Source organism: Delphinus delphis, chromosome 9 (genome assembly GCF_949987515.2).
Source record: "Delphinus delphis chromosome 9, mDelDel1.2, whole genome shotgun sequence".
NCBI lineage: Eukaryota > Metazoa > Chordata > Mammalia > Artiodactyla > Delphinidae > Delphinus > Delphinus delphis.
Window position 1 is genome coordinate 98,122,655 of NC_082691.1, and position 72,089 is coordinate 98,194,743.

The window sequence follows — 72,089 nt, forward strand, 5'->3', positions numbered from 1 at the left end:
TGTAATAGTTTAGGAAGAGTCAGACGCCGCTAGAGCAAGTAAATACCTTCTGAGGAACTAGAAATTGCAGGCCTTTCACTTTTCCTTAGGCAATACGTACTAAGGACATAGAACTAGTTCCATGCTGCTCACTCCAGTGTTTTTCAAATCTTCGGTAAGAGGACGTTTGGAAAAATCCCATCTTTGAATATCACTTGTGGAAACTGTAGGCTGCAGAAGAAACTAAATGCTGACCTGTGGGTGTACATCGTCAGCCTTGCCCCTAATGAATACCAGCCTATGTCATGGACAGCGTTTCTATATCTATGACAAACATAGGCAGAGAGATTCCTGGCATTGAAACCCAGAGGACAAAACAAAACTCTCACTTCTAGGTGTGTGAAGTCTGGCAAAGGAGACGTTGAAATCTCCTGCCCTAGTTAAATAGGCTTAGAGACACATTGTGATTAAGCATACTTTCATGGCTTATTTCAAAATAAAACAGACAAAACCTGCTCCACAAATTTGGGATGTGACTATAAGCACTTCATCTTCATTTTATCCTCTTAATGGCCTACACTCTCACATGTCTTATTAACAGAAAATATCTGATGTCTATCTTGATCCCATCACACACATTGATGCAAGAAACCTAGTACCTACACAGTCTAAGCCATAAGGGGGCTGTCCATCCTATCAGAGCCATAGCCCCATTCCTGTACTGGCAACCCCTGAGGGCTTGGCATGCCCACTCTGATGGACCGTTACTAAGATGAAGCCTCACTCAGAATCCAAGGTTTTGAGAGAAGACCACCCTGCTTCTTCATTATTAATTAATTAGATATTCTCTACCCATGCTCTCCAACTGTGACAACTGTTAGTGCTCAGATTCCCAAGTCATAAACACAACCAATTTCCATGGCGCCAGCCAGCTCTTTGAATGCTTAACCAAGACAGGTTAACTAAAAGAAACTTCCAAGCATTCCCTCCACTTAAGTCCTCTTTGGGATTAAGTAGTTTTTCTTGGTAAACCTTCAAAATTTAAATGAACTGATTGTTCTCCCCTTTCCCTAGACAATGAGGTTATTTGTCTACCTTTCTAACTGAGTCCACTCTTAGTGGCACTGGGATTTTCCAGGACCCCTTAAGTGATGTCAAGGTGCATATACCAGATGAGCAGAGGAATGAAAAAAGGAGGAGGGCTACTTTTAGTCTTTATCTTTCCTAGCATGCTCCTTCTCTAAGCTGTCTCCCTCCTCCTGATATCCTTCTCTCCCTCTCTCTTTCCCTCCCTCCCTCCCTCCCTCCTTCTGTCTTTCTCTCTGTCTCTCTGTCTCTGTCTCTGTCTCTCTGTCTCTCTGTCTCTCTCTCTCTCTCTCTCTCACACACACACACACACACGCACACACACTCACGTGGAGACAACCCTGTAAAAAACAAAGCAAACATTTCATCTCTTTTGCTTCTTGGGTAAAGTTCAAAGTGTCAACCATAATTTGGGGTTAGAATTTGAGGCTACGTTAGTTTTGAAGAGAGTGCTTTCTGTAAGCTCGTAACTTTCTAAGCTTCAGTTTCCCCAGCTGTAAAATGGATGCTAATAGTTCAGAACTCATATAAATTTTTGTGATAAACAAGTCAATAATTCACATACGGCCTTTAGGACAAGGCCCAAAACCAGAGTAAAAGTAAATAGCTGTCATGTAGCCCTGTATTTCTCCCACCATTTGAGTCAAAATAGCTTTACCTTTGTGCAGATATGGCCTTCTTATCTTCATTTGAAGTTATCTCCCCATCATGTATCCTCACCAGAAATTCTCTCCCCTCTTGTTTACACCTAACCATTCCAAAACCCATGCTTTCCTCTCCTATAAACCTCTTGATTGAAACAACCCCCATTGCTTTCCTTTTCTTTTATTCTTATACAGAAGTAGTTTTCATCGGTTCCAGCAGGGTTGTGTTGTTGTTGTTGGCTCTTTGAGATATTTTACATAGACAATCATGTCACTTTTGAACAAAGACAGAGGTCCGAGAGGGTGAAGCATAGAAGCTGTAAGGTTTTCTAAGGCCCAGGACTGTAAGCCATGTAGCATATCGAATCTGCATCTGCTGCATTCTCTTGGCCAAAGCAAGATTAATGGTGGGGGAAGCAGCTGAGAAAGAGACTCCTGATTTTATGGAAAGGGTGATAAAATTACATCACAAAAGTGCTTGTGGGAATGGAAGCATTTCCTGGCTCCTGGGAGCCAGGAGTACTGGCTATACTCCTCTTGGGAAATAATTGGCATCACTGACATTGTGTTAATAAGTCTTATTATTACATCCAAACAATATTAAAAGTTCTCTAAGAGTAAAAGCCATGGTTTTAGGACTCTTCAAGGAAATACAAGGTACTGCAATATTGGAGACTTAAAAAGAATCATGAAACAATCACCTATTGAGAACACACAGTTTTAACATGTACAATTGCAACCTCCTATTAGTGTTAGAATCATTTGTTTTTGTATCATCGTGTTCCTATGCTGGTAAGACCAATATTTTTATTGGGCTTTTATTTTATTTTTACAATCTGAATATATTAAAGCCATAAATGTAATTTTCCACTTAAAACTGTCATTATGGTTTTGGTTACTGCCTATTGCTCAGCAATTTTTTCTTATCAAAATTCTTCCTGGTTGATTTAATTCTTGATTTTTTTTCCCATTAAATGACGTAAATTTTAGGAGAGTATTTTTTCTTCTGACATTAGTTCAGAATCATAGATTCATGCATAGGCTCTTTGATACTCGAATGACCCTCATTGGTTTTGATATTTTAGAACTTTCATTTCAGAATCTTTTATGCCTGTCATTGAATTCCTCTGGTTTCTGTTATTTCCAATAATTTGTAAGCCATCCATTCTATTTTCAAAAAAATCACTTATCTGTAAATTTTTCTTATCACAATGCTCATTTCGGGTTTTCACTAAAGTTTGGTCACAATATATCGCACATAATAGTAGGTTTAAAATATATAATAGAAGAATTTACATCTTATATTTAACAGTTATGCCAGAAATAAAGTGGAATCTTCCTGTTTCCTTTATTAAATAAAGTATGTTTTGATATAAAAAGCTTTGTATCTGTTATGTCCTGCAACCATATCGTCCTATAGAGGTTACAGAAAGTTTCCTATGTTGCCTCAGCTCAAAATGTGTCTTTAAAGTCCTTTACGTCTCCTTCCCCATACTGACTGATATTTGTACATTACTATTAACTGAACTCCAGACTGCATTTGAATTTTACCAGTTTTCCCATTAATACCTTCTTTCTGTTCCAAGATCCAATTCAGGGTCCCACCTTGATCATTTTTTTAAAAAAATTGTTAAATGCCTTATTTATGCCTTTTACTCCAGCTTTGTCTGTTGCACATGCCTTTGATGGGTGGCAGGTTGGATGACGTGTCCACCTCTGATGGAGATATGTCCCATCACTGGACACTGTCTCTCTGGGCAATCCTTTTCCATTTCCTCTTGGAAAAGGGATATCTTACCCACCCAGCTCCACAAACACATTCCAGTCTGGTCCAGTTCCCCCTCTGACTTCAGGAAGGGGATCTAGAAAATATGCTTTCTACCCTCCTGAAACTTAAACCAAACTGCAGAGCTAAATGGTATACCAGTGGGAACATTAAAGAATGTTGCAAGCCAGTATAGCATAGAGCATATCTATGTGATAGACAACATAACAATAAAAATATTACTTAAGGTAAAGCTTTTCAAAGAAGAGTTCACAGAGAAGAAAAGCTTGAACTAGGCTTTGAGGAAATTGTTGGATGTACACTTTTGGAGAAATAGGAGACAATTATTTCAACATAGGAAAGAAGGATGAGTTAGGAGATGGGATAGAAATAAATTTGAGGTCAAGTGAAGGTTGATAAAGAGATGCTGAACTTCCTAGAACAGAAATTCCATTTGGAGGATGAGTAGACAGAAGGTTCATTGTATTGACGAGGCAGTAAAAGGTTAAGCAAATGATTTAGCCTCTATAGACCTAGCTTAGAGCACTTTCTCCACCAATCTTTGCTTGTCTATGACTTTGAGTATGGTATTTTGCCACTCAAAATTTCATATTCTTTTTCTATTAAAGGAGCAAAACAGTCATCTCTATTTCATGTTTTTTTAATGAAGAAGAAATGGAAAAATATGCAAAGAAATTAATAAGGATCATGATAAATGTTCATTATTTAGCACTTTTTAGCTCTCATTAAGTATGCACATGAAAAGTTAAGGTAACAGATAGCCTAAAATTACAGATTCAGGAGTCTTGGCTTTATCTTCTAAACCATTTCAAATTGTGTTTCTTCCACTATAGTAGTGTAAAGAGAATTAGATATAAATCATAGAAATCTGGTAGGGGGTGTACAAGAAGTATACATGAAGTTTCCAGGCATGAAGACAAGAGAGAAGAGAGAGAAGCCCGTGACAGAAAATGGTTCTAGGATTCTGGAAATGGGAGGAAGGAAGAATCTTTAGAGACAAATTAAAGAAGTGAGAAAGGGAAGGTAGTTTCAGAAGAACGATGATATTAGATGGTTAAAAGAACTGGTGGGAATGACCCCTAAGCACTTGAAGAGTGACTAAGAGATCTAGTTAAAGATGAGTACAAGAGAATGAGCTATTTGCTTTATCCATTTCACAGAAACTAACAAAATGGAAGAAGTCATTAAAAATTTAAGTTTAAAGATACCTGGAAGCCAGGGCTTTAACATTTATGAGGCAAAAATCAGAAAGCCCAAAGAAAGCCAAGGCCTGTTAGGAAGCAGTTAAGAGAAGAATACTCAGGAGAGGATTTTAAAGAAGTTATAACTGTCAAGGGTAATGGAGCAGCAAAGAGAATGAGTTCTAGGGCCACTGGACTTGGCCATGAAGTCTGTTAACCATCCAGTGGGGGTGTCTCTTTGTAGAGATGGAAGCAAAGTGAAGCAACTGAAAGGGGAGATGTTTTCATAAATATAATCGTAATACTAAGTAATCTGGCTCCCCTGATATATTCACAGGTGCTGCTCGCTCTCTCTCTCTCTCTCTCTCTCTCTCTCTCTCTCTCACACACACACACACACACACACACACACACACACACACATTTAATTTCCTGTAAGTTGTATAGAACAACGAACTCTTGTTGTTCTATACTCTTCCCCTCCTACTTTTTATTTGTGTTAAGCAAGAGTTTATTATAATCAGGGTACTCTATAAATAAAAAGCTGATGGTTATTGATACTATTAGCTTGTATGACCATGGAACACTATTGCATATTGTTGTACATTGTATAATGTCTAAATGTTTTGCAGAAAAGCATTCTTGAGTTATAGGAGGAATGATGTGATGGAATTCATGTAAGCCAGACAGTAGTAACTAAAAAGTATTGTCAGTAGCACAAGTAGTACTTAGAAGAGTTAATCGTCAAATATCTAGGGGAATGAAACAAACCTTCCCCCCACACAATCTGCTTTGTTGTGTTACACAAATTCAGGCACACTAAATTAACTCAGGAGGAAGACTGCTCAGAAATTACATTTTAACTCCCTTATTTCTTTTTTTTCTTTTTTTTTTTTTTACATCTTTATTGGAGTATAATTGCTTTACAATGGTGTGTTAGTTTCTGCTTTATAACAAAATGAATCAGTTAAACATATGTTCCCATATCTCTTCCCTCTTGTGTCTCCCTGCCTCCCACCCTCCCTATCCCACCCCTCCAGGCGGTCACAAAGCACCGAGCTGATATCCCTGTGCTATGCGGCTGCTTCCCACTAGCTATCTACCTTACGCTTGGTAGTGTACATATGTCCATGCCTCTCTCTCGCTTTGTCACAGTTCACCCTTCCCCCTCCCCATATCCTCAAGTCCATTCTCTAGTAGGTCTGTGTCTTTATTCCCATCTTATACCTAGGTTCTTCATGACATTTTTTTTTCTTAGATTCCATATATATGTGTTAGCATACGGTATTTGTCTTTCTCTTTCTGACTTACTTCACTCTGTATGACAGACTCTAGGTCCATCCACCTCACTACAAATAACTCAATTTCATTTCTTTTATGGCTGAGTAATATTCCATTGTATATATGTGCCACATCTTCTTTATCCATTCATCCGATGATGATGGACACTTAGGTTGCTTCCATCTCCTGGCTATTGTAAATAGAGCTGCAATGAACATTTTGGTACATGACTCTTTTTGAATTATGGTTTTCTCAGGGTATATGCCCAGTAGTGGGATTGCTGGGTCATATGGTAGTTCTATTTTTAGTTTTTTAAGGAACCTCCATACTGTTCTCCATAGTGGCTGTACCAATTCACATTCCCACCAGCAGTGCAAGAGTATTCCCTTTTCTCCACACCCTCTCCAGCATTTATTGTTTCTAGATTTTTTTTTTTTTTTTTTTGCGGTGTGCAGGCCTCTCACTGTTGTGGCCTCTCCTGTTGAGGAGCACAGACTCCAGACACGCAGGCTCAGCGGCCATGGCTCACAGGCCCAGCCGCTCCACGGCACGTGGGATCTTCCCGGACCGGGGCACGAACCCATGTCCCCTGCATCAACAGGTGGACTCTCAACCACTGCACCACCAGGGAAGCCCTGTTTCTAGATTTTTTCATGATGGCCATTCTGACCAGTGTGAGATGATATCTCATTGTAGTTTTGATTTGCATTTCTCTAATGATTAATGATGTTGAGCATTCTTTCATGGGTTTGTTGGCAATCTGTATATCTTCTTTGGAGAAATGTCTATTTAGGTCTTCTGCCCATTTTTGGATTGGGTTGTTTGTTTTTTTGTTAGTGAGCTGTATGAGCTGCTTGTAAATTTTGGAGATTAATCCTTTGTCAGTTGCTTCATTTGCGAATATTTTCTCCCTTTCTGAGGGTTGTTTTTTCGTCTTGTTTATGGTTTCCTTTGCTGTGCAAAAGCTTTTAACTTTCATTAGGTCCCATTTGTTGATTTTTGTTTTTATTTCCATTTCTCTAGGAGGTGGGTCAAAAAGGATCTTGCTGTGATTTATGTCATAGAGTGTTCTGCCTATGTTTTCGTCTAAGAGTTTGATAGTTTCTGGCCTTACCTTTAGGTCTTTAATCCATTTTGAGCTTATTTTTGTGTATGGTGTTAGGGAGTATTTTAATCTACTTTTACATGTAGCTGTCCAATATTCCCAGCACCACTTATTGAAGAGGCTGTCCTTTCTCCACTGTACATTCCTGCCTCCTTTATTAAAGATGAGGTGACCATATGTGCATGGGTTTATCTTTGGGCTTTCTATGCTCTTCCATTGATCTGTATTTCTGTTTTGTGCCAGTACCATACTGTCTTGATTACTGTAGCTTTGTAGTATAATCTGAAGTCAGGGAGCCTGATTCCTTCAACAGCAATCAGAGAAGAAAAGGAAATAAAAGGAATCCAAATCGGAAAAGAAGTAAAGCTGTCACTGTTTGCAGATGACATGACATAGAGAATCCTAAAGATGCTACCAGAAAACTACTAGAGCTAATCAATGAATTTGGTAAAGTAGCAGGATACAAAATTAATGCACAGAAATCTCTGGCATTCCTATACACTAATCATGAAAAATCTGAAAGTGAAATTAAGAAAACACTCCCATTTACCATTGCAACAAAAAGAATAAAATATCTAGGAATAAACCTACCTAAGGAGACAAAAGACCTGTATGCAGAAAATTATAAGACACTGATGAAAGAAATTAAAGATGATACAAATAGATGGAGAGATATACCATGTTCTTGGATTGGAAGAATCAACATTGTGAAAATGACTCTACTACCCAAAGCAATCTACAGATTCAATGCAATCCCTATCAAACTACCACTGGCATTTTCCACAGAACTAGAACAAAAAAATTAACCCCCTATTTCTTAGAAGGATTTGCCCTGTACAATTTTTCCTGCCAATTATTCATCATCTCCGATAGAATTGCATTATTAGAACCACAAACTAGATTTGATTTAGGAAGAAGCATTTCAGCCAATGAAGAATATGTAGTTGAGAAATGTTACTTTCATGTTTTGTGGGAGCCCTGATTTCTAACACAAGCAACAATAACAAAGCACAGCCCAGATCAAATTACTCAGGCCTCTGTGTTCTAGGTACACTCTTTACATCTCCCTACTGGAATGTTTCCCTGCAATTACTTTTGAGTAATTTCTCTCAGGCAGGAGCCACTGAATTTGATCCTGTGGCGTTTAGTATGATGTCACCAAACACTAACTGTTTAATAAACAGTTACCAAAGAAAGACTGAATGAAAGAAAGAATGAAAGAATGAAGTCATTACCAACTACAACTACTAAGCTAACATGATATTAGTTTAAAGGGAAATTTCTAAAATCTTCAAAAGTACAAGTTAGTGCTCTTTTGTAGGGGAGGAAAAAAAATGTTTTTCTAGGTTCTTGGCTGGGTCTCTTTCCCAAAAGACAGGTTGACAAGAGAAAAGCATACAAATGTATTTAAGTTTTACATGACCTGGGAGACTCCATAAGGAAATGAAGACCCAAAGAAGAGGTTACACCTGAGCCTTTTTATTCTAGGTGTGATGAAGAATGGAAAGTCGTGGGAAAATAGGATAAGACACAGGGTCTGAGCCAGGTGTAGTGAACTGGGAAAGACTTAGCAAGGCCAGTTCACTAGGATTCTTCTCAGCATCCTTTTGTCTTTGGAGACAAGGGAGCTCTTTTCCTCTAGGTATAGCGAGGGCACCTTTCATTTGAGGGTTTTATGACCTGCTTCCAGGGGAAGGTTGGAAAGTTCTTCCTTAAGCTACCATTTCTCAAGTTCCTTTATCTTAAAATATGCAATATGTCAAATATAGGGGTAGTGAGTCCTGATGGAACCCCATCACTTTCCAGAGCTCGAGTTTATCCAAAATAATATATATAGTGGAAAGGAGAAAAATCCTATTTATTGAGTAGCTAGGTGTCAGCTATTTCATAAGCATTATCGTATTTACTCTCTCAGCAATGTTTTGAGATGGATATTACTTATCTGGTTTTAGAAATAAGGAAACAAAGGATAAGAGAGGTAAGAAGTTCTTTAAGATCCCAGACTACTAGGTGGTAAAACCAGTATTGATCCCAGTTCTAAATGGCTAAAACTGCTAATTCTCTCACCGTGTTTTCTTCTAGGGTCCCTCATTAGTCATCTAGTCAGTTCTCTCTCTCTCTCTCTCTCTCTTTCTCTCTCTCTGTGTGTGTGTGTGTGTGTGTCTGTCTCATTCTCTGTCTCTTTGTCTCTGTTTTATCTGTCTCTGTCAGTCTCTCTAATGCTCTCTCTCCCCCATCCCCTGACCCTCTTCTCTCCGTTCTCTGCTCTCTTCTCTCCCTCCTGCTCTGTCATCTGCTTTTTCTCTTGTTCTCTGTGCCTATCTAATAAGATTGATTGGCTTGCCTTTCTCCTTTGCTTTCTAAAAACAATTTCCCCTTAATCTGCATTCATCTTAATTTTGGGATATTTGATGTTTTGACTACGAACTGCCTCTAAAAATTTCAGGACTGCTTCCTTGTCCTGTCCCCCAAGCTGGATGGGCACCTCCTCTCCGTGCCTCAGTATTCAGAGCATATGGACATAGTTGTACTTTCTTCATTGAATTGTCAGCAGTGAATCTTCCTCAGCAGCCTGGTAGCCAGCAAGACAGTGACTCTTGAAAGACAAGCACATCATATCTTAGTCATCCAGAGACCTCTAGGATGTGTAACAGTACGTAGCACAGTGTAGGTACTCAGTAGAGGTTTGAGAAAGACAAATAAATTGAGGGATTAATTAATTAATATTTTTGGCTTCGGGGAGATTGGTTATTTTCACCCCAAACTGGCTCTTTCCCCACTTTCTCTTTTTTCTCCTACCGGCAACACATCCTCCCATTTGGTCAGAGAGAACTCAGACCTTTGGTCACTTGAAATGGACTTACAAAAATCCTAACATGTATTACTAATATATATTTACATATCTGAAGCATGTCTGGCCTAATTTGTAAGAACTCAGGCTAAACAGACTGCCTGGTTCAAGCAGTGGCTCCACCAGGTCAGGTGACTTGCTTTGTGACCTTAGATTCCCGACCCTCTTAAATCTCAGTTTTTTGAATCTAAAACAGTGGGAAAGGCTCTTTGCTGTTTTCTTTACTAATGGATTCTAAGTGCCTAGAACAGAATAGGTAATCGATACATATGGTTGAATAAATGCATGCCTTATAGTACCTACTTTTTTGGGTTGCTGTGGGGTTTAAACAGGCTGGTATATATTAAGTGTTTCAAGAGTGCCCACATAGTAAAAGCTCAATAAACTTAGCCATTATTATTATGTAAGTGCAACTCACCCCACAAATAATTGTAACAATTTATTATGGCATTGGCTTTTGCAAAAGTTCTTATGCAAATGAGCCATAGGCATGTCTGTTGTTGGAGATAATGTCCTTAATGCTTTTCATTCTTACGAATTCAGTGACATAAAAGTTGCCTTCCATATCAATATTCATGCTTCCTTTCGTAAGTCAAAGGGACTTGCATGACCCTCTTTGCTAGTTCTCTTGGATACCAGGAAGCTCAAAGGGAAATTTAATGCTTGAACTACTTCAGTGATGCTATGTCAGTAAAATTTTCTATCCTTTCTGAACTATTTTTGAATATAAACTTATTCTTGATTTTCTATGTTCTATAATATTTTCTATAATATTGTGTTATATAATATTCTATTATGTATAATATTTTTAGGAAAACATTTATTAGGCTAACTATAAAATGTATACCATAACACAGTTTGTATATAATCAATCATGTTATGTTTTCCACATAATTTAATAATTTAAGTGTAATTATCAAACAATATTCATTGAGAAATGTAGTCGAAAATATAATACTTTAGCCCTAGAATTTCTGCTGTTGGGTGTTTAGATATTTGACTATAAAGATGCTTATGAATATAGTTTTATATACATGTAAGTGGCATATTTATTATTTTAATTGTAATATTTATAATTTTCAAGTGTAATATTTTAAAGCAAACCAAGAAGTATTCAAATATAAAAAAGCAAACAAATGCAAAATAATTGCTTTTAATTTTAATGTAGCTTAGAAATAACTCAATTTACACTGTTGAAAATTTGCATATATAATTTAGTAAGGAATAATTCCACAATACTCAATAGAACATATTAGGTTCAATTAGGATAATTTATATTAGAAAGTTCCAAATTAATGCTTATACACTTTTTAGGTATGTGTATTTCCAAAGAAAGCAAACTTTGCATAAAAGGTTTATGAAAATGTCTAATTAATTTAATTCAAACATTATAAAAAACATTAACACATCCTCAATTTCCTTTTCTCCTTTTAATTTTGGACAAAATTAATATGAAATGTTTTAAAGTAGGCTAATTAAATATTGAAAAGTTAATGGACAGGTAAAGTAGGTGAAATAATTTGAAGTTGTATGGTACTACTCATAATAACTAATGTGTCTTCAGGTTGTAAATTAGTTTTTCAAAAAGCCCGTCTAACACTCATAAAAGTTATGTCAACTTAGGTATTTTGATTATCATGTCAACTTTTCAGGATTATATTTTCTTCAGGTATATTAAAGTCTTCCTTTCTGTCTGCCAGCCTTCCTACCTTCCGTTCTTCATGCCTTCCTTCCCTCTGTCATTCTGCCTTTTCCCTTCCTTTTTTTCTCTCTTGGTCAATCTCTCTTTCCATTCTTCCTTCTTTCCTTTTTTGCCTGTGTTCCCAAACAAAGCAGTAACATTAATTTATATAAGTTGGTTGGATTTTCCCTTTTAAAGCTTTATACTTGTTTATATTCCAAATTAATTCTAAGACATTTTAAAGGGCTTTTTGCCTTGCAATACAAATTAATAATAATAGTAGTAATAATAACATCTAAGAAATATGTTCCATTTTTTTAGTTGTAAAGAGTAATTATATCATGATACATTTATAGTTTTATTTTTAAAACACGTATGTAGCACCTATTATGTGTCAGATACCATTATAAGAAGCACTTCCCAATAGTAATAGATTTAATTGTCATAATTAAATCATTAAATGTGCATACCTTGTTCCTTTGAGGTAGGTATCATTATTATGACCATTTTATAGCTGAGAAATGGAGGCACAAAGAGATCAAGTAATTTTTGTATAGGTAGTCAGTTTGTGAGCCATAGAATTAAGATTCAAGCCCAGGCTGTCTAAATTGTATAATCATATATTATGCATGCAGACAAAAATAAAGAAGAACAAATTAAAAAATCCCAAACAACAAAAAGCAAACAATATCCCCAAACAAAAACTAAATGCTAAATTCTATTTTCTAGGCTATGTCAATATGTCAGCTGTCAGCTTCTATACTTATTCTTTCTTAACAGCTTAGTAGAGGGGAGTGTTAAAGCAAAATGGAAAACCTTTGTAATATTGATCACAGCAACTGAAGAACTCTTGAGAGAAAAGAAGGAAGCTATGGCTTTTCTTAATCCTTCTCTTATTCTGTGTTCTTAGAAGCTATTTTAATCTTTCACCTGCACTATTCTTAGTCCATTTTATGGGAAAATACAAAACGTTCAATCCCACTGTCATATCATAGCATTTGCGCAAATTGACTTTATGGAGTACAGTTTTCTGTGTGTTCCTGTAAGTCAGATTATAATTTATTGACACCATCTATTTTCCCTTATGTAGTGCACAAATGGCAATAATGCAAAAGGTAGCAAAGTCACATCAACTGTGGTTATATTGACCAGGGACATGCTGTAAAGCCAATGTTCCTGAGGCAAACAAAGGCATTTTTACGTGGATTGTACTATATGTTTTATTTATTCTGAAGAAATTGGATGAAGGTGCTGTAAGATGGATGGGATTCATATGGATTGATTGTGGGACCTCATGGGAAAGCTAGTGAGGTGAATATGAAGAACTGTTGATTAGAGTTTGACACTGGCCCTTTAAGAAGCCAGATCTACTAATTTTGAAACGCTACAACCTTTGAATATCCTAAAATAATCCTAGTGGCAGTGTCAACAGAGTGCTGCTAAGGGAACAGAGAATGATGGTAATCAATTGTGACTTGGGTGGGGGAGTTCACAGAAAGCTTTACAGGAAAGGTGACTAAGTATTGCAGAGAAGGGAGAGAAGTAAAAGAGGGTCCAACATAGGTAAATTCATGGCATGTTCAGAGGACTTTGGAACTTTCTGTGTGGTTAAGGTGTGCATTGGGTGGGGGTGGGGGTGGGGGTGGGGGTGGGGGGAGGAGGAGTTAGGGAAGCTAGGATTAGAGGAAAGAGAAGATATTCAATATAATAGTTAAGTTTGTAAATTACAATTTTTTAATGTTTTGAAATGTTGTTGCTTTTATTAAATTCATGTGTATAAATATACCACATATATATACTTATATATTTAAAACATGTATATATAACATATATTGTCTATGTGTGTATATAGAGTAGAAATTGAATGGTGCTAAATTCTTAGTTTTATTCCTAGGGACCCTGAAGAATACTGTAATCTCCCCTATTAAAGTTCTTTCTTCTCAAAATTTTGTTCATGGTTTTTGAGAAAATGTTCCCCTGCCCCCACCCTCAAGCATCAATCTTGCCTTGTTCCACACCTCCATTTTCCATATTCAACAGCGTTAGCAAATAGCATAACAGTTACTAAATCCATAGTTACTATTATACATAGGTAAATAATGGCCTATTATGCCCTAGAAGCTATATTTTACATGTGATTTTGCAGAATATATGGTTTTATAGAATAAGAATGGGTACAGGCTGCTTCTTTTTCATTCTCCCTACAGTTCTTCCTGTAGATGTTGAAAACAACTCTTCAAGAACCTATACCTCTTAATTTTTTTCTACTATGAGATAGTATACGTAAAAGCCTACTATGTTCCAGAAAAATATTAAGACCTCTATTCATGTGAGTTCCCTCCATTCTCCTTCCTCAGTGTAGCTTTCTTTTCAAAGTGTAATAATGTTCAATGAAAAAAATATTTTTCTACCAGTCCCTTGTGAAGTTATTTTTTAAAATCTCTCTTTCTCTCTGTCTTTCTCTCTGTCCCCTCCATCCCTGTGTGTGTGTGTGTGTGTCTGTAGGATGTTAGTACTTCCAATCAGCTGACCTATTTCTAGAGATACACTATATTTCCTTCATCTATGGAACATGTAAATCAAGACACTTCAGGTTACTGGTTAACAAATGTTGATTGCAAAATGTCATGAATTTTGCCACAAGTTGGAGATGATCGATGCTTATTGCCATTTATGTCAACTGCTCAACAATTTTAGACTAATTATTGTAATTATTGGCCTTTTTTCCCCCTCTCAGTGCATACTCAAAAGAAAGACATAGGTTAGAAATAAATTGATTAGAGCTATAGGGAAACAGTGGGATTCATTATCTCAGTAGGTTTCTATCAAATTCAAAGAAGCTACCCATTTACTATGTACCCAGATCTTGTATAAATAGTATTACCTGTAAGTATAAAAAACTGTCATATATCGTAATAATAAGGTATCTTTCAAATTTCATACTTTTATTTATGACATATACTGTGTATCTGGAGTCTACCAGAAATTTGGTCTTTTTAATCTAAAATTATTTTACATATAATGATTGCTTATGCAGATTAGTGAATTCAGGTATGCTGTTGTCACTGATCCTCATATATAAAGTTATATTAGTTTAAGGCCAAAGAAAAATTGTTTTCTGTATGCAAATAGACAGTTTTCACTTTGCATGAAGAACTTTAATTTGTGTAGATAATTTGAACTACTTCTGGGATTTATTTTAAACCCAAGGAAAAATTTACTTCATTAATTTCTCAAGGTCACAGAGTATAGTATTGATATGTGAAATAACATTTGTAAAAATGCATTAAATTAAATATCCAAACAAAGTTTATGTTAAATGAACTTACAAAATCCTTCAGTGTCTGTTGAGGCAGAAAATTACGTAAACTGGTAAAACTTCATAATTTTCACGTTTGTTTTTTATTCCCTGCATGTAGTATTTAGTATTTAAACAACTTATGAGCACACTTTTACCACATTTTACAATTTTGTTCTTTATGAATTTCCTTGCTTATTTTGGAAACATACATGTTGTTGGAATAACAGAACAAAACTTTTTAAATCTCTGTTGGGACGTTTCACGTAGAGTTTTGCCCTTAGATGGCGCCTTATAACCTCGGTTAATTGTTGGCTTTCAGTGCATTAGGTTTTCTTTCTCAGTCTTTCTCTATGTCTCTGTTACTGCATGTCTCTGCTTGTTAACATTCTAATGGACTTGTTCATCCTTCACAAGAAGTCCTGATCTCTCCCAAGGGCTTCCTTTGGGTCCACAACTTTTGCCACAGCTTAGCTGGACATATGCTCATCCCTCTGATGACCTCTTAGACCGTTTTCTAACTGTTTAGGACCTAGTGTGTATCAGACACACAGATAAGTATTTCTTTCAGTATACTGAGTTATCATCTACAAAGTGCTTTCATATCTATTATTCATCTGGCCCTCAACTTAGATCTTAGGTTGGCAAGATTGTTCTTACTCCTACTTCATATATGAGAACATGGGGGCTTCAAAAGTGTAAATACCTCACTAAAACTTATAGAGACATATGCTATTGCATCATATCTAGAAACAAGGGGCTCTTAGGGTTTCCTTCCCTCTCCCACTATAATATCTAGGTTTCTAGTTCATTGTCTGTATCCAAATATTCCACATAGTATCTCAGAATATTGAGTATTTTAATACATCATGCTTGAGATAAAACCACCCAAAGTTTCACAGGTTGAAAACACAGAAGACGCATGTATAAGCTACACAACCACGTATGATCGCTTTGATATTTGAAGTCACAGAACCATTACTCAGAAGAAGACAATAAATATCATGGCTTGTGAAATGAGAAAGTGAATTTCACATATATCATTAATCTTATAAATTCTCTGTATCAAATGTTAAATTAGAGTTTTGACCTACTTTCCTCACTACAGAAAGATGATATATATGCATATATGAATATGTATGTGTATATATATACATATATACATACACATATATATACATATATATGTGTGTGTGTGTGTGTACATATATATATATATATATATATATGTATATATATATATACTGTTTTAAAAGGCAAGAGCTCTCTCATTCAGAAAATTCTCACTATAGAGGGATAAACCCAGGGTAAGAACATGATAACTTCCAGCCAACAAAGGATATGTCAGACTAATCTTTGAACACTGCTCAGTAGATAGGAGTTTGGGGAACATATAATAAGAACCATGTTAACAGGTTTTATCAGTGTCTTATTATACAGGTGACAAGCAAATCATGATTACTTGGCTGCATGTTAGTCTATAGATCTAATACCTAACACTTTTTCTAGTTATTTGGCATGAGTTGTCTTTATTCTTGGGTTTCAAGCATAATAGTGTGAAAAAATATCAAACTACATAAACTTAGAGAAGAGAAAACTTCTTTTTATCAAGCAGCACAAACCACAGACAAATATTAAGTTAAAGGTCTAACAATAACCCTCATGTGTAAAAGGGCTGTAAAAGTTACAGCAATAACCAGAATATGCCCAGACAAAAAGGGTTTTTTGTCAAAACCGACATTTCAGGGCAAAGGTTTTTGCATCGCCAAGCAGACACACCATGCGTATATAATCAGTAGATTATAAGTAAAGAAGGAAAAAAGAACCAACATGTTAAGACCCTCCTTTGTGCTAGATATACTGCAATCTTTGTGCCAGCTGTGTTCCAAAAACTAAATTATTTAATCCTGATGATAATTTATGGGTGGACATTATTATCTCAATTATGAAAACATTCTATCTTCGTGAGATTACGTGATTCCCTAAAATGGCAGAAGAGCTATGCTATTCATCCTCACATTCATCTCTCTCTACTCGGTGTGTATAATAAATATACATAATAGTTATTATAATAAATGTATAAGATTTTTTAACCTAAAATATTTGGGGGGGGGGTCCTTGTTTCTTAAAATGACCCTCAAAAATCTGTTACTCTATCAGATAATTTTGATTTCCTCCATAGATATCTCCCTTTTCATATTTACAGTGGTCATCACTGCACTTGAAGCTCTCAGAATCCCTCGGAACTAGTGAAACTCAACCCAAAGTTCAATAAAACACACATCAAACTTCTGCAGTATGTCATACTAGATAGGACATTAATTGCTTTTCAAATCATTTGAATTACTTTAGACAGACCACAAAAACAAATTACTTTAGACAGACCACAAAAACAAATTACTTTAGACAGACCACAAAAACAAAAAACAAGTATGCAAGTAGTTTATTTCCCATTTAAAACATACTAGGCCTTTTTTTCAGGCTCAGCGGCCATGGCTCACGGGCCCAGCCGCTCCGCGGCATGTGGGATCTTCCCAAACCGGGACACGAACCCGTGTCCCCTGCATTGGCAGGCGGACTCTCAACCACTGCGCCACCAGGGAAGCCCCATACTAGGCCTTTTTATGTGTGTTAAGAGAGCCTCACACCACCTGTCATATTAGAGGAATTTTTAAAATGCCTGAGGATAATGAGTGAAATGCTTCTCCTATTGATGGGAGATTAAAGTGTATCACTTGTGGCACATGATACAGGTTATGTAAGATACTTGCTCCTAAGACATTTGCTCTACGTATGATGGATTATATGAACATAGTTCTGTGGCTTTGCAGGATCGGTGCTCTTCTTGACTCTGTCGCTCCACCTGAGACCTCTGGCATCGTTTTTTTTTTTTTATATAAATTTATTTTATTTATTTTTGACTGCGTTGGGTCTTCATTGCAGCACACAGGCTTTCTCTAGTTGCGGCGATCGGGAGCTACTCTTCCTTGCGGTGCGCGGGCTTCTCATTGCGGTGGCTTCTCTTGTTGTGGAGCACAGGCTCTAGGCGCCCGGGCTTCAGTAGTTATGGCTCGAGGGCTCTAGAGCTCAGCCTCAGTAGTTGTGGCGCACAGGCTTAGTTGCTCCGCGGCATGTGGGATCTTCCCGGACCAGGGCTCCACCCCACGTCCCCTGCATTGGCAGGCAGATTCTGTACCACCAGGGAAGCCCCAGCATCCTTTAAGTAGTCACAGCAGCCACCCTTTTCATATGACCCAGGGAATTTGCCGCAGCTCCTTATCCCACCTTCCAGTTCAAGACTTCTTGCTCTCCTTTGGCAGGCCTGTCTCTTTTCCTTCTGTCCAGCCCTCCAGAGATAACAAGTCAGTCAGTGCGCTACCTCTCGCAGAAGCCCCCCTTGATCCACCATTTGTGAGCTGGCCCTACCTTCAAAGGTGCAAAGCCTTTCAGTAGACCTCTTGCACCATCCTTCTGCTTCCCAGGGATGGGGGTGCTGGATACTATACCAAATAGTATAGTACCAGTGTACCAAATAGAAGACCAGTGTACAAACCAGTTGAAGAACTCACGTGGAACAGTCTGAGGCCAAAGGCCAACTGCTGTTATCAGTGAGCAAAGTAAGAGCAAAGCGGTACCAAAAATGGAATTTCATTAAACTGTGACCCCTGTTTACTTAGCAAGGGGCATGTAGTGAACACTTTTCACAATTATATGTATATCAAAGTAAAATGGAGATCAAGATCAATATCTGTTAAAGCTAGTTATCGTTCCATTTTAAAACTTATTTGAGGGCTTCCCTGGTGGCGCAGTGGTTGAGAGTCCACCTGCCGATGCAGGGGATACGGGTTCGTGCCCCGGTCTGGGAAGATCCCACATGCCGCGGAGCGGCTGGGTCCCTGAGCCATGGCCTCTGAGCCTGCACGTCCGGAGCCTGTGCTCCGCAACGAGAGAGGCCACAGCAGTGAGAGGCCCGCGTACCGCAAAAAAAAAAAAAAAAAAAAAAACTTATTTGATCATTTTAAATCACTGTAAAGCCTCGTACTACTCAATAATGTAGCATGTGTGGCCTGTGTGTGGGCTAAATAAACTGAAAAATGATGAGCCACACAGAACAGTATTTTGCACATAATAGACACTAGATAAAGATCATTTGAAAGAAAAAAAAATCTCAGTGGGAATAATAATGTGAAACGGAGTAATTATTCTGTCATAAAGTAAAAGAGACTATTTGAGAAAGACTTCTGGGTGTGTAATTAGAATAAAAACGTTTTTGACATCTAATAGATGAGTATATCCATTTCACTTACTGGTATATTTTCTATTAAGCTTAGAAATAATTATCTGTCAAATGAAATGAATTGTTTGTAATACATGTACATGAAAATGAAGTTAAAGAGGAAAGCATTCAGTCTACATCCCTCAGATTAGGTGCCCAGTGGTAGTAATTGGTACTAGAAAATAGGTTTCTTTTACTTGGTTTAACTGAAAGGTAATATTTAATAACACTTAAGGTGATAGTGACCATGCAATGTTAATGAACAAATAATCCAAAACCACCTTTGAAGTCAAGAATAGAGTAACAGTGCTGCTAGGTTGAGCCTGTATGTATAGCATATGGTGAGCACAGCACGATGCCATGAGTACTTTCGAAATTTCAATCAGATTCCACTGCATTCATTTCTCAAGTTATAAACAAATATTTAAAGGACACTAAATATGTGCTAGGCACTGGGGAAAAATATGGACTAATATCCTGCTCTCATGGGGCCTACATTCTGCTGGAGAGCTCTGTTTTCTACAAGACAGGAGAGGGGAATAGGTAATCTTTAAATCCAAGAGTTTGAATTGCATCAGTGCTATGACTACTTCATAGATATTGAAGTACCTATGAAGGATATATATTGAATATATTCTTTTATGTCCAGATGCATTTGAATATTTCTTATCATTGGTTTCTAAAGGATTCCCATTAAAAAATAAATGTTGATACCTAGCCTAATAGGAAGAATCAGTTATTATGAAAATTTTATTATTTGAAAATAATTCCCTTCTCTGTAATGCCAGATCAATGTGGTAGTCATGTGCAAGAAAGTTATTATACATGAGAACAGCATTTATTATCTTCTTATGGGATTAAAAACTAACCACAGGGCCTCCCTGGTGGCGCAGCGGTTGAGAGTCCGCCTGCCGATGCAGGGGACACGGGTTCATGCCCCGGTCCGGGAGGATCCCACATGCCGCGGAGCGGCTGGGCCCGTGAGCCATGGCCGCTGAGCCTGCGCGTCCGGAGCCTGTGTTCCACAGCGGGAGAGGCCACAACAGTGAGAGACCCGTGTACCACAAAAAAAAAAGAGAAAAAATCTAACCACAAATTTTTAAAATATTAGTTTAAATTATCTTCAATTAATTTGGAATCTTCTTTTCATTCATATAGCCAGACTGCCCACTTTTCTAGTCCACTGACTTAGTAGAAAAGGAAATTGAAATAGAAGTTTTAAGGGATTATTATTTCTCCTCATTCTTGATGACTTTCTATAACATTGCTTTTCAGATGGTATATTAGAACAAAACATTGGCCTCTATACATACGTGCCTAAAAATACTATGTAATAATAAGAAATATGACTTGACTCCTTTAATTCTCTAGAAGTTTCATAATGAAACATACAACTTCCAGATACCATCTTAGGATGTGGTCAGTGTATTTTTTCTTGGGGCTTTGGAGTAGATTCAGCCAATATTTATCATAACATAGGGACAGATGGTACCATTAGTCCTTGCTGCCCACATGGTTCCAATGCTGTACTAGAAAAATTAAATACTATGTAGATTACATTTATTTAATCAAGTGTTCTGCCAATCAAGCACATTAACTTGTATGTCTAACTAGCATCCTTTCTCTGAGAGAGGTACATGAGTTACCTAAGAGATCATTGTTACTAATTGTGTCATTTAATCATAGTTTTATCATTTCACTGAGAAAATTTTTATTTCTCAACAATTGGATAACTCTAGAACTCAGTATCTCCAGTGCCTAGCTCTCAAAAAACACACAATCTATCAGAAAACAGTCCTTAAGATCTGTAAGTAATAACTGGTGGTTAAAAGCCCAGGGTCTATAGTCAAACTGCCATGAATAAAATCTTTGCTTAGACGTTTACCAGATATGTGACCTGGAGCAAGATGGTAATTTCTTTGTGCCTCAATTTCCTGATATACAAAAACAGAAGAAATATAACACCAGCCTTATAGGACCACTGTGCGGTTTAAATGAGATAATACATGGACAATGTCTTGCCATTGTAAGCACCTAACAAATGTTATCTGTGATCGGTGTCATTGCCTTTGTAGTAGCCTTTGTTCCCCTCTGTCACGTATCACCATAGCAATGAGGGGTAAACTAGACTTAAAAGTTGTTTGGTGGTACTCACGTAAATGATACAGACATATGAATTTAGACTACATGGGAATATATTTGTGATAGTTTTAGGCTGCATAGGTATTACATGGTTTGGTTTTTAGAAGCCAGGTATTCGATGATTCTTTTCTCAGGTATTTTAAAGCTAGTGAAAATGGAAATTTGCATTGAAAATTTAGGGAATATGTTTAGCCATAGGAGATAATCATGCAAAAAAGGAGGGGTGACAAGGGAGACAGAAGAAATAAGCAAAAACTTCATTTGCTTTTGCAAGATTTAGTTGTTCATAGTGAAATTCTTTTAATTTTATTGCAATCAAACAACAACACTTTCCATAGAAAGAGGTGGCAGGACGTCTGTGTGTGTGTCTTTGTCTGTGTTCAAGTTTTCTTATGTTATACTTGGCTAAACACCAACTTTCTCCATGACAATCAATTAAGGATTCTATTTCATGGTGGAGAGGGTGTCGTGTGGAAATTTGATTTCTGTGTCTAAAAATGGCTGAAGGTGAAGAGTTCTCAAGACAGACACAGTTGATTCCCTAACAATTATTGACCCAAAGTAGAGATGGAATTCCATGGTGTTAAACAGACTTTCTTTGACACAAGCTCTGCAATGAAGTGATTCATTTATAAGGGAGGCACCAATTGAAAATACCACTCTAATCACGGTTAATTTCTATACTTAACTTTAATGATATTAATCAGAGAACTTATTTCATGACACAGCAATAGTCATAAGAATTGTTCTTCTACAAGTTCTACTTTGAATTTTATAACAATTATTGTGTCATCATGTATCACAAACCCACTGGAAAATATTGCCATGTGGTGACATAAAAATGAAGAAGAGACTATTAATGATTATCTTAATTATCCTAGGAAGGAAATCAAAGCTCTTCATCAGTTAACTACGACTCTTATTAGCTGATTAGAGCACCCATGTATAAAATGGGTAAGCAAATTATAACTTGCAAAACTAAGATATTTAGCTATTAAAACTTTCTGCCTTTATCTTTTGTATATAGCCTACGGGATGCTTCCCCAAAAATCAAAATAATTGTAAATGTTGGCATTTTTAAAAACATTTTCTCTACAATTTTACTTGAGAATCCTGTTATAATCAGAAGGAAAGAGCCACAACAGTACCTTGGAAACACTCTTGTAGTCAAAAGTGAACTGTTTACTTTTGGACGTGGCCTCTGATGAGCAGGTGGCCTTGAGCAAATCAGTCCATTTTGCAGATCCTTAGTTCCCTCATTTATGACTGGTCCTCCAAATGCCTACCCTGTCTTCTGAAAGCCAAATGAGATAGATGAGTTATAAGGCAGCAAATTGCCATGAAATTCCTTGTGTGTTTATTATGACTTTTATACTGTATTCTAAATATGTGTTTAAATGTAAATCCCACTAATTGACCATGAGGTCATCAAGGGCAGGAACCATAGGCAAACTGAAAAAAAAAAAGAAAGAAAGAAAACAAGAAAAAGATGGATGAATGGATTTTCTTTTGAGAAAAAGGAATTTTCTTGGGACGCTTGTTCCTTAAGATCTAAACAGTAGGCCAACAACGTCCGTGAGAATCTTTCATTTATCTGTCGCTGCCTTATAATTATATCTGCCACTCCTTTTTTATTATCACAAGATTTGAACATATCATTTTAAAGTCTGACTTCTCCTTTATACTGACTGCCACGCATGCCTGATGAAATATAACAAATTGAACAGTGGTACCATTATTAAAACAATCTGATAAAAACCTGCAGTTGTGAGGTACACAAAAGATTATATTTGGTTTCTTCAGGGAATCAAAAGCGTTTCACATTTTGAATTATTTTCTGGAATCTTTTTATGTGAATATACTATATTTTATCATGCAGAAATATTGTGTATCTTTTTTTTCTCTTGCTAAAGAGAGTGAGCAGGATATCTAAATAAATTGCTATTAAAGTATCAGGTTTTCACATATGACAGGATCCCCATAGAAAGAGGAACCACATTTTAATCAAAACTTGATTCGCTGATAATACATTTTTAAAATTTCTTATTCTCTAAGGAGATATTTTTTGCAAATAACCTCACATAAGAGTTTCCCAAATGTGGTGTGATTCACATAATTACAGGAAGTCTTCTCTTAACAGGATTCCTACCTGAGCAATTTCATTTACCACTGTCTCTTTAAATAATACCAGTCTCCCAACAACTGGGTTCACATTTCAGTCCAGGGCATTTGAACTGTAATTGCATAAAGTACAAACGTTGCTGCTGCTAGCTCTTCAGTTCACAGATACAGAAGTAACAGATGCTCATCAAGATCAGTAACCAATCATGTCACGTCTTTCAAAGTCAGGCGGTGACTGGTCACTGCACGCCTGTTACTCAGGTCCTGCAGGGACAGGGCCTCTGTGCTGCTGTTCTGGCCACTTAGAGCTCTCAGAATGCCTTGTTGGCTAAGCCCATTTTGTTGCAACATCTATAAGTCTTTTGTCTTGTTTTGTTTATTGAACTGTTTTTACTATCGTTGCTTTTTTTTTTTTACCATCATATTTTTTAATTGAAGTATAGTTGATGTACTATATTATATGGTACTGGTGTACAATACAGTGATTCATAATTTTAAAGGTTATACTCCACTTATAGTTATTATAAGATATTGGCTATATTCCCCACATTGTACAATATATCCCTGCTACCCCTATATTGCCTCTCCTGTCTTCCCTCTCCCACGGGTAACCACTGGTTTGTTCTCTATATCTGTGAGTCTGCTGCTTTTTTGTTATATTCACAAGCTTGTTGTATTTTTTAGATTCCACATATAGGTGTTATCATACCGTATAAGTCTTTTCAGCACATGGTTATTAATAGGTTTGGGTTGCTCTAGAGTCTGGAAACTAAAATTACCAGGGATTGAAATAAATATTTTGTATCACTAAAAAGTTTCCAGGCTTTTTGACGTCCTCATTTGCAAGTTTCTTGAAGCAAGAATCTGCTCTTAACCAGGAGGAAGTGATTGTAGCATTTGCCAAAGATCGTGTAATTGTGTAAAAAGCAGTTTTATGGAACGAGTTAATGTTTTCTTACGCTCCCATGTATTATCAAGGAAAGGGAAATGCATCATGACTGACTTTTTTAGAGGCCTTCTTTTTTCTTTTTCTAATCTCTGAGCCAGTTTATTTTGGGTAGAAAGGAGAAAATGAAATTTAGTTTGTGAAGCAAATAGTACATTGCATTTGTCCTCCTGATTAAAAACGTGTAGAAAAATTTTTTCAAATAATCTTGAAAACTGTCACAGGAACAATTCCTAAAGGAATGATTCCTCACAAATTCGCCATCTTGTGATTCTGCTATGATTTGGGAAAATGCACAATACACTCATTCCTAATTTTAATCTGTCTTGGAATCTTACTCCAAATTAATACCTACATGATATGTGATGCATATCCCTATGTACATGCATAACTTCTTAATTACATGCAATTGATAACCACTTTAACAAAGCAAGTTTCGCAACTTTCTTAATATTTCCACTGGGTATTCAGCTTCTTTAAGAAAATACTGAGAAATAATGATAAAGATAAATGTAGGGATTTATGTTTTGTTTCTTTTCTCTAAGCAATTCATTCACTGAGAAAAATGTGTATTTTTTCTTTTCAACCAGAAGATAGGAGAGGACGCTCTGTACGTACCCAATATTTTTTTTTTATGGTACGCGGGCCTCTCACTGTTGTGGCCTCTCCTGTTGCGGAGCACAGGCTCCAGACGCGCAGGCCCAGAGGCCATGGCTCACGGGCCCAGCCGCTCCGCGGCACGTGAGATCTTCCCGGACACGAACCCGTGTCCCCTGCATCGGCAGGCGGACTCTCAACCACTGCGCCAGCAGGGAAGCCCCCCCAGTATTTTTTCCTGAATGTTAGAATCTTAGTCACTTCAGTGAATTCTACCCCTGCTAACTACCCCTTACACGTTTTTCACTCAGGCTCATCTCAAATCCGTGTATCAGGCAGTGGTCAAATTGGCATGAGTACAAGGATTTAATGTGTAAATTCAACAGTATTCAGAGATGTATTAAATGGGCAAATCAGTTTTCAGTGACTACTTTAACAATGGATGACCTTTAAATGGTAATGACTTGGGTTGGATTCAAACCAGTGACGTAGAAGTTTAAGGTCCTGAAGCCCATTACTAATCTGCTGAGACATCTCAGGATGCACAGAATCACTGACTTTAAAATGCCTTAAAACTGGTCAGAGATGACATCATAGCCAGAAGACGAGGAATGTATTTTTCAGGTTCCTGGAGACGGCGGGCACATTCGTGTTTTTCATCTCTAGTTACTGTCATCTCAGCGGTCTTATCTAGTCTCCTACACTCCCTGTTGTCTTGTAGAAATACTTTTGTGTCAGAGTTTATGCTTTCATATGATAAGCATTTACATCGAGGCCTGTCACAGTTGCAAGCATTTAAGTTGCATTTAGAAAATGCACCTTCGTGTTACATTTGAATTGACATTTTCCCTGCATAAAAATCTTCAAAACGTATACCAATAAAGGCCAACATCTTAAAAGCTGGCCTCCTCTTATGCTTAATAAGAGTTATCCTTTAGGAAATTGCATACGCTTCTAATCAGCACTGGCTAATTGTAGGTGCTTTCAGCCAGAACGTGCAATGGGACACACAATAAGCAAACTGAAGAAATGTTTAATTGCATGTGCAATTTTAACCTATTGTCAAGAGGGAAAATTGAAAGGATGAAAACAACCATTTTGACTGTGGTTAAGAAAGAATTAAAATATATCCGGAAGAGTGTGGACCCTCAAGGAACAAACCTCAGTTCAAACATTGAGCTGTCTGACCTTGGACAAGTCACCTAGTTACTTTAAGCATCAGTTTTCTCCTTTGTAAAATGGGATCATCGTGCTTTTATTGTAAAGTTGTGGTGGGGAAATGAGATAGAAGCTCTAAATCACCTAACGCAGTGTAAGTCACATGACAGCTACTCTAGGAAGTGATGGCTATTATGACTATTCATATGAATATTAATCACCTTGATGCTCACCCTACCGTAACATCAAAACGTAATCCTTTGTTTACCCTACATTTAACCAGTCACTATGGTGTAAATCTGCTATGAAACACATTATCCATCATACTCACCAATGTTCCTTCCATTGAGCTCTAATATACAGTAAAAGAGCTCTGGACTTGAAATCAGGAAAGTGAGTTTTAATTCTGGTCTTGTTGTTTACTCATGTGATCTTGAGTAAATCATTTAACATCTGTGAACCTCAGACTTTTTAGCTATGAAACAGAGACCTACTTCATGAGATCATTGAAAGAGTTACATAATATGAAAGAAGGTAGCATTGTGCTTGACATTTTAGGGACTTAATAGTGTTTAATTAATGCTAATAAATTGCTTCCAAATGTAGTAAGTGCCTTCAGAAATTTATATTTGGAATTAAGTCTGTTTTCTTTTACAATTTGATATATTTTTTATGCCGATGCTTTGAGTTAGTTGTCTTTTTTTAAAAACTTTTATTTTATATTGGAGTATAGTTGATTAACAATGTTGTGATAGTTTCAGCTGCACAGCAAAGCGACTTAGCCATACATATACGTGTATCCATTCTCCCCCAGACTCCCCTCCTATCCAGGCTTAGTTGTCTTTTTTGGGGCATTGTTTGCCAAAAAAATTCTGCAAACAGAACTAATTTATTCAGTCCACTTTCTGTAATCCGTTAGAATTGTTTCCTCATATTCTCTATATGTATTTTTGAGTTTTCCTCTTTTAATTTTCTCATTGCATGTGAGTTCTTTTTATTGGAAATGGTTAAGGTATAAATTATTACTAAGCTAACCTAGGCTCCAGGGTCCTTAGAAAAGAGAAAGGTGTTGGAAATCATAGATTTAGTTCCCATTCTACCATTATGACCTTTGACTAGTCACCTCCACTCTCTCACCTGTTGTTTTCTCACCCATCAAATGATGATGTTGCTGATGTGACTATTTTTATCAATATTAAACAAAATTCTGAGCAATTAAGTACATTTTTAAATTACAAAGTAGTGTTATTATATTAAAGAATGCCGGAATAAAGACATCGGTAAACATGAAGTTTGAATATTTATACCCTGGTTTTATGAAGCTGAAAATAATATTTTGAGTTTAGGGAAAAATTAGATACTTTAAGAAAATAATTAGAAAATTAGAAAGGTAAGTGTTAATGTAAAAAAAAAACAAGTGATGAAATTAAAACTCAGATCCCCCAGAGAGCTGAGGAAGAGAGCTACTGTTTGTAAGGAATAAAGAAAATACTTTTTCTATGAAAGTAGTTGGAGTAGTGTATAAACAATAATTTCATTTTCAGTATCTAGATTTGCATGGATCTCCACGTATTCCAACACCATTTCTTGAAAAGACTATCCTTTTTTCATTCATGTGTTTTTACTCCTTTGTCAGAGAACAATTGACTGTATTTGCGAGTCTATTTCTGGGCTGTCTATTCTGTTCCATTGGTCTATTTGTCTGCTTGTTCACCAACACCACACTGTTTTGATTACTGTAACTCTATAATGTCCTGAAATCAGGTACTGTGAGTCCTCTAACTTTTTCAGAAATATTGTTGGTCATTCTAGGTCTTTTGTTTTTCCATATAAACTTTAGAATCAGTTTATCAGTATCCACACAATAATTTACTGGGATTTTGGTTGGGATTGTGTGTAATCTGTAGATCAAATTGAGAAGAAAGAAGATCCTAACAAGACTGAGTCTTCCTACCCATGAGCATGGAATATCTCTGAATTTATTTTGTTCATCTTTGATTTATTTCATCAACATTTTATAATTTTTCTCATATAAATCTTGTATGTATCTTGCTAGGCTTCTACCTGAGTATCTTATTTTTCATGTGCTAATGGAAATTGTTTTGTGTTTTTAATTTCAAATTCTAATTGTTCATTGCTGGTATATAGGGAAGCATTAACTTTCGTATATTAACCTTGAATTCTGCAACCTACTGTAATCATTTATTTGTTCCAGGAGTTTGTTGTTGTTGTTGTTGATTCTTTGGAATTCTCTACATGAACAATCATGTCATCTACATACAAAGACAGTTTCCATTTTTCCTTCCCAATATGTGTAACTTTAATTTCCTTATCTTATTGCATTAGCTAGTTGTTCCATTCAATTTATAATGTTGAATAGGAGTGGTGACTGTCAACGTCTTTGTCTTGCTATCTATCTTAAGGAGAAAGCATTTCGTTTCTTGACATTTAGTATGATGTTAGCTGTAGGCTTGTGGTTTTTTGTTGTTTTTTGTTTTTTTTGCGGTACGTGGGCCGCTCGCTGTTGTGGCCTCTCCCTTTGCGGAGCACAGGCTCCGGACGTGCAGGCTCAGCGGCCATGGCTCACGGGCCCAGCTGCTCCGCGGCATGTGGGATCTTCCCGGACCGGGGCACGAACCCGTGTCCCCTGCATCGGCAGGCTGACTCTCAACCACTGCACCACCAGGGAAGCCCAGCTGTAGGTTTTTGTAGACCTTCTTTATGAAGTTGAGGAAGGGACCATCTATGCCATGTTTGCTAAGAATTTTTATCATAAAAGTGTATTGGCTTTTCAGTCTTTTCTTTATCTATTGACATGATGACACAATGCAAACTATTACATTTAGAATGGATAAACAGCAAGATCCTACCATATAGCACAGGGAACTAGATCCAATCTCCTGGGATAAACCATAATGGAAAAGAATATTAAAAAAAGAAGGTATATATGTGTATAACTGAGTCACTTTGCTGTACAGCAGAGACTGGCACAACGTTGTAAATCAACTATATTGCAATTAAAAATAAATAAAAGATTTTTCTGTTTCGCCCATTGATGTGATAGATTACACTAATTGATTCTGAGTATTGAACCAAACCTGCATAACTGGAATAAAGTCCCCGTAGCCATGGTGTATAATTCTGTTTATACACTGCTGGATTGTATTTGCTAATATTTTGTTGAGGATATTTGCATTTACGCTCATGAGAGGTATTGGTTAGTAATTTTCATTTCTTGTAATATCTTGGTCTGGTTTTGGTGTTAGGGTTATATTCATCTCATGAAAGGAGTCTGAAATGTTCCATTCTCTTCAGTTTTTTGGGAGATTTTGGAGATTTTGAGAGGATTGGTATTAATTCTTTTTTTCAGTGTTTGGCAGTACTCACCTGTGAATCCATATGGTGCTGGGCTTTTCTTTGTTGTGAGGCCTTTGATTAATGATTCATTCTCCTTATTAGTAATTGGTCTGTTCAGATTTTCATTTTCTTTATGATAGGTTGTATGTTTCTAGAAATTTGTCCATTTTTTCTGGGTTAGTCAATTTGTTGGCATGTAATTGTTCACAGTAGTCTTTTATGTTCCTTTGTATTTGTCTGATATCAGCTGTAAGGTCTCCTCTTTCACTTATACTTTTGTCTTTTTTTGTTGTTGTTTTTGGTAAGTCCAGTTAAAACTTTCTCTATTTTATCTTTTATATTGTCTTTTTATGCTCTATCTCATTTATTTCACTCTAATGCTTGTTATTTCCTTCCTCCTGCTACTTTAGGCTTAGATTATTTTTCTTTTTCTAGTTCCTTGAAGTATAAAGTTAGGATGTTCCTTTCAGCTCTTTCTTTTTACTTAATGTAGTCATTTATTGCAATGGATTTTCTTCTTAGAACTGCTTTTGCTGTATCCCATAAGTTTTGGTATGTTATATTTTCATTTTCATTTGTCTCAAGTTCATTTTTATTCACCTTTTGATTTTTTTCTTTGACCCATTGGTTATTCGTAGCATGTTGTTTAATCTGAGATGGGAAGATCTTTCTGTTGTATCCCCATGATTATACAGTAGTTCTGTTGATGTGTAGTTAGGTTTAAGTGGAGAGCAAGCATTCTGTAGTCCAGTGATTAGGTCTCAGGCTTCTAGTGGGCATAAGCACCTGGTATGTGACCTTCACAAGTACTTTTCCCCCCTTATGTGATACGGGAAGACCAGAGGTGGCTGAAATCGGTAATTTCTCTTCCACCATGTGGAAGACTAGAGGAGGCTGGACTTGGGCATTTCTCTTCGCCAAGACTGGTTTGGCTGTAGTCAAACCCCAGTCTTAGGGCCAGGTAAGTCTAGGCTAGGCCTATTTTAAAGAGTACATAATGTTCTGGTTGTTTTTCAAAATTTTTACTTTTCCTTTTCCCCTGCTGAAAGCACAAGGATTTTATCCCACCTTTATGCTGAAAACCTGGTGGTCCTCCCAGAGGTAAATCTCATGAAAGTGTGGGTGCCTCCTCCCAAGGCTGGGCCCCCAAGGATTTTTGGCTCTGAAGCTAGTCCACACTCTGTTTCCAGTAATTAGTCAATTACTCTTTATGTTCTCCTACCGGTTGCTGGCTCCAGCAGTGATTTCTATTCCTGGTATGTTGTGATTCACTACATTTGCCTCTCTCTGCTTTGCCTGGTGACCTCAATTCTCTGATTAAGCTAAGAAGCATTACTGATTTTTTGTTTGTTCAGTTTTGTTCTTGTGAGGACTAGATTAATGATTTCCAAGCACTTGACATGTCTGAGCAAACTAATATCTTTTTTTTTTTTTAAATAAGTTTGCAACAACTGGATAACACTGCAGTTTTCTGAGAGTCTGCTTTCAGGAAGCCCAATGGTACATAAAGACATAGTACCTATATGTTTATAAAAATTACATCTGACAATGAAAAAGTCACCTCTCTCGGTAGTAAAAATATATTGTGCCAGGCATTCAAAGGAAGGTTTTAAAGAATAAGAGGTCAAAGACATATTTACATATTTGTATCTTTTTAATGCATCTTTGATTGCAATAGCTATGTGTTTCTATAGAAAAGAAACTATAAAATACCAGTCTTTGTTTATCTCAAAATCTCGTTAGTTAGCTCTGCATGCAGGTAGACCACCATAAAGGAACACCCACAAAGTCTGCAGTCCAGTGGGGGGATTCCTGTAGCACAATGCAAAACTAAGATACAACCCATCAAATACTGCACACTGAACATATGCTTGCAAGCCAGCCAATGATAAGGATCACAATATCCTCTAAGGAAAATTAGGAAGCATGCCTAAAATTATACTGGCCTTATCAAAGAAATCCGAGGGCAGTGCAAAATCCAAAAAGGATATGCACAAAAAATTGCTTAGGTTCTACTTAGTATCACTTACCTGAATAATATGGAGTCAAGGCTCTGGGGGGAAAAAAAATGTAGATTAAACAAGGACTTTTTTCTTCCTAAGCAATTTTATCACCATTTTGTTCTTTAGAGGAAAAAATAAATAAGGCCAGGGGCTTATCTGATGGCAGCAGTGTTATTCTTTAGCTAGACAGTTGTACAGGGCTGATAGCTGGTATGCTTCAGGAAATCTCTATTCATTACTTAAATATTTTTCTCAATGTTTGGTGAAGCCACTAACCCTAGTCCCCCAGATGTTCCTTGCTGCTTAGCCATCCATGGAGGTCTCCTCTCACGTTTGTCATGCTGGGCCAGGGTCCATGCTCTACTGGTTGTCAAATATTTGGAATATCATCCTTTAAACTGTGGAAGAAGCAGACTGTGATGTCTGCACTATGATGTATGATGTCAAGAAACTTCCTTCCCGTCTTTAAAAATGATTTTAATGATTTAACCTATAGACTGGGGTGCTATTTAGAGTTTACTACCTTTCATTTCAATCCTGTAGTGATTTGGATACAAATGATATCATTGAGTATGATTTTAAAATATTGCATATATGTACAATTGTTTCTGAAGTAGAACTAATAGGATGATATAGACTCTGGTATCCGATTGGCAGATTTATTCTGAAGTTGAGAAATTCGTAGGTTTTAGAGTAACCCATCCCCAAATTACTCTTTCCACCAAGTCTTACAAGAATGAAAGAGATGGCCTCTCATATCCAATCAGCAAGCAATCCAGTGAACTTGAGTGGAAAAAATACAAGATATACGTGTGACCCACCTGGAAAGTGATGAAAAAAGTAACATTTGAGTTGAATTTCTTGTCACAACAAAGTGACAACAAGAGACAGGGAGAAGGATGAGCTGAAGAGTGAATTAATCATTTTGAGGAAGATTTGCTTTTTATTACGTATTTAATTTTGAAGAAAAGTAGCTATGTTGTATTTTCTTTGAAAGCAAGTAAGGCAAATCTTTTTCTTTTTCATTGTGAAACAACAACACAAACTCTAATTCATATTAAGTAATTTTTCTTGAATGCAAGTTCTAGAGAAACCATTCAAGTTGGTATCCACTTATCCCTACATCTGTGCACTTGACTACCTCTGAAGCATTGAATCAAAATAGATGAACATAAATCAGGAAATGTCTATTAATTGCAGAGCATTGCAAACTTATTTAGAAAGAGTTCTATTGAGAAAGATTTTTCTGTACTCTAAATCAGAGCTGTCCAATAGAATCTCTGCAGTGGTAGAAATGTTCTGTATCTGCTTTATCCAGTATAATTGCCAATAGCCACGTGTGGCAATTGAGGGCTAGAAATTTGACTAGTGTGACAAGGGTCTGATTTTTAAGTTTCATTTAATTTTTCATTATCTTAAATTTAACCCTTCACATGCCTAAGGGCCTCTCACTGTTGTGGCCTCTCCCATTGCGGAGCACAGGCTCCGGACGCGCAGGCTCAGAGGCCATGGCTCACGGGCCCAGCCGCACCGCGGCATGTGGGATCTTCCCGGACCAGGGCACGAACCCGTGTCCCCTGCATCGGCAGGCGGACTCTCAACCACTGCGCCACCAGGGAAGCCCCCACCATATATTTTTGAACTTTAGTCATCTGGTAACCCATTTACCCAGAGTCTCCCATTTCTGAATGATTATTAATAGTGTCAGAATTTGTATTTAAAAAGTAATGGTTTTGCATGTCTTCCATTTTAATTTTCAGATGCCTGTTTTTAACGTCCTTGAACATACTAAGCATCATATGTAGACAATACTGAAAACTTCAAAATTAAGACAGATTTACTTCCATCCAAGTAATATATGCATTGACCACGTTGCTAACATACCCCAGGAAAGCTTGGCTGTTTCTCTTACATCATACTGATAGTGTCTGTCTGTTTTTATGTGAAACAAATCTTCAAAAGAATCTTTAAAAACAAAGATTTATTTTTTCTCACAAAGCAAGTTATCCTTCCAATAAATTCTGAATTCATTATTGTTACAGAGAGGACACAGAGTCAGCAGATGCATCTCTGCTTGTAAGATATCCTGTACCTCTTGTGCACTAACATTTAGTCAATGAATAGGAACTTCAGTAACACAATTATTTTCAGTTCTACAGACAAATTAACATCCTAAACGGAAATAAGCCACATGGCCTCAACAAAGTGAAACAGAGGCAACAGACATTTCTCTGGAAGGAATTCCAGGAGGGCTGGTTAAGCGTAATAGCATCATGGCATGACTGCTTTATTTGGTTATGTCTACAAAGAAGGTAGAACTCAAACCAAGTAAACTATTTTTAGAACTAGTAACTCTATCATCCTTAAGTCCAGCAAAACAAACATCTGTGGTCTTAAATAGGCTTCAAACTCATCTTTATCAGTTTTTTTTCTTGTAATTACTTTACCTCTGTTCTTGTTCTATTTGTCTTTCAATTTCTCTCTCCCTTCTTTGCTCCAAGTCTCTCATTATTTTTATTTTCTTCTCTGATCAACTCCCTCCATCAGTGCTTTCTTTCATTTCATCTTCAAATATTTTAAGTAAGAGACTTCTATAGGTCATATGTCCATCCGTTTGGACTGTTAGGTGAATCATATTTCAAAATTGCCTTTGAAAAAATTAATTGATACAAAAAGTTGGAGCTCTAAAGAGAAGGAAACTGTCAAATAATAAATACATTTTATACCCTGCAAGCATGGAGACAGAATATTTTTGCATTGACACACATGGTCAATTTTAAAGTATGTCATTTCCACTCACTGTAAAAATTACTTAATTATGCCAGCAGTCTCCAGGGTGCCACATGCGTTGTAAGCTTAGCCTCACTGCCCATTCCCAGAAATTATGTTATATTATATTCTAGTAATGATATATGGGGCAGGGGAATAAAAAATGTTTCAGGTAACATGATTTGGGATGGAAATCTGATAAATGCAGATACTAATTTATTATATAGAATTGTGAATTTAGAGGGAATCTTAGAACTCATCATTTGACAGATGAAGAAGCTGATATAGTGATAGACTGAGTGACTGTTCAAGGTCAGACTGTAATTAATAGAGAGATCCTAAGTCCATGTTATTATCAGACTCTTACAAATAGTGTATACTTAAACGTAAACTGGGTCCTGTGTTTGCCAAATAAGCTAGAGCAGCAGTCCCCAACCTGTTTGGCACCAGGGACCAGTTTCATGGAATACAATTTTTCCACGGACGGGGTAGAGGAGATGATTCAGGCAGTAATGCGAGCAATGGGGAACGGCAGATGAAGCTTAACTCGCTCGCTGCTCCACTCCTGCTGTGTGGCCTAGTTCCTAATAGGACATGGACCAGTACCTGTCTGTGGTCCGGGGGTTGGGGACCCCTGAGCTAGAGAACACGAAACTAATGTACGGTTAGTTGGTGTCAAATATTCCCCTCATCTTACATATGTCAGGTTGGCGGAAAACAGTCAAGGGCAGTCAGGGAACTTTGAGTAACTGACAAGGTGGAAATTCAGTCTGATTCTTTATTAGCATATTAGGCTAGAAACACCCTCGAACCCTATCTAGGTATTGTCTGTTGACTCAAGGTAAGCGAAATCCAAGCATAAATATGGACTCTAAGAGTGGGGGAGAAATGTCACCAAAAGCTCCTTTCCTGGCAACCTTTCTTTAAAAGTGCACTTCTTGGGACTTCCCTGGTGGTGCAGTGGTTAAGAATCCGCCTTCCAATGCAGGGGACATGGGTTCAAGCCCTTGTCCAGGAAGCTCCCACAGGCCGTGGAGCAACTAAGCCTGTGCACCACAACTACTGACCCCGCGTGCCACAACTACTGAAGCCGGTGCGCCTACAGCTCATGCTCTGCAACAAGAGAAGCCACCGCAATGAGAAGCCCATGCAGTGCAACAAAGAGTAGCCCCTGCCGGCCGCAACTAGAGAAAGCCTGCGTGCAGCAACGAAGACCCAACGCAGCCAAAAATAAATTAATTCATTCATTTAAAAAAATAAAAGGGGCCTTCGTTCTACCTAGGTGATCAGATCCCTAAAACTTCTGGGATGTAAAATGCTGAAATTTTCTCATGAAAATGGTCAGCTGCTGTCCACTGAGCTGAGAGGAGGGGCCTCTCAACAGCAAGGATTTGATGATTTGATTGGGAAGGACCCTTGTTCCCTTGGTAATCTCATGATTTTAAGATGCTCAAACATTACCCTTGTGGTAATGCTTCAATAAAAGATTTGAGCTAAAAAGCTTTTAGGGTGAGGTGTTGACCTCAGTCTCAGTGTATTAACTAACGTCATCCATTTAGATAGGACAGAGAAACACTTGACGTTTGGGGCAAATAGTTCTTTGTTGCGGCGGTTGTCTCGTGCATTGTAGAATGATTAGCAACATCCCTAGCCTCTGAATGCCAGTTACAACCCTACTGGTGACAACAACCAGGAATATTTCTAAATATTGCCAAATCTTCCCCAAGGAGTCAAATCTCCCCGCGCTGAGAGCCACTGTGGTAGAGGAATGGATGTGAAGTCACCTTTGTGTTGTACCTGCTGTGTTTCATGTATTCTGTGGGTGCTGGTGATGCACTGGTGACCAGAACAGAAATGCACCTGCCCTCAGGTATATAGCATAGTGATTAAGGCAGGCATTAAGCAAGTAAATAAATACAAAGGACTAATTGTAATAAGTAAGTGAGATGAAGGAAAAGAATGAGGTCCATGGAAGATCTTCTCAGCCTGGATGGCCAGAGAAAGGCCATCTGGGCAAGTTTTGAAATCTGAAGAATGAGTGGGATTTATCTAGATGATTTGTTGTAGGAAAATCAATTTCAGGAGTAGGGAAGGCCGAGGGTCTGGAAAGAGTTTGATGCAATAGAGGAATCATAAAAGTTCAGATGGCCAGAGCGGAATAAGTAAGGGGAACAGTGACACAAGCTGAGGCTGGGGAGAGAATCAGGGCCATAATCTTACAGATTCATGTGTGTCACGCTAATAAATTAAGAATTTATTCTAAGTAAATCGAGAAGCCATTGAATGTCCAAATTCTGGATGCTTGAGATTCAAATGCATTAAGTTCCATTGCCTTGAAGTACAAACTGCAAAATCCAATGGTGGAGCTTTGGGATAACCTAGCAAAGTGCATCCTTGAAATGAAAGTCACCCTTGTAAAAGTTGGCAAGCCTGACTCTATGTGAATTCAGAAATTTCAGGAATTATTCTATATAATCTATTGGGGTAGTGGTGACATTTTTCATGTCTTTCTTGGTAGCCATTGGTGCTTTCCCTATCAGGTTCATTTCTAGAAGCCAAGATCAAGAGCTAGTGGGTATACCTGGATTCATAAGTTAACAGGGTATTAATAAAACTTCTGCTTCTACTCTTGGCCACCTCATATGCCTGCCGAGACCAAGGCAGGAAGGCTGGTTCACGCTGGAACGCAACTTTGGAGGAATAAGAGATGCACGAAAGCAAGGGAGAGGAGGGGGAGAATTATGGATTCAGATCAAGATTGGGACACAAATACAAAAGCTAACCACCACCCTTGACAGACAAAAAGAAATGTGGTGGAGGGATCCTCAGAATTGAGTCTCAAAGGAACTTAATAGTTGCTGCTTGAAAGTTGTTGCATTGATCCCACAAGTGGGGCAAATGTATCCATGGGAAAGTACAGAACAAGGGGCCTGGCTCTCTCCATATCTCCCTCCTGTTGACGTGGATTTTAAATAAGGTTTGAAATTAGCCATCAGAACTATGTCTTCCCTATACACACAGAGACCTTACTAAGTAAGCAAAATCGACTGCCGTCCACTCTTTGTAGTTTTTTTGTCGTTTTAATTAGTTTTATTTCGTTTTTTGATATAGCAGAGAAGGGATGGGGAGTATATGGAAAAGTTTCTATCTTTTCTAGGGGCACCTGAGCCATTGTCTGGGGCCGTCCCTTCCCCTCAGCTTCACTAAGGCAGTTTTGTTTCTCTTTTCTACTCCCTTATTTTATTTGGCCTTTTACATGTAATTTACACTTTAAAGGTTTTGTCTTGAGACAGTGGTCATTGCAGACGCTACTTAGTGTCATCAGGGTAGTCACTAACTTGGAATCAGTGACCACTGGAAAGCTCTCAAAACTATGTCACAAGATTATAGGATAGTTCAGGATAAAGGGCTAGGACTCCTCACTCGGTATAGGTCCATATCTAGCTAGTCTTGTGGTTGGGAATCATTAGTCAAGTGAAAAGCTGTCCCATTGGCCGATAACAAAGCACTGCAGACTGAGCAAAAGTTCAGGTGTCCACCTGGTTCCCTGGGTGTTGACTGCCCACTAATCCTTCACTTCACCCGGTGATCTCCTCTGTCACATCATGTCTCAGTATAGGAAGGACACAGAGGTTGGCATGATATAATCACTGCTCCTCTTAAAAAGATCTTACATATGTATTACACATGTATAATATATATATATAATTATCTATTATCTATCCAGATTGAAAAGATTCTGTATATTTTTTATAAATATATATATATGCAGAAGATGGAAACGATATAAAAATGCATGATACCAAAATATAGAGGAGAAAGATAAAAGATAATCATTTGGGGGTATTTGAATTGGGTGTTTGATTAAGATTCCCCCCGCCCCAAAGCTGTGAAAATAGTTGGAGAAACAGACCAATTTGTATAAAAGTGTTACCCTTAAAAAAGTATTAATAATTGATCGTTCTGCCGTCCTGTGTGCCAGTTTCTTTCCTTTAAAAAAAAAAAAAATTCCTCCTACCACTAGAATTCTGATCAGCTTTTTCAATTTAAGATAAAATAGGTAACCTAACATTCACAGCACATCTTGGTCAAAATTGATTATAAACAAAGTGTTTTCTTCCCCAAATTACACCTTACTTAATTTTTAGAATTTACCTTTCGCTTTTTACCCCTTTCTGTCACTGAATTCAAGAGTCTTCACTCTGACTTCATAATAATATATTTTAGATAATCTTCTTGGGATTTTTTGTGCTGCCTTTATTTTGTCTGTTGGTTCACTTTTTTCTTTTAATGTGTACACATCCCCGTGATGTTGATTTCTTCAAGCTGACCTGTGGTCCCTGCCTTCAGAGTTATTGCCAGAGATGAAATGCCCTTCCTAACCTTCAGCTTGAATATCACTCGCCTCTTTGAAGTACTTCATTTGGTTTTCAAAACTAAAACTTGTAAGAAATCTCAGACTTTCAGGACCCTAAATACAACATCAGGAATGCAAGAGGGAAAAAAAACCATACAGACATACACAAAAGGATACAGTACAAAATACTCAAAGAATTAACAGAATGAGAAAAGGAGGCGTTAAATTCACATCAAACAAAGCTTTGAACATTAAAGCAAATGAAAGTGAAGGGAAGAAATCTATAAGGAAAGCAAACAGTCACTGCTTCCTGACAGCTGCGGTTATTCATTAGTATTCCATCATTTGCGCTAAATGCCCCATCAATACTTTTGCTTCTCTGGCAGGCCATTTGCTTTGTAGCTTGATTCTTTTTTTTTTTTTTGCGGTATCCGGGCCTCTCACTGCTGTGGCCTCTCCCGTTGCGGAGCACAGGCTCCGGACGCGCGCTCAGCGGCCGTGGCTCACGAGCCCAGCCGCTCCGCGGCATGTGGGATCTTCCCGGACCGGGGCACGAACCCGTGTCCCCTGCATCGGCAGGCAGACTCTCAACCACCGCGCCACCAGGGAAGCCCTGTAGCTTGCTTCTTCATGGGAAAGGATTCAGCTTGTCGTCGTGTTTGTCACTGCTGCCCATAACGACTACCCTGACAGTGCCTATAAGCTGTGCTGGCTCTAGAGAAGGTGGAGAATTTTTCTTCCCCAGATCCCGGTTCTTACCCCAGCATCTCCCCTGCAATCCACTGTTCACAGTGTTGTCACTTACGTTGATTCTTCCTGCATAAAATGCTGGAAGAGCTAATTTTATGTTGTTTTCGAATTATAACAAATTCCTTTCCAGTGTGACTCCAGCCTGGATTTCCTGCTCATCCTTTGTGTCCATCACAGCATAGAGCTTAGGAGAGCTTGGTTAGAACCCAGGCTCTAGACTCAGGAGATGTGAGCTGAATCCTGGCTCTGTCGGCCACTTGCTCAGTGACACTGGACAGGTGACTTTAGCTCTCAAGACTGCACCTCCTATCCGCGGAGCTAATAGCCAGCCCCAAGGGTGGCTGTAAGAAAAAAATGAGCAAGTGTATGTATATAAAGAGTTAGCTTGGGGCTTCCCTGGTGGCGCAGTGGTTGAGAGTCCGCCTGCCGATGCAGGGGACGCGGGTTCGTGCCCCGGGAAGATCCCACATGCCGCGGTGCGGCTGGGCCCGTGAGCCATGGCCGCTGAGCCTGCGCGTCCGGAACCTGTGCTCCGCAACCAGAGAGGCCACAACAGTGAGAGGCCCACGTACCGCAAAAAAAAAAAAAAAAAAAAAACAAAAAAGAGTTAGCTTGTTACCTGGAGGTTGGAAGATACTGAAATATAATTTGTTGAATGAATGGGACAGAGTAGATATGAACAAATCTGGCTCTTATTATTAGTGCTCTCTTTTATGATTGCTCTTCTCTCCTCTGGAATGCACTTCTCCATCTGACTCATCCATTAAGATCTCTCAGCCTCCACTCGAAAGCCTTCCGTGACTCATTGTCACTCATTCCTTGTCCCTTCAATCGCAGTGTCTTGTGTGTGCTTCATTATACAACCTGTTACACTGCCTTTGACTGCACTGCACGTCTGGCTGTTCTCCTAGACTGTGAGAATCACTATTGCTCGAATGTGTTTGTTCATCCTTTCAGTTCCCTCTGTTATCATGTGCCTGGAACACGATAGGCTATTTGCTTGTAAGTAGGACCCTGGTAATACCATACAGTACTCAGAATAACTAGTTTCTAATAGTGGAATTAAGACACTATGTCAGAGCTATTTTAGACTGGGAATTATTTGGAGGCTGACTCTAAAATTATTTCCTACTTAAAGCTCAGGTGAGATTTGTTGGTAAGTTTAGGATTAAGAGACCTATTTATAAGCTTTGCATTACTTATTATTTATTTTTCTTGAAGTACGTGCCTATAGAAAACAGAAATAGCCGTGACCATAAGAATACAGAATCAGACAAAGTCGTCAATTCATGTTAAAATGACCACTTGGTAATTGTCCAGGCACAGAAAGTGAATAGACAATTCACTCTGGGGGGATATATAATTGAGAAAAATAAATGCATACTTATACAAATGCCTGATGACACATTACTGAATTTCTTCACTATTCCTTCAAAATACGTGACACAGAGAGAATCACTGTGGTAGATGGTCTTCACAAGTTTGAAGTTCTGGACTCTAGGTTTTAACCCTATTATCTGTGTTACCAGAGGCCAGTCACTTAATCTCTTTGCTTGTCAGTTTTTTTTCTTCTGTAAATAGGAAGTAATAATACTCTCCTAGCTGCTAAAATGGTATCTACGAGAAGGAAATGAGATAAAGCAAGTGCAAGTTTTTTATACTTGCAGGTTCCATAAAGTTGCAGGTACTGTGAAATAGAGCAAGTTCCTGGGTCTTTGAAGTATATGTACGGTAAGAGGGGCCTGTCACTTTAGACCTCATATATTATCCACTACTATTTGTCTACTACCTCACGCATCTTCTCAGGGGCTGATCTAGCTGGACCTCTCACATTGCAGTGGCTCTAGTTGTGATTTTATGTACAGTTTCAGCAGCAAACAACTCTCCGTAGACTGTATATTGAATTCGTTTTCATTTACCTCTGGGAGAAGAAAAGAACATCACCCTACTCCAATTGACAGGCACAGCTTTTGATGAATCACTCATCTAGTTTTCTCCAGGATCGTAGCAATTATTATTTAGGAAAAGACTATTGGTACAAGCCAAGTTATAATATAGATCCCTTTGTATTTCAACATTTTAGCCTAATGGATGTCAGTTAATTGCGTATCTAAAGGGCTCGGTGGGAAAACATGGGAGCTCCTGCTTTAGCAGAGCTGTAAGCTCTTGGCATGCGGAGCTCCGTCATGTTCATCTCTCCATCCCCAGCGTTGGCTCCAAGACTTGATCCAAGGATTCAGAAAATGGTAAACTGCTCCTAAAAGCATCTCAGTCTCAGTGTTGGGCCTTGGGGGTGATGACTTCCATAGGCCAGCCAGAGAGCGACAGAGTAGCTGTCATAGGTCATTACCATGCCCTCTCCATCATTCACCTACCCACAACCACACGGAAAGTACACAGGTTTTTGGCACAGGGGCCAAAGTACCTAAAGTACGCTACTTACAGCTAAACAATGGCTTGACACTTTGTCTGAATCTCCTGCCTTGAGCTGTGTGTGGCCCACTGGCAGAAAGCTAAGTCTGCGGAGAAAAGGGTGGTTTGAGTTCCTGGCTGGGCTGCGGAAGGCCCATTGCCAGCCGTGCCTCGGGGGTATCCAATGCTGGCGGGGTGAACGTGAACCTACTATTTCCTCTCCTTGGGCTAACACGAGAGTACCAGGGTTCAAGAAATCGGAGATCAGAACTCCAGATCCTTCAACACTATCTAGCCCTGAGAGGGTTTTGTTTGTTCAGCAACTTTACATTTCTCCCAAAGTGTTTCTTCAAAGGCAGTGCTACTAGACAGTTGTGCTTTGTTACAATACAACCACATTCTCTTCTGACGCCTCTACAGGCTTGGTACATGCCTTTATGTTAAGGGTTTGCCCCTTGCATGCATTTACGTCTGACACACCTTGACCAGATAATCAGGTTAACATTTTAGGAGTCTGTCATTCTATGGACTCCCTGGGTGATTTTGGACAAGTCACTTAATGTAGCTGAGTCCCAGTTTTCTCACCTCTGCTGTGGAGCGGGGAACTATAACACCTGTCTGCCTATATCAGTGGTTATTAGGATTGAAGGTGATCAATATGTGAGCATGCTTGGCAGTCTTTAGGTAGGAAGAAGTGTTCATTAGTGAGGAAGGATGCGGCTTGGACTAGATAATTGCCTGATCAGGTCACACCTCTATTATGCAGTTATAGTATTTTATAATACAATGCCTTCAATAATCAGGGAAATTAAAATAACTGGGGCCCCAATTACATCTAGAAAGACATTCAAGAAGACAGACTCTCATTACAGGAGAAGTCTGTGGCAAGAAACAGAACAACTCCAGTATGTTTTCTTGACTGGTTGTGAAATGCTTCTCTTGATTTTATTAATAGACATTCACTTTGGGTGGATTTCCTTGGGCGCAGCCATAGAGGGGGAAGATTCTTATGTCTGGTCAGCATAAGTTAGAAATAGTCCACTTTAAATTGCCAAGGAGAGAGCCGTCAAAAAATTCAGAGGGCTGTGAATTGGTTTGTGTCACAAAATGTTTAGACGTAAACCTTTTAAATTTGACACTTTCCTTTAGCTCACCTTGATTTTATTCATTGAGTAATGATGACAAGGACAGGAAATGACAGTGTTTGTGCCAGAGACTCTTCACAGCTCTCTAGTATTTTATATAGTACTCCGGTGATCCTGGCGATTCGGTAACGTTTGCTCTCCACTCTACAGATGCTGAAACAGAGGCTTAGTGATGTCAGCTCTTTGAGTAAACAAGTCATACGGATGACCCAAGACATTGTGAAAATAGGGATGAAATGACTTTAGATCATTAAACAACTTATTTGAAATTATTCTCTGATGCTTATTCGACGTGTTTAACAAATAAATGATAGAAAACACATTTTAGCAACTTCCCTGGTGGTCCAGTGGTGAAGACCTCGCCTTCCAATGCAGGGGGTGCGGGTTCGATCCCTGGTCGAGGAGCTAAGATCCCACATGCCTCATGGCCGAGAAACCAAAACATTAAACAGAAGCAGCATTGTAACAAATTCAATAAAGATTTTAACAATGATCCACATCAAAAAAATCTTAAGAAAAGAAAAAAGAAAACACATTTTAGGCAGCAGCTCAGTAAGCTCCCAGATGTTACCAAATACAGTTTTAATTTGCTGTACGTGCCTCCAACTTCAGGTGTTCTTTTAATATTCCATATGCTCGTCCATTTTGTTTACCATCTGCAAAGCTGTAAACGAGGCGCACATTATTGACTGGACTAAATATTTACACTGTCACCTTATAAAAATCTCAGTTGTTTTCCTCCAATTGCACAAGATGAGTCGTCTGCTCACCAATGAAATAAATTGAATTCCCCCTTTTCTCTCAATAACCTGAGGCTAATCTTTTCTTTCAAAGACCAGGTTCTTAAAAGTGAGGACTGGAATAAAAGATTCTGTGGTTGGTCTGTGGTCACTGACTGGAAGACTTGTGTCTCTTAGTGGGTAGCTGTGCGTGTGAGTGCCAGGGCTGCTGTAAGTCTGATAAGTGGGGAGAAAAATGGCGTTCCGCCGCTGAAAACAACATCTATTCCTTAAACCATTTTCTGTGTAATTAGAATGAAGGATGCCGGATTTTATGCTCACTTAAGGAGCAATGAAATGATTGAAAACAGCAAGCTTTACTTTTACAACTTAGGAGCAATAAAAATTCTGGATCCCTCGCTGACACTATCTGTTATCATTCAACTAAATAATCCTTGCAGTTTGGCTGAGGGCATACCTGTCTCCATTTTCTTAGTATTTGTTTTATTGTTTGATAGTTAATTACCTGCTAACAGGAGCTCCCCTTCCCTCCACCAAGAAATCATAAATACAGAAAAAGTAATAGCCTCTTCCCCCAAGATGTTCACGTTTGTCTCATTATTTGGTTCCTTAGACAGTTCTTTACCTGAGAAGGCTCCTTTCTGTGTTCCAAATCCGCCAAAGTTAAGTGTGCGACTTCTGTCTTCATATTTACTACTTGAACATGGTCTGTTTTTCTTTTACAATGATGTTTGTTCATTCATTGAAAGTGGCATCTGCTTTTCTTCTAGAATTGTCCTATTCACGAGATGATTCACATTCATTAGCTCCTAAAGTAAAGGAAGATGTCTCTCACAAAAATATATCCCTCTATTTTTTAATTAAATCTAGTTTCTCCCCTATCCAATGTTCAAGCAAAAACAGTATTTATTTTTTCCATTGCTCTCTAATTCCAAAGGTTCTGCCTCTTCTCGCTCTTCATAAGAAGCAAAGGTTGCCTGCATAGGATGTGGAATGTCATGTCATTTCCTTGGCCCTCTCTGTTCTGTTCCTTTCTGGGTTTCAGCATCTTTTCTTTTCTTTTTTTTTTTTTTTTTTGATTCTTTAGTCCAACAATCACATTTGCTGAGTCTGTAAAGATGTCCAACGTCGCCATTGGCTTTTAACATAAAAGAGGAAAGCTAAGGTGGACGTTTCACAAACAACACTATGGCTGCTGATGTGAGAGAAAATACAGTTTTAGCGAGTTCTAATCTATGCCCTGAAACAACTTCAAATGGAATAAACTGAGAGAAATAGAAAAGAATTGGGGAGAAATGTGGCATCCAAAGTGATAAAATTCTATTTTTTTTTTGCCTTTTCTCTTTTTTTTTTCCAGACTTCAAAATGAATTAATTGGAACTATGTTAGAAATCCACATTTCAGTTCATAGGCAGATTTCCAGATTTTAAAACAGAACAAAGCAAAACCACATTAGCAGTTACCTCTGCTTGAGCTATGGTCTTTGATGAGACTTTATTCTTATTTTTCATTAGCCCCCAATGACTTGCTTCATATTTTTGCTATCTTTTCATATTAATGTATTTCTAATCGAAAAGGCATGACTTATTTGTCCTTGGATTCAATTCTCAAAGACATCCGAATGTCTGAAATCTCTCCCTTTCTCTCTCTCTCTCTCTCTCTCTCTCTCTCTCTCTCTCTCTCTCTCCCCCCCTTTAATGTTTTGTTTCTAAAGCAAGGTGGCTTTTTGGTTTTGTTCTTCTCCAAGAGGAAACTATTGTTTAAAATAAAAAAACAGGGACCGGAAATAACAAACTGATAAATGTCCCAAACTATCTTTATAGCATAAACCCTAGGGAACAGCCTCCAGGATCTCTGGTTTCCATTCCATAAAGACCTATGGTGACCCAAATGTTGACATATGGAGAGAAACATCTATTGAACGGAATATATTGAATTCGTTCCCCCCCAAAAAAGACCTTTTTCCGGTTTCACAATTAATTGTTTATAAAGGAAAGCAAAGTGTTTCTGCGGTCTCTTGTTTTATTATCCTCATATAAAACTTATTTTCCAGTTATATTCGCAAGAAAGGACAGGGCTTCTGGTTTGGTGCCCATTTCTGATGTTTGTGGTTTTTATCCCTATCGTCTGCTCCGAAATGCTGTCAGTACAGTTTCTCCAGCCCCATTTATCATCCTGTAGAGTGGTCCCTCTTTACTGGCTCACTTTAGAATACCTGAGTTTGCTAATGTTGCAGCTTTCCATAATACAAAAGACCCTGGTAGTCTCCCTAGAGAAGGCAATTATGTATTATGCTTTGGGGACACAAAAAAACAGCTCATGCAGGGAAGTGCTTACAAACTCCGTTCCTGCTGGGGCTGACCCGCATCACTTTAAGACGCCAACAAATACAAATTGAGTTCTGGATAGAGGGTTCAAAACACCACATTTTTTTTTACTGAAGAATCATCCTTCTAGGGTGGCTGCAAATATTGAATAATTTTCATGGTGATTACTAATGTTCAAAGGAACTCTAAAATAAAAATAAAATGGACACCTCTTTTGGAGTGTCTCATTTCCCTTTCCACTCAGCGTGTGTTATATATTCATGCTTTTTTGGTAGTTTGTATATCTTTCTTTGGTTTAATTCTTTAAGACTACTGTCTATGTTATATGTTAATAACATGTTATTGAATGTGTAAAGTGTGTGGGACCATTAAATACAGAAAGCAAACAAGACATTATTACTAAGGTATTATTTATAAAGAGAGAGATTATCTGGTTAAACATGTCAGACTGTGGGGTGTACACTAGTTTGTAAGGCATACAACGTGAACAGGGGCTGAACGAGGGGCACCTGGACCATGCATTAGATGAACCTTGGCCCATTTGCATCCCATGATGCCTAAGCCATGATCTCTGCCCTCCAGACATGTATAGCTTGGGGTAGAGTGGATGAAATTACTAATGAATTGTACTGATGTGTCATCAGTGCTATACTAGTGATGATCATTGTTCTATTTAGTTAGATGGATAATCTAGAGATTAATGCAAAGGTTTAGAACCAGCAACAATAATTTTTCTTCTCCTTAATGCATTAATGGTTTGGGGAATTTCATTCTACTTCTAGCTGGTGAGATATGGTGATACAGATAGGACTCCTTTGTCCAAGGGATTAGTGATTTAGAACATTTATTAGGTAAATTGCAGGATTGCCATTGTTAGAAAACAGTGGGCATTATGTCAAAACTATATTATAGGTTAGTGTTATAGGTGGAATTAAGTCCCAGAGAAAGGGGAAGGCCTGAACCCTGGTACCTCTGAACGTGACTCCGTTGGGATATAGGGTGTTTACAGATATCATCCAGTTAAAGTGAGGTCATTGGGGTGGGCACTAATTCAGTCTGACTGGTATCCTGATAAAAGAGGGAATGCTGTGGCAACCAAGGGTACAGAGTGAAGACAGTTATGTGAACATGGAGCTGGAAACTGGAGTGATGCTGCCACAAGCTAAGAAACACCTGAGGCCACCAGAAACTGGAAGAGGCAAGGAAGGATTAGAGTGAGCATGGCCCTGCCAACACATGGATTTAGTAGAGTTCAGACTTCTATCCTCCAGAGCAGCGAGACAATATACCTGTGTTGTTCTAAGCTATCCACCTTGTGGTACTTTGATATGCACTTAGTAACCTTTTCCTTAACATTTAAAATTATACCTATTAAAAAATTCACAAGTTGGATGAAAGAAGTTGACCAGAGTTATGGCATATAAAGCTGCAATTAGATTCAGTTAATAAATTACAGATGAGAAGCATTGTCACTAGTGACTCACCTGGGAAGGACTGTTAACGTTATTCAGAGAGTATATTTTGTATTTAGAGAAGTTAGTTAAAGTGGTCAATTCAATTTGTTCGATAACATTTAGTGAATTTACTATATCCCACTTCCTTTTGGGAAAAGAAGGATGCAAAGATAAGAGGTGATGTTAAAAATCAGGTTCTGCACGTAACAAAGACCATATATTTCCTTTTAGGAATCTTCTGTGAATTTCAGAATTCTCTATATGCTAACCATGCATTCTGTTCCCAAAGCTCAGGTCTTACAGGAGTAGAGTTGCCAGGTAAAATACAGGAAGGCCAGTTAAATTTTTTTGCGGTATGCAGGCCTCTCACTGCTGCGGCCTCTCCCGTTGCGGAGCACAGGCTCCGGATGCGCAGGCTCAGCGGCCGTGGCTCACGGGCCCAGCCGCTCCGCGGCATGTGGGATCTTCCCAGACCGGGGCACAAACCCGTGTCCCCTGCATCGGCAGGCAGACTCCCAACCACTGCACCACCAGGGAAGCCCCCAGTTAAATTTTTAATATCAGATAAACAACACACTACTTGCTTTTTTTAGTATAAGTGCATCCTATGCAGTATTTGTGGCATACTTACACTAAAATAAATATTCACTATCTGAAACTCAAATTTTACCAGCTGCCCGGTATTTTCATTTGCTAAGTGTGGCAACCTAGGTAGGGGTAAAAGTCATATCCAAGGAGTCAAAGAATCATCACCAGGAAGTGACTACATTAACTTCACTCCTGTTACTGCCTACTTACTATCTCAAGGGGTCAGTAACGATTTTCAGAGCCATTTGTAATACTAAGGTCTTAGGGTGATTTTGGTGATTAAATGAGGTAGTCCATTATCTGTGTTGGAATGGCTCCTGTGGAATAGTCAGGACCCTGTAAATGTTGCGTCAGATTGTTTTTTCATCATCCAAAGTAATGCTTAGTAGAGAACTGTCTTGTGTCCCGAGGCAGGATACGAGAGACGGCTGCATGCGTGCATTTGTTAAGGATAATCTCTAATCCTTAGTGCCTGGTGAGGCATCTGACTTGAGAAACATCCAAGAGTCCGCCTGTTGAGTATGGATCCGTTGATATCACCAGTGTATTCTTTTCCTAGGGCTGCCGTGTCAAAGTACCACCAACTGGGTAGCTTAAAACAGCAGAAATTTATTCTCTCACTGTTCTGGAGGCTAGGAGTCTGAAATCCAGGCATTGGTAGGGGTGGTTCCTTCTAGAGGTTCTGAGGGTAAATATGTCCCATGCCTCTCCTCGGTTCTGGTGATAGCGATCTCTGGCCAATCTCTGGCATTCCTTAGGGATCTCTGGCTGGCCTCCCTTAGCTTGTGTCACAGCAACACCAGTCTCTGCCTCCATCTTCCCATGGCTTTCTCTTTGTGTGTGTCTGTGTCTCTTCTTATCAGGATATCTGTCATATAGGATTAGGACCTACCCTAATCCAGTATGACCTCATCTTCACATAATTGATGCCAAGACCTTATTTCCAACTAAGTTCACTCACAGTACTCAGGGTTAGGACTTCGACATGATGCCAAGACCTTATTTCCAACTAAGTTCACTCACAGGACTCAGGGTTAGGACTTCGACATGTATTGTGGGGGCACCCAATTCAACCCACAACAACCTTGTGTCTACGCTTCAGAGCTTTTCGAGAGCCTCAGAATTGCTTTTGATAACAATAGAGATGAAGCTTATTGTAATATTTGAGATGTCCCATGCAGTTTCTCACTGGTGTAGAGAAATGAAAATGTTCTCTTTAAAAATATAGCGATTTCTCCAATGTTTCTAGTGCAGAGTTTTAGAAACTATTTAGGGAAACGCATACCTAGGTGGTAATATATAAATACTATATTTAAACATTTTGTAATTATAAGATTAACTTCACAGCGTAGAATTTCCAACTTCAAGGAAGAAATATGGGAGAGAAAATTAGTAATAGAAACATGTTTTTTCCATCTTCCCTTATTTGTGGCCCTTCATCTCTATATTTTGACCTATTCAATATTTTTAAAGTATCATTCAGTTTTCAATTGTATAAACAGTGAGCTGAATGCTAAGAGATTTTAAACTCTAATATTTTTGCGTGAAAATCTGTTTTCCTCGTTCTCCAAAGAAATGTCTATAAATTTGCTCAGACAATGAAACAAATGCCAACAGATAGAATATAGGTATTCTTAAAAATTACAACTTTTACAGATACTTCCAAAATCTATGTGATATAAGAAATAAGAAAAGTCCTGGGTTGTGAATGACCTTAAATGTGAGTTTACTCATTTATAAATGAGGATTAAATACATAACCATAATGACATCGCCAAGTTAAGATATTCCACATTGGTAAAGTGCCTGTAACAGATTTTTACATGGTAAATATTCAAAATATGTTTTTCTCTTCCCTTCTCCATTTTAAAACAAAAAACGCTCAGACATGGCGATTAAATAAAACAGGTGTAGGTTACTGTTTGGGTTTTGCTTTTCTTTTTTTTCTTGTGGGGAGATTATAGGGCATTGTTTGTTTTTGGCATTTTTTTCTGTTGAAATTATAAATGCCTGAATTTGGAATGACTGTCATTCTAGTTGCTATTATGAAGGAGGATTTACTATAGAAAACATTTGGTCCTGTAAACCGCCATCAGCAGTTTGCAGGTGATCAATAGAATAAATGTGAGAAATACCACCCATGATATTGTTCTTGTCCAGTAAACTCTTACTTGCTATACAGTGTCCTTTGCATTGCAAAGGATAACAGGATAGATTATGTACACCCGTTTTGCTAATTTCCAGGAAGCAACTGACTCACTGAAGCCTCCGTGGTGTATTTGGAATATAAATGCACATACTAATGGAGCTGATGTTATCGTCCTTAAAGATAAACAAAGTCAATAATTTACTACCACTGAAGAGAACTCTGCCTTAGATCCAGGCCACTTACCACAGGAAGGATACAGAGATGAGGTCATTTGTAAGCCACATCCATCAGCTAACAGATGGTGAGAGAATTTCTGTGGCTCCTCACAGAAGAAATTTTCAACTAGCACATATCTTTACACACCAAAATCAACTAATTTGGATAGCCTGCTTGTAATTTATGTAGATATTTCCCAAGCACCTGTTATTTTCACTGGCATGCTGACTAAATACAGATCTTGGACATGTAGTGTCACCTTTTCTAGGACAGGTTGGCATTATGTAAGAACATCTTCAAATCTAGAATGGTGGGATCTATCCAGTAGGTATTTCTGTAAGAATGCATCTACAATTGTTAGCAGAGGAGACATCTGATGACAATTGTATTAGTCTGCTACTCTGTGGACCCACATCTGAAGAAAATGCTCATTGTAAACAACAGTTTTTTCTTGGACAAGGGAAGCAAGGATTGTTTTCTCTAAATGTCCATGGAAGTAGTCACAGGAGATTGTATCCGGATCAACTAGCATTCTACTGGGTATTATGCATGTCAGGAAAAGACAAGGCACTTGCTTTCATGTTGCTTATGAAGTAGAGAGATGGGATTCAATGGCTAAACAGACAGTTTTAACACATTGTGGCAAATGGTATCAGAAGGGTGCTCTGGAAGCATATGGAGGAGGTGGTCAACCCAGTCTTCAAAGACCGGGAAGCACTGTGAGGGAGAGAACGTCTAAATTGGGTTGTCCAGATGATTCAGACTTAGGTGCAGGGCAGATGCTCCAGGTAAGGGAACATCTTGATAAATTGCATGAACAAACAGTATGTTGGTTCTGGGGGAAAATGTAACAGTACAGGATGCCAGGGATGTTGTTAAGATGCTGCAGAGTGAGGTAGTGGAGAGGTCATGGAAAGCCTGTAGGACTTAAAAGTGAGTTTCACCTTCATCACGCACCCAGTGGTGCATTGCAAATGACGTAAGCCGATTTGGTCATTCACGTTTATTAGGTTTGTTCCTTTGTTCGATATTCATATCTTCCAGTAGTTAGATGTAAGTAATGGCTACAGTTAGTTTGTTAACAGGAAAGCAAGCCCCAGTCCTAACTCTACTACAAATTAAAACATTTATTAAGAGGCAGTAACAAGAAGCAGTCACACAATCTGTTCTGTGAATTAAATGAAATCTGCAGCTTTCTGGCCTTTTAGACACTGTAACAAGATCTTAAATTCAAGGCTCATGTGCAGATGTGACAGTATTCAAGAAGCAGTACTTGGCTACATCGAGTCAGAAACAAGCAGCGTAATCCTCTGTCAGCAGCTTAGGGTAGAATGAGAGGGGCTGTTAGGCTGGGTCATTGTTCGCAATGGAAACGTATTTGGTATAGACTACTGGCTTTGGTTCCTGAACCCTGTTCAGGAAAGGGGAGAGATGCCCACTCAATATTAGTAGTCTCCACATATCTTGAATACCTCTCATTTCACCCGTGAAAAATCATTTCAGTCATTCAGTATTCACATAAACTCTCCAGGGCTGATGAGAGACGAGGGCCATTGAAATTTCAGTGCTTACCTCAGGGAGATGGGCTTCTGGTTAGTCTCTCCATTGGTGACTCACTCTCCAGCACACTAACCCCATTCTCCACGAGGGTTCTTCATATGTCAACTCACCATCTCTAGGGCACGGATCAAAACAACATATACGCGTATATCCCACTGTTGAGACAAAAGTCTTTTAAAGTAACATATAGACATAACCATGAGTTTTAAACATGGGATTGATATTAGTAGATTCCAGTTTTTGAAAGCTGAAGGCAGAGGGGAAGGATCAATTTGAGAAGGACAAGCCAGACAGGAGGTCATTCCAACAGTCAGTACTACGCCATTGATACTAAGGAAGAAAAGGAGGAAATTTAGAGAAATGCATGTTTGTGCTGTTGTATGATTCCAAAAATAAAAGGAAATTGTGTTAAACAATTACTAGCACAGATATGTAATTAAAACATATATGCATATACATGCATATTTATGTTTCTATATATTTTTCTACTGTGCGTGGTGTGTATTAGGTAAGTAGATATATATTTGTATATACATATATATGTATATATAAAGATATATCTATCTTTCTACCTAATAGAAAACAGATTTGGATTTTATTAAATTAGTAGCTCATCTAATGAGCTTAGTCTAAAGGCCCATTATGCCAATTTGGTTGTTCTCATCTGTTTATTGTTTGCATCCATTTCTCTGCAAAATGTGAGAGCAATTACCTCTCCAAAAACCCTTCGAAGGACTCTTCACCTCAAAAATAACCTAAAATGGACAGCTTGTTGTTAGTCTAATCAAAATTCTAATATATTTTGAAAACTGTTGTGGCCTTTCCTGTTGCGGAGCACAGGCTCCGGACACGCAGGATCAGCGGCCATGGCTCACAGGCTCAGCCGCTCCGCGGCATGTGGGATATTTCCGGACCAGGGCACGAACCCGTGTCCCTTGCATAGGCAGGCGGACTCTCAACCATTGCGCCACCAGGGAAGCCCGAAAGGTGAGGGGCAGTAAAGCTAATTTAACATGCTAACAAGGTTGTAGTTAATCAGTTTAACAATTAGATGATTAATAGCTGGGTAGTTAATCATCACCAGTCAGGAAAGCCTGCTTCTTAGTACACAATTAATTGTAAGTCAGCAACATCTTGCCATTATCTGTTACATCCAAACAGCTGTTAAATTTATGTTTCCTTTATCATCTGATGATATAATTTTATCATTTCCCTTACAACTCTTTCCTAACCCAAAATCAAGAGCAACATTCTATGACTACAATGATGAAAATAATGCTTCTAACATATAACAGTGTTTTCACTGGCTGCTTGGGATTGGTTGGTGACAAACTCGATTTATTGTCTTTCTCTTTTCTAGATTTCAATAAAGATTATTGGCTCTTTAACTAATTCTGTCATTTAATATCACATTAACTTTCATTCTCATTTAATTGTTCTATATGTGCCTTGTTTTCCCCAATAGATTTTAAGCCCCTGTGTCTTGAACATCCTCTGCAGTCCCTTGTCTCATCCCACATTATACATATTAAATTAATATCTATAATTAAGCTGAACAGAATTGAGCCTGTGACATTTTCTCAGTAAGTTGGTAGCTTTGGTATTGTAAAATGTACCCGACAGTGCCTAACTATGTCACATCTACAATATGGATTTCTGAATGAACCAGTGATGGAATTGAATAAGGGGCACAATGGGTCACTTTATTTATTTATCTATCTATCTATCTTTTATTGAAATATAATTAATTTACAATTTTGTTTTAATTTCTGCTGTACAGCAAAGTGATTCAGTTATACACACATACACATATATATATATATATATTCTTTTTCATATTCTCTTCCCTTATGGTTTATCACAAGATATTGAATATAGTTCCCTGTGCTATACAGTAGGACCTTGCTATTTATCCATTCTATATGTAATAGTTTGCTTCTGCTAACCCCAAACTCCCAATCCTTCCCTCCCCTACCCCACCCCCCTTGGCAACCACAAGTCTGTTTTCTATGTCTTTGAGTCTGTTTCTGTTTCATAGATAGGTTCATTTGTGTCATATTTTAGAGTCCACATATAAGTGATATCATACAGTATTTGTCTTTCACTTTCTGACTTCGCTTAGTATGATAATCTCTAAGTCAATCCATGTTACTGCAAATGGCATAATTTCATTCTTTTTTATGGCTAGGTAGTATTCCATTGTATATATCTTTATCCATTCATCTGCCGATGGACATTTAGGTTGATTCCGTGTCTTGGCTATTGTGAATAGTGCTGCTATGAAGATAGGGGTGCATGTATCTTTTTGAATTATAGTTTTGCCCAGATATATGCCCAGGAGTGGATCACTAAATCTTACAGCAGCTCTATTTTTAGTTTTTTGAGGACCCTCCACACTGTTCTCCATAGTGGCTGCACCAACTTCCATTCCCACCAACAGTGTAGGAGGGTTCCCTTTTCTCCACACCCTCTCCAGCATTTGTTATTTGTAGACTTTTTAAAGATGGCCATTCTGACCGGTGTAAGGTGGGACCTCATTGTAGTTTTGATTTGCATTTCTCTAATAATTAGCGATGTTGAGCATCTTTTCATGTGCCTGTTGGCCATCTGTATGTCTTCTTTGGAGAAATGTGGTAATAACTTCTCTTTTAGATGAATAATGGACAAATTACGCAATTATACTGCTGTACAATTGTGTTTGCTTAAACATCAGGGCAAAGGATGTTACAAATCTTCATTCCATCTCTTTTTCCAACTTACCCTCATCCAAGCAGAACATGGGAATAGTTTTTGGCTTCTTAAGTATCCTCACCTGTATTGTATACCTTGGGGTAAAAACAAAGCCGACACGGATTCATTGATTTTCAGTACATTGCTACTGTTTCTCCAAATCACTACAGTTGGAAACTTGCATCTTGCCACCTTCACTGAAGCCATAGTTCACTTAGACTGTTAGCTTTCTAACTGTTAACATTAGAAAATGGAGCAAGTAAAAGTCCGGGCCCACTATGACTCTGCAAAAAAAAAGCCTAATTTACTGCTGACAGTGCAATGACACAATAGTTCCTCCATTTGCAAACAAACAAGTATGACTAAATATGGACTCTTCTAGTTCCTGCCTTCACCTGGCAAACATTTCTTATTTCACTTAACCCTAAGGCTTTATTCACTTTAATTAGGAATTGCTTAATGCACTATTTACCTAAGTCTCCTAAAATTTCATCATTTGTTTTCTCCTGTAGTTCTAAAATACTAACATATCTCATGACTGTTGTTTGTTACCATTCTAGATCTCATCTCCATCCAGCAGGCAAACAGATGTTTTCAAATGGATAATACCGATATTGCCACCTTTCTTGAAAGCATCCAATGTCTGCTGCTTGACATTTCCATATTCCACTGAGATAGAACGAAGCCCCAAATTCATGCCACTCCTTAGGGAGATTGGGCTCCACCTGTATCTGCCATCAGGCTGCAGCATCCTCCCTTTGCTCACTGTGGTCCTGGTACCCTGGCCTCCATTATTCAAGTCTGAGCTTGTTTCCAACTTTGCTACTGTGGTATCATCCAGTGTCGGTGTACCTTTCATCTGGAAGGCTCCATGCTGAGAAGGTCGTATGGGCAGCATCCTGTCATCACTAAGGTCTCCACTCTTCTGTTACTTTATATTAGAGAGGCCTTCCTGACCATCCTAAATTAGCAGCCTCCCAACACTAGACCCCTCCTTTTTCTTTCACCCAGTTTATTCCTTATTTATAACTTACTGTTTATTACTATGTAAAATTATCTCATTTCTTTCTCTACCTATGTTCCTTCCTTCCCCCTGACTATGGTGTAAATATATAAGGACCGAGACCATGTGTGTATTGTTTACAGCTGTGTCCTCAGGGTCACGAACCATACTTAGAACATAGATGCTCAATAAAAGTTTCCCAGTGAGTGACTAATGTTCAGTGAATAGAATTCCCACTCTCTCTTTCATTGACTTTGTAATTCTTTCACTTAGCTCATTTCTCCTTTGGATTCCTTATTATTGCTTGTATCACTTCACACTTCTAATGATTGCCTTCATACCTTTGTTTTAAATGATTACCACATCGGCAAATAATAGTTACTTTTTAAAAATTTTCATTGAATGCAGTGTTAGCTTATTTTTAACGGAATTTTCCAGCCATAAAAACTGAACTAGGATTGTGCCATAACGGCAGGAGCCTCGTGTTCATTGTGTTCATAAACTCGTGACATTTTCCACCTCGAAGTGACTTTGGAGAGCATCTAGGACAAACTTTTATTTTACCTGTGAGAAACCTGAACGTTGGGAAGGTTAAATGATTTGCCAAAGGTCAGATCGCTCGTGAGTAGCAGCTGAGGCTGAAATCAAAGTCCACTAGGCCTTGCTGTGTCCAGATTATACAAGAGCCTTCATGATTTCTAAGCTACTAATGTCTCAGGCTGGATGACAGCTTAGGAAAAGGAACAGGCCAAAGGCACCAGAGTTGTCAGACTAGGGAGCAGATCACGGGGAAACATGGAATTACATGAATATTTGCCCACTGCTTTTTGTCTCCATCAGGCTTTTAATTCAGTGTTTAAGGAACATTTAGTGAGCAGGGCCCAAGAGATCTGGCTTCAAAGACCTAAGCAGTACAGGGAGAGTGAACCAAGAAACCTTTCCTAAATTTAGAACATTGTTGGCAGTCCTTTGATATAACTCACCGTATCAGATTGGCAACCTGGAAATGTGTATCTTCTGTTGAGGAATACCTGAAAATCTCAAACTGAGAATTTGCCAGGAACTTTGTTAAGCTAAACAACACAGAAAGATGTGGGCTAGAAAAGTAGAAAACTATCATCTGTGCCTGATATTTGATTTCTTTAACATTTTTGCAGAAGTTGCTTCAGGGCAGAGTTTCTGTTTTGCTCATCATTGAAACCCAGCGTACAGTGCAGGGCCTGGAACTTAGAAAGTGTTAAATCATTTGTTAAATAAATATATCAGCGTATATTTCTTAGTTTTAAGTTTTTAATAGTTATTTGAGTTTTGGTAATAATCGTATATATTTTTAAATTTTACATATATCTGAGCATCCAAATATATTAGAAAATACGATGATATTTAGTGCTGACTGCCCAGTTTGGATTACGTAATTATTCCCAGTGATAATCTATTATACATCAGGGAATTAGTATGTAAATCACTTTATACAGAGACCAGAAATTATCAATAGATCCTATTTTTCTTTATGAACATTTAATGCCCGAATTTAAACTTCATGGAGATGTTTCAAAAGAGTTTTGTAGTAGTAGCCTTAGACTGGTTTGCATAGATCTCACACAATTTAAATTTAATGATTTTGCAGGTGTCATTTCTATGTGTAGCATGGATAATATATAAAGCTCATTATACAAACACATCCATGTCACATATTCTAAAACTTGTTTTCCCTCAAATGTCATTATTTTGTTTCAACTTGAAATGAGTTTACTGTGCTGTTCCGGTGAAACTCAGAATGTGTCATGCATTCCTTCTATCCATTGTCAGTGAAGAAATTATTTTATGTGAGCTACCTGGCCTAGCCTCATTTTCCTCTCTTGTTGAAATTATCTTCTGCTTTTTTTGTTGTTGTTATATAATATTCTATCACTTTTATAAAGAAGAGAGAAATTCAGTGCATTTATAATTTAAAGGTTTACCCACATTGTTGTTCTTCAGGTAATAGATTTCCAACCTCTCTTTATAATTGATTTGATCATCATACCAAAAAAAAAAAAAAAGAGAGAGAGAAGGAATATATTTAAGATATGTGGAAGAGAAACTACATTTTCAAAAGTTGGTATTGTAATCAGAAAAACTACCATCCACTCATAATCACAGAGTATTACTGGAAAGAATCCTATTGGGATTAAGAATAAAAATTTTACTGTGGCTTTAAAGAATCTCTAACGGGCCGTGTAGACTAATTTTGCTAGTAGCTACTTTCTCCAAAATTCATGGTAAATAGGCATTTACTCAGTTTTGTCAAATGTTCAGAAATCCAGACCCTCAGCAATTTGAAGTTGTGAGAACTGCAAACTAAGCCAATGTTAAGTTTACTTAGTGCCGTCAATAAAAGTATTTATCCATGAAATCCAACATAGAAATGGAATACTGGGGGAGAAAGCATAGTTCTCTTTTTGCTTATTATTTTTGTTTCTTTCTTTCTTTGCATTATTATTATTACATTCAAAGAGCTAAAACCCAAGAAATAAAACTAAACGTATACATTAATATTTTTAATTTAACATTTTAAGCTGTATTTTAAAAATCTAACTTTAGATTTTGAAATAATTTCAATTAACCTTTTTTCTAGTTTGTTGGTACTAGTGAGGTTTCATATTCTAAGTCAGATTAAACAAGAATTACCTCCTTTTACTACCGTTTCCTAATATGAATAAATTGTCATCTAAAAAGTTGCGGCACGCTAACAGTTAAGGTTGAGTGGTTATAATGTGCTATCATCTAGAAACTGCCCAGACTGAGAAAGAGAAAGACGAGTGAGGAAGAGAAGGAACCAGGCAAGACTTGAGGAGAGGTGAGGATGGGGGCTATTGAGTGTGAGCCTGAAAAGAGGCATGAGTCAGGTTGGGGATGGGAGAAGAGCTTTCTATTCCTACATCTGTTTCTTAATCATATACATGGGATGAGGGTTTTTCATAGTTCTTTTTGTTTCTTTGTTTTTGAATGTACAAGTATTTTTGATAGAATGTAAAACCCTTCTCCTTACTCTCTCATCTTCTAGAATTTCTCAAATGTTGCTACATTGGTATACTGATTTCTTGCAATGATTGAATAAGTCAGTTCCAATATGTCTGCCATTGCTTTGCTTAAAATAATAAATGATAAAGTTGTTGGCAGTCTGTATCCATGATTCTGATCACCAAAACAAAACAAAAACTGTTTTTCATCATACAGTGCTATTAAAGATGAACCAGAATCATTTGGGGATAGTGGGTCAGATAAATCTCTTCTACACTGGGATCTGTGTGGGTGGAGTGGACCGTGGTCACTTCATGACCTTTCTCTACTGCCCTGCCAGTACCTCAGACAAAAAAGGAAGATGGCAGGATCCTACGTCTTCATTTATGTGACCTCAATTGGGGAAATATATATTTCTATTTCACGAGGATAAATTTAGGGCTATCCCCCTGTTGAGCTGCACTCTCCACACTTATCTTCTTTTCATATCATCGCAGTATGAGTTCTCTTGAGAAAGGCAGGAGTATTAATGCATCCAGCAACAACAACAATAACAACAACTAATACTTAGCACTTAGGTAGATCAAGCCCTAGTCTAACTTGGGACATTTATAAAGGCTCCACACAGCCTGTACATAAATATAGAAACCATGATTGCTTGTAATCTTGGAGACTTGGCATACATCTGCTATATAATTTGAAAACTATGGAAGGCTTATCAAAAGAAAGGAAAGTTGTTCTGGGATAACTGGGAGAACATATTAAAATAGAAATATGGAAACTTCAAAGAGTTTTCAAAAAACATATTAGGGTGTTACCTAAAGATGGGGGTAACTGTAGAAGAAGGAAGAGATGCAGACTCCTGAATTTAGTGTAAATACATTGCTACTAAAAAATAACAAGATAAAAATCTAAACAACATCTGAAGATTTAAGTGTTCAACAACCCAGTTCAAAAATCTTCATGTAGGAAAAATAACAATTTTATGAATACAGAAAATTATCTCGTGACTTTCTAGAGCTGACTGATTGTAACTTTTGCATAAAGTTTATACGATATAGATTCTGCATAAATCAACATATCCAGTGTCAAGACAATAAGTTAAAATGTGGCTTGGTTATAAAGGGAAAAACTCTGGATCAAGTATTTAGGACTGTACAATGCAAGATGAGTAATGTTGAATGCTAAACAATTTTAAATATTGGTGATGCTGCTTGTATTTGAACAAATGAATTTTAGCTGTACTCCCAACTTCTGAAAACTCTGCCTTTACAAAGTGATGCTAAAATATGCATAATATCCTTTCCTCAGAGAATCTCAATGTGTTTTCTAGAATTAAAACTGACTATCCAAACTAGGTCACCCAGACCCCTTAATTTTGTGTAATGCTGTTATCTTTCAGCTCCTGAGTTTTCACAAAATCTATTTTTATTTTCTGAAGCAGTGGAGGGTATATATATGAAATGCAGCTAAATGGACCAAGAAAGAAACCCAGATGTTTAACCATGAAATCTAAATTTGAAACAGTCTTTTGGAAATGCACTGAAATATTTCCGAAATATCATGAAGACCAAAACAGTTTGCTGTTGAAATGACCTTCATGGTGAACAGTATCAACATTCTGAGATTTATGTGGGAAGTATTCTTTCTTTTTCATCTTAACTTTACCATTGGGTGATAAAAATAGATTCCTGGGATATCATTCTTACCAAAACCAAAGTCAATATGATTTTAAATTGAAGTTAAAAAAATTAGCTTGAAACATATATATACTTAAATACATATTGTGGTGATACCTCATATTAATCTTACCAGCACTGCTCATTACAGATATTTTCAACTATACACCTGTGAGATAATAGGTAGAGCTTAGAACCAGGCTACATGATAATCTAATTCAATAATCTTTAATTATATGAAAATAATAGAAATAAACATAATACCTGTTTTACAGTTGAATGACGAGATTACCTAACTGCCAAGGACAAACATGTTATAGGACCAGCATTTCTGTCTGCAGGGTCCACATACCTAACCTTATATTCTACAAGCAATATACTTCACATCAATAAACAATGCTCTTAAACGCAGGGAATGTAATTTGAAGAAAATGTGTTTTAGTTGGCAGCCGTGATTCTGAAATCCAGTAATCATTCAATCACCTCTTTCAAGTTGAAAGCCTTCGGTGAGATATAATGAAAAGGATAAAATAAGACTCTAATGAAAGTGTGTGCCAACTCCCTTTGTGTTTCATTCAAGGAACACGTCAAGAGTATGAGCCATTTGGGGTGATATCTAGCAAGTAAATTGAAAGACATCAAAAAATATGGGGAAGGCTATTTTAGAAGCATGCAGTATTTGTGCTTCTGTGTCTGCTTATCTCACTTAGCATAATGTCCTCAAGGTTCATCCATGTTGTCACATATTACAGGATTTCCTTCTTTTTTAATGCTGAACATCCCATCATAGATATAGTCCACTTTTTAAAACCCATTCATCCATCAGTGAACATTTATGCTGTTTTCACATTTCAGCTATTGTGAATAGTGCCTCAATGAGCATGGGGATGATAATATCTCTTTGAGATCCTGATTTCTAATTCTTTGGGATAAAAATGCCAGTTAACGCAAGATGGATACTTTCTAGAGTTCTGCTATACGACATTGTGTGTTTAGATAACAATACTGTGTTATACACTTAAAAAATTGTTAGGAGGGGGGCTTCCCTGGTGGCGCAGTGGTTGAGAGTCCGCCTGCCGATGCAGGGGGCACGGGTTCGTGCCCCGGTCCGGGAGGATCCCACGTGCCGCGGAACGGCTGGGCCCGTGAGCCATGGCCGCTGAGCCTGCGCGTCTGGAGCCTGTGCTCCGCAACGGGAGAGGCCACGACAGTGAGAGGCCCGCGTACCGCAAAAAAAAAAAAAAAATTGTTAGGAGGGTAGATCTCATGTTAAGTGTCCTTACCACAGTGATAAAAAATAAAATAAATGAACAGAAGGCAATACAAACAAGATCCTTGGGAAGCTCTGGGAAGAAGATAGAGGACATTGACAACAGAATCATGGCAAAGTTCAGAGAATAAAAAAAGTCAGACACTGGGAAAACGACTCCACAGATTGCATTCATTCTCTGCCTTTGAGGGAGCAGTGAGGCGTGGCCTTACCAGGACCTGAAGATGTAATACTTACTTGTGCTAAATGCTTTGACTGAACATTTAAAACCTGCAACGATAGCATGAGAGAAGAACTATTGTTATTCCCATTTCTTTTGTGAGGAAAGTGAGCTGCACAGATGTTTATGAATTCATCAGGGTAATTGCCGGTAATAAAGCGTCAAGCCAGGGGCAGTTCAGAGGAAGGCAGCCCGACTCCAGAATCCTAGAGCTCTGTCGCTATGCTGTGTCGCCTCCCAGGAAATCCTGGAGTTGTAAGCGTGACTGGAGTGTATAGAATGAAGCATGGTAGAATTTATGGAAAGGAGAAAAATCAAGTATTTCATCCAAAGAAATAAAGGATTACAAACTACAGGAGCATACATTCCTCAGAAACTGGATCATATGAGTAAAACACAGATGAATGAAAAGACGTATCACTGATGACTTTTACGAATTAGATTTGAGATGAATGATAACTTCTTAGGAAATATATTTTAGGTAAGTTTGGATAACTGTTTTTAAAATTTCTTCTTGATATGTTAAAAATAACCAGTAGAGGGAGCTTTTAACCGGGAGTTTGTATTCCATTAAGAAAAGAATTGAAGTGTGAGGAAAAGTAAAACAATCCTAAATATGATGTTTGTATGAAATTGTAAAGAATACATAAGATGAGCTAGGAGTTTTATTGCTGGCAGGTTACTTTAGAAAGCAATTGTGAGGCTTTTTTTTTTTTTTTTTTTTGCGGTACGTGGGCCTCTCACTGTCATGGCCTTTCCCGTTGCAGAGCGCAGGCTCCGGACGCGCAGGCTCAGCGGCCGTGGCTCACGGGCCCAGCCGCTCCGCGGCATGTGGGATCTTTCCGGACCGGGGCACGAACCCGCGTCCCCTGCATCGGCAGGCGGACTTTCAACCACTGCGCCCCCAGGGAAGCCCCTGAAGACTATTTTCAATGGAGAAAATATCAAGAGCAAAATCTCTGATGTTGATATGAGCCTGGAGGGAGAGAAATGACATATGAATAACCAAAGCTCAAGGTTAATCTGGGAGAGAAAGGAAACAGACTTGAAAGTCTTTTCAGGCTGTGAGCAGTCTCCAGAAGCTGAAAGTGAAGTAGCAGATGGTAGGAAACCGGAGCACACTCTGTCCATACTAGGGTAGCACCAGGAGGGGGGAGGGCTGGGTCTGAGAAGGATGGAGTTGGAAGATAGTAAGGAAGTAGAAGAGATTGGAAAGAAGAAACTCAACAAGAGGCAATAAAATAATCGAGACGTGAAGTGATTAACTTAGCTAGATGTGCTGGCCTGTTTTGCAAACCATATAATAAACTCTCCTTACCGAACAACTGTTACAGAGTGTAGTGATGATAATAACAATAATAATTACGTGCTTTCACTCTTTTGCTTCTCCTTTTAGATCACATTAAAAAAAAAAAAAATTGAAGCTCGCTTTGGCAGTGCTCCAGCAAGCCAGTTTGTGGAATTTTTATCCATCTGCCTTAGTTTCCTGACTGCTTAGTTTGCAGTCTTTTTTTTTTTCTGTCTTTTATTTATTTACTTCTCCAGAACATAAATAAATAATATTTATTTCTCTAAAGCAGCAACCAGATAGAATGAGGATAGATGTTCAGCATCAGTTCCCATCATTCTTAAGAGTCTTCTTGAGAAACACTTTTGCACGATCACCTTCTGATGACCAACATATTCACCCTTCGTCTTCCTGACTTACAAAGGAAGAGACAAGATTAATCCAGTCATAAGGTTCATATACATAACTTGTGGAAAATAGTGAGGGTAGAAAGATTATTCGGGGTCTTCAATGCCAGACCGAAGGGTAATATTGAATCTCTGTAAAGTTTGAAGTAGAAGGTGATACTGTTAAGTAAACTCTTTAGAAAGCTTGGTGTGGGGATGGTCTTAGGACAGACTCGAGAGAGGAAGATTAGCAGTGAAGAGAAACCAGAAGGCTGTACAGTCCCATAAATGTGAATTGATTTTGCTGGAAATGAAGGAGAGCAGTTAAATGGGTAAAAATAGAACAGTAAAAATCGATGATTTATTAGACGTGAAAATGGAGGAAATGATGACATACATCCGCTGAAATGACTTGATGCCATAAGGAAAATGTTCAGGAAGAGAACTAACAAGGAGCTGAAAACTGTGAGTTGGTTTTAGGCGCACTGATTTTCAGCCCTAGCATGAGTATAGACAAATGTACAAATATTTTAAAGGTATTACCAGTATTCTCATAATGTGAGGTGTAGATCCCATAAAGGAGATTGACATTGTGAAGGTTAAATTGCTTTCATTTTTTAAAAAATATAGAAGTCAATAGAAGTTAGATAATTTTTGCAGGAAAATATTTGGCTGAAGGTAGCAAAACTTTTTTTTCTTTCAAACATCTGCATTGAAACCCTGATAGGTGTTTCATGCCACTGCTTTTTTGTAATTTGAAATCTAGAGTTAACTTGGTTACATCAGTCAATATGCTATCAACTCTGACATAGTGGAATTGAATAGTGAAGATCAGTGCTTGTGAATTAGAATTAAAATTTCCCCTATTTTTTTTTAACATCTTTATTGGGGTATAATTGCTTTACAATGGTGTTTTAGTTTCTGCTTTATAACAAAGTGAATCAGTTATACATATACATATGTTCCCATATCTCTTCCCTCTTGCATCTCCCTCCCTCCCAACCTCCCTATCCCACCCCTCCAGGCGGTCACAAAGCACCGAGCTGATATCCCTGTGCTATGTGCCTGCTTCCCACTAGCTATCTACCTTACATTTGTTAGTGTATATATGTCCATGCCTCTCTCTCGCTTTGTCACAGCTCACCCTTCCCCCTCCCCATATCCTCAAGTCCGTTCTCCAGTAGGTCTGTGTCTTTATTCCCGTCTTACCCCTAGGTTCTTCATGACATTTTTTTTTCTTAAATTCCATATATATGTGTTAGCATATGGTATTTGTCTTTCTCTTTCTGACTTACTTCACTCTGTATGACAGACTCTAGGTCCATCCACCTCAATACAAATAACTCAATTTCGTTTCTTTTTATGGCTGAGTAATATTTCATTGTATATATGTGCCACATCTTCTTTATCCATTCATCCAATGATGGGCACTTAGGTTGTTTCCATCTCTGGGCTATTGTAAATAGAGCTGCAATGAACATTTTGGTACATGACTCTTTTTGAATTTTGTTTTTCTCAGAGTATATGCCCAGTAGTGGGATTGCTGTGTCATATGGTAGTTCTATTTGTAGTTTTTTAAGGAACCTCCATACTGTTCTCCATAGTAGCTGAACCAATTCACATTCCCACCAGCAGTGCAAGAGTGTTCCCTTTTCTCCACACCCTCTCCAGCATCTATTGTTTCTAGATTTTTTGATGATGGCCATTCTGACTGGTGTGAGATGATATCTCATTGTAGTCTTGATTTGCATTTCTCTAATGATTAATGATGTTGAGCATTCTTTCATGTGTTTGTTGGCAGTCTATATATCTTCTTTGGAGAATTGTCTATTTAGGTCTTCTGCCCGTTTTTGGATTGGGTTGTGTTTTTCTTGTTATTGAGCTGCATGAGCTGCTTGTAAATTTTGGAAATTAATCTTTTGTCAGTTGCTTCATTTGCAAATATTTTCTACCATTCTGAGGGTTGTCTTTTGGTCTTGTTTATGGTTTCCTCTGCTGTGCAAAAGCGTTGAAGTTTCATTAGGTCCCATTTGTTTATTTTTGTTTTTATTTCCATTTCTCTAGGAGGTGGGTCAAAAAGGATCTTGCTGTGATTTATGTCATAGAGTATTCTGCCTATGTTTTCCTCTAAAAGTTTGATAGTTTCTGGCCTTACATTTAGGTCTCTGATCCATTTTGAGCTTACTTTTGTGTATGGTGTTAGGGAGTGATGTAATCTCATAGTTTTACACGTACCTGTCCAGTTTTCCCAGCACCACTTTTGGAAGAGGCTGTCCTTTCTCCACTGTACATTCCTGCCTCCTTTATCAAAGATAAGGTGACCATATGTGTGTGGGTTTATCTCTGGGCTTTCTATCCTGTTCCATTGATCTATCTTTCTGTTTTTGTGCCAGTACCATACTCTCTTGATTACTGTAGCTTTGTAGTATAGTCTGAAGTCAGCTATCCTGATTCCTCCAGCTCCGTTTTTCGTTCTCAAGATTGCTTTGGCTATTCGGGATCTTTTGTGTTTCCATACAAATTGTGACATTTTTTGTTCTAGTTCTGTGAAAAATGCCAGTGGTAGTTTGATAGGGATTGCATTGAATCTATAGATTGCTTTGGGTAGTAGAGTCATTTTCACAATGTTGATTCTTCCAATCCAAGAACATGGTATATCTCTCCATCTATTTGTATCATCTTTAAGTTCTTTCATCCGTGTCTTATAATTTTCTACATACAGGTCTTCTGTCTCCTTAGGTAGGTTTATTCCTAGATATTTTAATCTTTTTGTTGCAATGGTAAGTGGGAGTGTTTTCTTGATTTCAGTTTCAGATTTTTCATCATTAGTGTATAGGAATGCCAGAGATTTCTGTGCATTAATTTTGTATCCTGCTACTTTACCAAATTCATTGATTAGCTCTAGTAGTTTTCTGGTAGCATCTTTAGGATTCTCTATGTATACTATCATGTCATCTGCAAACAGTGACAGCTTTACTTCTACTTTTCCAATTTGGATTTCTTTTATTTCCTTTTCTTCTCTGATTGCTGTGGCTAAAACTTCCAAAACTATGTTGAATAAGATTGGTGAGTGTGGGCAACCTTGTCTTGTTCCTGATCTTAGTGGAAATGCTTTCAGTTTTTCACCATTGAGGATGATGTTGGCTGTGGGCTTGTCATATATGGCCTTTATTATGTTGAGGAAAGTTCCCTCTATGCCAACTTTCTGCAGGGTTTTTATCATAAATGGGTGTTGAATTTTGTCAAAGCTTTCTCTGCATCTATTGAGATGATCATATGGTTTTTCTCCTTCAATTTGTTAATATGGTGTATCACACTGATAGATTTGCATATATTGAAGAATCCTTGTATTCCTGGAATAAACCCCACTTGATCATGGTGTATGATCCTTTAAATGAGCTGTAGGATTCTGTTTGCTAGTATTTTGTTGAGGATTTTTGCATCTATGTTCATCAGTGATATTGACCTGTAGTTTTCTTTCTTTGTGACATCCTTGTCTGGTTTTGGTATCAAGGTGATGGTGGCCTCGTAGAAGGAATTTGGGAGTGTTCCTCCCTCTGCTATATTTTGGAAGAGTTTGAGAAGGATAGGTGTTAGCTCTTCTCTAAATGTTTGATAGAATTCACCTGTGAAGCCATCTGGCCCTGGGCTTTTGTTTGTTGGAAGATTTTTACTCACAGTTTCAATTTCAGTGCTTGTGATTGGTCTGTTCATATTTTCTATTTCTTCCTGATTCAGTCTTGGCAGGTTGTGCATTTCTATGAATTTGTCCATTTCTTCCAGGTTGTCCATTTTATTGGCATAGAGTTGCTTGTAGTAATCTCTCATGATCTTTTGTATTTCTGCAGTGTCAGTTGTTACTTCTCCTTTTTCATTTCTAATTCTATTGATTTGAGTCTTCTCCCTTTTTTTCTTGATGAGTCTGGCTAATGGTTTATCTATTTTGTTTATCTTCTCAAAGAACCAGCTTTTAGCTTTATTGATCTTTGCTATCGTTTCCTTCATTTCTTTTTCATTTATTTCTGATCTGATTTTTATGATTTCTTTCCTTCTGCTAACTTTGGTGGTTTTTTAATTCTTCTTTCTCTAATTGCTTTAGGTGCAAGGTTAGGTTGTTTATTCGAGATGTTTCCTGCTTCTTAAGGTGGGCTTATATTGCTATAAACTTCCCTCTTAGAACTGCTTTTGCTGCATCCCATAGGTTTTGGGTCGTTGTGTCTCCATTGTCATTTGTTTCTAGGTATTTTTTTATTTCCTCTTTGATTTCTTCAGTGATCATTTCGTTATTAAGTAGTGTATTGTTTAGCCTCCATGTGTTTGTATTTTTTACAGATCTTTTCCTGTAATTGATATCTAGTCTCATGTCATTGTGGTCGGAAAAGATACTTGCTACAATTTGAATTTTCTTAAATTTACCAAGGCTTGATTTGTGACCCAAGATATGATCTATCCTGGAGAATGTTCCATGAGCACTTGAGAAAAATGTGTATTCTGTTGTTTTTGGATGGAGTGTCCTATAAATATCAATTAAGTCCATCTTGTTTAATGTGTCATTTAAAGCTTGTGTTTCCTTATTTATTTCCATTTTGGATGAGCTGTCCATTGGTGAAAGTGGGGTGTTAAAGTCCCCTACTCTGATTGTGTTGCTGTCAGTTTCCCCTTTTACAGCTGTTAGTATTTGCCTTATGTATTGAGGTGCTCCTATGATGGGTGCATAAATATTTACAATTGTTATATCTTCTTCTTGGATCAATCCCTTGATCATTATGTAGTGTCCTTCTTTGTCTCTTCTAATAGTCTTTATTTTAAAGTCTATTTTGTCTGTTATGAGAATTGCTACTCCAGCTTTCTTTTGGTTTCCATTTGCATGGAATATCTTTTTCCATCCCCTTACTTTCAGTCTGTATGTGTCTCTAGGTCTGAAGTGGGTCTCTTGTAGACAGCATATATACGGGTCTTGTTTTTGTATCCATTCAGCCAATCTGTGTCTTTTGGTGGGAGCATTTAGTCCATTCACATTAAAGGTAATTATCGATATGTATGTTCCTATTCCCATTTTCTAAATTGTTTTGGGTTCGTTATTATAGGTCTTTTCCTTCTCTTGTGTTTCTTGCCTAGAGAAGTTCCTTTAGCATTTGTTTTAAAGCTGGTTTGGTGGTGCTGAAATCTCTCAGCTTTTGCTTGTCTGTAAAGGTTTTAATTTCTCCATCAAATCTGAATGAGATCCTTGCTGGGTAGAGTAATCTTGGTTGCAGATTTTTCTCCTTCATCACTTTAAATATATCCTGCCACTCCCTTCTGGCTTGCAGAGTTTCTGCTGAGAGATCAGCTGTTAACCTTATGGGGATTCCCTTGTGTGTTATTTGTTGTTTTTCCCATACTGCTTTTAATATGCTTTCTTTGTATTTAATTTTTGACAGTTTGATTAATATGTGTCTTGGCATATTTCTCCTTGGATTTATCCTGTATGGGACTCTCTGTGCTTCCTGGACTTGATTAACTATTTCCTTTCCCATATTAGGGAAGTTTTCAACTATAATCTCTTCAAATATTTTCTCAGTCCCTTTCTTTTTCTCTTCTTCTTCTGGAACCCCTATAATTCGAATGTTGGTGCGTTTAATGTTGTCCCAGAGGTCTCTGAGACTGTCCTTAGTTCTTTTCATTCTTTTTTCTTTGTTCTGCGCTGCAGTAGTTATTTCCACTATTTTATCTTCCAGGTCACTTATCCATTCTTCTGCCTCAATTATTCTGCTATTGATCCCATCTAGAGTCTTTTTCATTTCATTTATTGTTTTGTTCATCATTGTTTGTTTCATCTTTAATTCTTCTAGGTCCTTGTGAAATGTTTCTTGTATTTTGTCTATTCTATTTCCAAGATTTTGGATCATCTTTACTATCATTATTCTGAATTCTTTTTCAGGTAGACTGCCTATTTCCTCTTCATTTGTTAGGTCTGGTGGGCTTTTACCTTGCTCCTTCATCTGCTGTGTGTTTTTCTGTCTTCTCATTTTGCTTATCTTACTGTGTTTGGGGTCTCCTTTTTGCAGGCTGCAGGTTTGTAGTTCCTGTTGTTTTTGATGTCTGTCCCCAGTGGCTAAGGTTGGTTCAGTGGGTTGTGTAGGCTTCCTGGTGGAGGGGACTAGCGCCTGTGTTTTGGTGGATGAGGCTGGATCTTGTCTCTTTAGTGGGCAGGTCCATGTCTGGTGGTGTGTTTTGGGGTGTCTGTGGACTTATTATGATTTTAGGCAGCCTCTCTGCTAATGGATGGGGCTGTGTTCCTGTCTTGCTAGTTGTCTGGCATAGGGTGTCTGGCACTGTAGCTTGCTGGTCGTTGAGTGAAGCTGGGTCTTGGTGTTGAGATGGAGCTCTCCGGGAGATTTTCGCCATTTGATATTATGTGGAGCTGGGAGGTCTCTTGTTGACCAGTGTCCTGAAGTTGGCTCTCCCACCTCAGAGGCACAGCACTCACTCCTGCCTGCAGCACCAAGAGCCTTTCATCTACACGGCTTGACGGTGGACTCTAATCTCAACAGTCCCGTTAGATAGCGATATGACAGCATCTAGTAAAATGTTATATTTTGGTGAATCACAGGCCCATTGGTAAATGCAGTCCTATCTGAAGCAAATGCCATACACTCCTTAACTTAGTTCTTTGACCCTTTATTTCCTTGGCGCTTGTCCAATTTCACTTGCTCATAGTTGCAGTGTCCACAGGCCTCTCACCCAGGACTTCAGACCAGAGTTCCTAGTGCGAAAGGGCTGTGCTGACAGCTCAGCTCCGGGCGGGGTACAGAAGCTGCACACAACACTCCAAAATTTCCCCTATTTTGTTATTATGGGGAAAGCGTGTCAGAGTCCAGAGGAAATAACAATAGGTATTATATGACAAGGGACTTGACAGGATGGCTGGTGTGCCTCCTTTAAAATCGAACCATCGGAAGAGTTCATTGGACAAAGTTGTAGAGGCCTGTTTTTCTGAACTTGACACAATGACCTTATTCACCAGGGGTATGTGTCATCCCCAGAATGCTTATAAATGCATGCTATTACACTCTGATGATTAGATCAAGTTATGCATGTATACTTTTGTCTTTAGCTCAAAAAAAATAAAAAGGTCACTCATTTTAGAAGGACATTTTGGAAGCTCCATTGTAACTCACCATTTTCTTTGCAATTCCTGCCTAATGCAGTGACACTTTATTTTAACATGTATCTTTTCAGTATATGTCTGAAAATCGTAAGCATGCATGGTACTAGCCTCTGGATAAATTTACATGAATAAAATGGTAATATGACTATATGTGGCCTTCAGTCAGTAGCACTAATGAATGATGTTTATAAAGGAGAACTAATATTTTTAAGCGCCAAGCCATAGGGAACAGCAGCCCAAAGAAAGCCAAACTGTAAGTCATGACAGAAACAGAAGCATTCTGGGAAATATCACTTTGGCATTAACTTGTGGGAATAATTGCAAATGTTTTTGCTTAAATTTGAAAGGGTTCAGGAAGAGTTTTCTTTTTTAAGTTAGTAGTTTTTGCAATAAAAAATATATTTAGGGCTTCCCTGGTGGCGCAGTGGTTGAGAGTCCGCCTGCCAATGCAGGGGACACGGGTTTGTGCCCCGGTCCGGGAAGATCCCACGTGCCGTGGAGCGGCTGGGCCCGTGAGCCATGGCCGCTGAGCCTGCGCGTCCGGAGCCTGTGCTCCGCAGTGGGAGAGGCCACAACAGTGAGAGGCCCGCGTACCACAAAAAACAATACAAACAAACAAAATATTTAATTTTAAATAACATTTTAACAAGAATCTTGACAACCTAGTTAAATATCAAAGAATTAAACTAGATATATACTAAATATTAGCAAAAGTAAACCTTATTTAAAGAGATGATTTCAAAGACTTCCATTTTCAAGCTGATTCTTCTTTCATTATTTAAAATTAGTAGAGAGACGGGAAACTGATTCTGGCTCACCTACTTTTCTCATTTAATTAGCAAGTGTTTACCAAGTAGTTTCTATGTACGTGGCACTGTTCTGGAGATTTTATGATGGTAGAATTTCAAGGAGCAAATTGCTTTTCTTGGTGTGCCTGCATTGCCTGAAAATGGAATTGTTAGGACAAAACTCTTAAGATGCCAACAGCTTTTCCTACGTTTTTAGGAAAGATTACCAAGACCTCCCATGTTGGAACTACCTTTCATCTTACACAAATTCAGTAGGACACATGGCTGTTTCAGGTTTCTATCTTGGTGGTAAACATGTTTTCAAGGGAGCCCAGTTACGTGAGTGAATACAATAAAGGAGGCTTTGATACCCAGTGGCCTTTCTACTAATATGATTTTACACATGTAGCTCAAGTTATGCCCTAGTTAGTCCCACTTTCCCTACCTTTGTAATTGAGGGCTGAAGACAATGGGAAGAATATGTCCTCTGTAGAGAATATACTTGCGTTTTGTGAAGCCAACGAGATTGATGTGATTTTTGTATTTTTTTTTCTTTTTTTATAATAAAGTTGTAAATATGCAACTTCCTATTCCAATCTTCTGTTAGAACAAAT